Raw genomic sequence first — 72,089 nt, 5'->3', positions numbered from 1 at the left:
TATTTTCCATATTATTTTCAGTATATGAGCTATATATTTTGGTACCTTTGAGTTTATTGGTTGAAGAGTTAGGCTCTTTGAGAATTATCCTGCCCGGCTTTAGGTTTTCATTTTTATATTCCTCTGTTGCAATTTGTGCATCTGTTGGTTTTGGTGTTTTTTTTGTGGATTTGGGATGGGGAAAAATCTTTTCTTGTCAAGTAACCCACTTTAAAATGTCTGATCTCCCAGTGAGTGGGAAGATAATGGTTGATTAGCAATATCAATTCATACAAGACAGAGGAATGCACTTAAAGTTAAGGACAGGCTAACGATAATTCACTAGTGACCATAAAACTGAAACTGGAAAAGCTCCTGTAAAGTGTGCTATGAAATTAGAAAACTATTTAGGGTAATTGTAGAAAGAGTAAATAAATAAGAGAAATAAAGGAGACCATAAAGGGGAGAAACTGAGGCAACGTTGATTAAATCCACGGAGGAAGGCGCTGGAAAGACAGCTCAGCAATTAACAGCGCTAGCTGTGCTTGCTGAGGACCAGTGTTTGGTTCCAAGCACCCATGCAGAGGCTCACATCTGTAACTCCAATTCCAGGCGATCTGACGCCCTCTTCTGGCTTCTTCAAGTACTGCATGTCTGTGGTGCACAGATGTACTTGCAGACAAAACACCCAAACATATAAAATAAAATAAATACATTCTTTTTTTAATTTAGAGAAGAGGCTGAAGAGGAGTGGAAAAAGAATAGCATGGAGGAAGAAGACAAATACATAAGTGGTTACAACAATAAGAGAAAAAACGCGTGCCGAATAATAAATAAGTTCTAAAACGAAGTTGAATAGATATAGAGGGGGGGTGGAGGTGGGGGAGGGGGATTGCCAGAAGAGTCTGGAACACTAAGGTAAAGTCAGAGTCCTACAGAATGTGGTGGGACACAAGAGACAAAAGAAAAGAAAAAGAAACCAAGAGGAAGGAAAAAACTCTAGTCCTCCAATGGGAAAAACAGACTTAGATACAAAAGTAGATGGAGGTATAGAAAAATGACAGCAGGAACATTTTAAAATACAGGAAAGCAAAAGGGCCTGCTAAATATTTTTTTTTTAAACGTGGGGGAAGGATTATGGAGTTAACAAAAAAAAAAAGGTGATCGTCTTCTCGAACACTGGAGACAACTGCAGGTTACATACGGGGTGGGGAGGGGAGGGGGCGGCACGCACAGCTTCTTGTGAACCCATCCTTCCCGTGGTTTACGCTGTTCCGGAGTTTGTGCTGTGCAGGCAGCTGATGTCCATCCGAGTTGTCTTCACAGCAGGCAATTTCCTCCAGAAGCCTCTGCCAGCCACAACTGGCGTCACAGTCTGTGGGCTGGGCAGGCTCTCATCCTCTTGAACCCTGGATCGCGCCCCTTAGGGGGATTGTTATCTTTTGCTGGGGGTTGCAGCTGTGTGTCTACGGACCCTCCTGGGACTCAGACATCTCCAGCTCTCCCAGCTACGAGCAGCTCTGGAGTTTGGCGCACCCATTGACTTCCGGCTTAGAGTTATCCAACTCCAGGGAGGTTCTCAGTTGATGGTGTGTTTCTGGCCACTGAGGGTGAGACTATCTCTCTCTATACCTTTCCTAGGCTAAGCCAGCTTCCTGCTACCTGAGACCTCAGGCTTGTGAGCGAGAGTCAGGCCCTACTGTTCTCTGTCACTACCTCTCTGGGCCTCACCCGGCCGCTGTGTGGGCTGCACTGAGAATCCATGCTTGTTTTCTGAGCTCTGCCCCAGTGGGATCGCTCAGCTTTTTAACAATAGATTATTTCCCAAGATGGTGCCCAGCCGCCGTCCTCAGAGTCACCAGTATGGCCGAGGAGGGGTGCGCAGGGAATTGGAGGATAAGGCCATGGGGGCGGGGTGGGGGTGGGGGAGTCTCTGTATCACCAGTCAGCTGGAGAAGCCACTGTCTCTGTAAAACAAGCAGCTAGTTCGAGGGTGGCGAGGGCTGAGGTCTTGTGCTGCGGGTGGGATGCCCCTCTTTCCTCCCCCTTGCCTTTGGGGAGTTGCTCCTGCGCCCATTCTTGTCCCCTGTCCCCCCAACACATACAGAAGGGGGGCTGCGTCCCTAATGCTGTGTTCATCTCATTCTTTGCAATGTCTTCTTTCTAGGCTCTTCCCCGGTATCTCGTTACTTCTCTGGATTTCCAAAATTCCCCTGCTCCTTTACCAGCACATAAGGAGGCAGTCTCTTACCTAGAAGAAGACCCTATTTGTTATTTTTAAAATTCAGATTTAATTGGATCTCTTGGGTTTTGTTTCTTTTTATTTTTTAAAAAAAATTTTTTTGTAGTCTTTGTTAAATAAAGCAATTCTAACCTGCATAGGTTCCGGGAATTTGGAAAGGAGGTTCCTATGCCCACAATGACTATTCTCCAGGGCTCAGCCTCTCTCCCTAGGGTCTTTGTATTTTCCATCCTGCTTCAAGCTCTTGCTGTAATGACAGGAAAGCTCTCTCAAGCTAACTTGCTCTCTTGCTTCAGACCGCATCCTTCAGGAAAAAAAAGAGAGAGAGAATAAAAACCAAACCCACAAGGAAGCAGCCAAAATTGCTAAGTCACTCTGACCTCAGTCTCGAAGGCACACTAAGCTCCGTTCATTAGATCCTCATTATAAGACTAAATCCTCCACCCTAGCCAGAGCTGTCCTGTTAGCCTGGAACATGCGGTATACGGGGAACTCATGCACAGGAACATAGTCACCTTTTCATATGGCGACAAGTCCTCTCACTATGCTCCTGTTAGCAGAGCTCTTAGGGTAAAAGCCTGGGTGTGGCCAAACCAGGCTAGCTCGGCCCCTCCTCCCATCTGCCAATGAAAGACCCGGTGAGTTTGGCAGAGATCCAGTGGTTTCCCCTCCCACCCAGTTCCCTTCCCAGTCAGTCTTCTGGGTCTCGACGTGAGATTTAGATGTGTTACTAAGCAGTGCTGGTTCACGTGTGGCCCGGCTCATCACTGAATTTTCCCTACACAGCAAGACAGTTCACAAACACTGTTACCCTGTGGATGTGCTCATCCCGAGCATGTAGCTGCTGTCACAGTCTGCAGACGGGTGTGTCCTCAGAAATCTTCGTTCTTAAATTTTAGGGTGACTCAAGAGGCGAAGTCAGTTGAAGTCCTTTATACCTTTAGCCCAAGTACAGATAACAAAATGAAGGCAGCCACACCTGGTCCCAGTCTGTCTGTCGTTAGCTACCTTGTGAGCCCAAGTGAAGGGTCAGCACTTTTTAGGTGCTTTTAAGTGCCTCTGGCACGATGTGGACCTAATCAAAGCCCCTTGCTTATGGCCAAGCAGTAAAACACGAGCCATCCCTTCACGCCTGAGTCACGCTTCTTGGTGTGGTTCTCAGGGAACGAGCCTGCTTGTCTTCATTTACACTGTGGTGGCCAGCTCATCTGAAGGACGTTTCCTACCCCCGAGCCACTACGAAATCTTTCTTCCTTCAGACTCCATCCAAGATGGGCAGTGATTTCTACCTCATTTTCAATCTTGGTCTGTTCCGGGTGTCTTGGTGTTGCAGTACCAGAACTGATCCAAGATTCTGTCACCTCTTTGAGTCTAAGGCCACCGTCTCCACCATCTTCCCTCCCCAAATGGCCCCATGATTTCCACGTGGCGGCTGCGCTGTGAACGTTGGTTGAAGGAGTTGGATTCTCACTCAGTTAACCCAGAGCAGAGCCCAAGAGGCAGTTCCTCCTGGGGTGGGTCACCGGGGATGAGGAAAGATGCTGAGAGAGAATTTCATCTGTCTTTGCCTCCAGGCAAGCTCAGCAACTCCCAGAAAGAAGGATGAAGCTGGTTCTGCTTGCTAAGGAGGGAGGCAAGCAAAGTGAACCCCCAGTTATCCCCCTCCCCCCGCCCCCCCAAGAACGTCTTATGACCTGGCTTGAATGAAGTCACGGTGTCTGTGGCTTTCTTTTCTCTTTGTTTCTTTGTTTCTTTGTTTCTTTGTTTCTTTCTTTGTTTCTTTGTTTCTTTCTTTGTTTCTTTCTTTCTTTCTTTGTTTCTTTCTTTCTTTCTTTCTTTTGTTCTTTCTTGCATTCTTTTTTTTTTTTTTTTGACTGTTATGAGATTAGCTGAGATGGCTGGCAACGCCCCCAGAGGCTTTTTAAAGCAACTGTTTTAAAAATTGAAAACACCACTGGATACGGGAAGCTAATCAAATGTGCTTGGTAGGTGCACTCCTATTTAGCTACATTTCATACCTCCAAGCCCCCAGGACTGGTTAAAAAAAAATAAATTAAAATAAAGATTTTCCCCCGTGCGTCAACATTAAAGGCAAGGCCAGCTGCAGGTTTTCCTACTGGGCATTTATTAGGATCCAGCCTGGCAGTGTGAGGCAGGAGAGGGCACCCCACCTCATCTTTCTTTTCCGGTTCCTTTCATGTCAAGCCATACAAGCCAGTTTCTTATAAAATGGCTTTTCTTTAGCACTTGCCGCCAGATGACAGAACTTTCACTGAACCATCTAAGCGTCGGCGGCAGGATTCGTTGAGGGACCGAGCTCAGCAATAGGCGTAGATAGCAGAGATGGGCAGGTGCACCCGGCACAGGCGGCAGGAAGGGCGCCTGGCCCTGTTTGCTCAAGAAAACCATTTCCACCCTTACCCCTGGCCCCATCACGACCCATCCCAAGACACGCCAAGGCATTTCCCTGCCAAAGAAGCTTATCCCCTGCCTGAGGGACTCTGAGCACACCTGTTCTCAGGTAGCAAGTGTCTGTCCCAGCGATGGCTGAGTGGTTAAGAACACTCATTGCCTTTGCAGAGGACCTGGGTTCTAGCACCCACAGAGTGGCTCACCACCATCTGTTCCGGGGCACGTGATGCCCTCTCACAGACTCAACAGGCACCAGGGGTGCATGTGGTACATATGCCTGGTACATACATGCCGGCCAAACACTATTTATACATATAAATAATTCTAACTTTTTTAAATGCCTGCCTACTTAGAGCTACTTAGAACTCTGATCATGGCCTTGTCTGATCCCTCGACATCTGTCATGATTTTGCATGATTTTTAACAAACTCTCAATCATTTGATTTTTACCAATGGAGACTCCAGTATGGTCCTCCTGACTCCCTCTTACTACGGTTTTTTACTTTTGGTCACTTCCTGTCAACTGGTTGCTTGCTCCGCCTCTGGTCTTTGGTGGACTTTATTTAATCCTGTTTACAATACTCAAGCAGAAAGCTCTTGGATTAAAGGTGTGTGCTAACCTGAGCCACACCACAACTAAAACCAGCTTTTCCCCAGTAAACAGCACAGTCTTGGGGTTCACAGTGTGGTCGAATATCCTGCAACACTGGATTGCCGACATCCATGGCGACCATTTGATATGTCTGAGAAGGTCGGTTCTGGGTCGGCAAGCTTTGACTCTCACGGAGTGAACTCGCCACAGCCCTGTGACCCCAGCTTAGCCCCATGACTGTCGGTCTAGTTCCGTGGTTCCCAACCTTCCTAACACTTCAAGCCTTTAACCCAGTTTCTCACGTTTGTGGTGACCCCCAAGCATAAATTCACTTTCGTTGCTACTCCATAACTCTAATTTTGCTGCTGCTATGAATAGTAACGTAAATACCTGTGTTTTCCGATGCTCTTAGAAGGTTATTTTAGCCCCTGCAGGGGGTCGTGACCCCCAGGTTGAGAACCTGGTGCCCCAGGCTGTCAACCTGATGTTTTAGGAAATTCACTGGATTCTCAGTGTGCGCGGATGTACCTGTGGTCACCATTTCCAGAAAGGATTGGCAGAGGACGGTGATTCGGGGACCGCGCTAATAGAAGAAGCTAGATGAGAGAACAGGTTTGTCCCTGTCATCCCAATACAGTCTGAGTGAGGGAATCTCTCTGCGGCCACTGTCCACTGATTTTTTAATGTAGACTCAATGCCAGTGGTCACAGGGAGCACCCAGTCTTGGGGACGGGTCGTGACTTCCGAGGCATCCAGCGTCCTAGACTGAACAGCCACCTGCCTTTTGTCCCCAAGTCACTCAGCCACTGAAAAGACAGCAGCCCCTCCCCGTAAGCCAACCCGATTCTCCCCGTTTAATAATGCATTGGGCCTGTTGTTCTAATATCTCTGTCCAATACGGCCCTACGAGGCCCAGTTTCCTCATCTACAAATCAAGGAACCTCCTGTTACAGTCTTTCGGTATTATAAACAATATCTGAGAGGACCCATATATAAAGAGAAAGGGTTTCTTCTTTGCTCCATTTTCAAGATTGCTTTGAAGACAAAGCAGAAGAGCATGCTAGAACACAGCCATATACTTTGTAGCTGGAAATCGATGAGGAATAGAAACGGACAGGACCCTAACCCTAACCCTTAACCCTAAACCCTAACCCTAAACCCTAACCCCTAACCCTAACCCCTAACCCCTAACCCTAACCCCTAACCCCTAACCCCTAACCCTTAACCCCTAGTCCCTAACCCCTAACCCTAACTCTATCCCCTAACTCTAACCCTACCCTAACCCTAACCCCTAATCATAACCCTAACCATAATCCTAACCCCTAACCCCTAACCCTAACCCTTAACCCCTAACTCTAACCCCTAACCCCTAACCCCTAACCCTAACCCTAACCCCTAACCCTAACCCCTAGCTCTAACCCCTAACCCTAACCCTAACGCTGTTTCCTGAAGCTCTCCAGCAGGGCCCATTTTCAGCTGCTGCTACCCCCCAGGAACAGCAGGCTGGGGTCTAAGCCCTTAACAATCAGGCGTTTGGAGGACACCCCAGATCAAACTAAAATGGTCCCCAAAGGAGACCATCAAAAATAACGATGCTCTCAGGCTGCTAAGCGGTGCGAGTGAGCTGTGCGTAGAGAGCACTGACCTTTTCAGGTAGTGAACACCACTGAACCCTCGCCGCCTACGGTCCACAGTGCACAGTGCCTGGGATGATGCAGACAGATGGGGGGGGGGTGACAGCTTGGGAACGGTAGCTGGACAGTGAAGAAGAATGTGGCCTCTGAGAACCTGAGCCACCCAGGCTGTCTCCTTTCAGACAGACAGAAGTTCCGGACACACTCCCCTCTGTCTACGCTACATGAAAGCTGTGGGGGACGCGTGCCACCCTGGTCCTCACTCCTGACAATCTGCCCCCCCCCCGGCAGTTCTCGGAGGGAGATCAGGACAGAGTTCCTCCATTTCCCTGTCCCGGGGTTATGCCCTCTCACCTGCTGGACACTTCCAGCAGTGGGTGCCCGCTCAGTAGGGAGTGGCCACAACTTGTCTGGGGGTGTAGAGACAGTGACCCCACCCCTCCACGGTCCCTAAGGGCTGTCTGGTGAACACTCCAGTGACTTCCTCTCATCACGGCTGAAAATCTGGGGAATGGGGCAGGTCTTGGTTTCCCCGTTTTCTATCCCATGATGGTTGCCCAACCCCTGCCTCCAACCCCTGCCTCCAACCCCCTGCCTCCACCCCTGCCTCCAACCCCTGCCTCCCATCCCTTTCTTGCCAACTCCTTTTCCTAGAACATTATAAAATATTTCCTCCCACAGGAGTCTCATTTATTATTCTGCCAAGGGCATTTTTTCCTTCTTCACGCCCCCCTAAAAACTACAGAATTTACTTCCCCTTAGAGATTCCCCTTTAGGCCTCTTTTTAGGGGTCAGCTTCCCACACCCTACAAAGTCCAAAAGAATAAAACCAAATTTCATTGATAAAATCTATAAAGAATTAGCTATGCATAAAAGCATTTTAAAGTCTCAGGAAATGCCAGCCTGGTTTTCATAACGATTGTCACATACAAGAATCTCTAATACACACAGATAAGGATGACACAGGTTGACCACCCTTGATCTCAAAACCCAAAGTCAGAACTGCTCCGAGACCAGAGACCTTTTGAGCATTGACATGGGCACCTGTGGGCAAGTCCACACAGTGAAATTTTGTGTCATATCAAGGGTCTTGCTATGTCACCCCTGATGGTCTCAAACTCCTAACTCCAAGGAATCCACCTGCCTCAGCCTCACAAGGATCAGGAACACATGCATCCACAACTGTCCCTGGTTCAAGCTTGCTATAGTTTATAAGGTGTACTGAACTATAGATTAACTGTATGTTTAAACGTGGATTCCATCCTAAGATATCTCATTACGTACGCACAAGTGGACACAAACGCAGAGCTCTCTGGTCCCAAGCATTTCAGGGAAGAGATGCTCAACTCGGACAACCTTTGACCTTTTGATTTTTCTCTGTCATGACTTGTTTTAAACAATACACTTTCCCCCTACTGTTTGCCATACTGGGGATTGAACTCAGGCCTTGTATCCAGGCACCAGTTTGTCTCGTTTTAAGTTTGCATCCTCTGCCTCACACATAACCCTCACCGATGTCTCTGTATACGTGCAGATGGTTCAGGAGGAAGTTGGAAGAACACACCCAGGCTGCGGCATAGCTCTGTGGTGGAGCTGTGGAAGCACGTGACATTCCACCCATCTCCAGCAGCACAGAACAAAACGACCACCACCAATAAAACCACCCAAGTCAGGAAATTTAATGACTCTGCCCTAGCAACCCACGATCCGTATTCCAAATTACTCCAATCGTCCCAGGTTTTCTGTAGCCATATTATTAGCTCTGCTATATTGTAGGCAGGGACGGCAGTTGAGCCTTGTGCCTTGTGAGAGTGTGGGAACGTGACAGCATACTGTCACCAAGTGCTGCTCACAGTCCACACTTCACAGAGGTTCAAATTGGGAGACCCCAACCTTCCAGGCTGGGCGGTGGTGGCGCAGGCCTTTAATCCCAGCACTCTGGGAGGCAGAGGCAGGCGGATTTCTGAGTTCGAGGCCAGCCTGGTCTACAGAGTGAGTTCCAGGACAGCCAGGGCTGCACAGAGAAACCCTGTCTCGAAAAAAAAACCAAATCCAAAAAACCAAGAAAAAAAAAAAAAAAAAGATCCCAGGACGCTGGGGTTCCATAAGTCATGAAGAAAGCTGAAAAGATTTCCACGGACCATTGTGGGAAGCCAGGGCTCATTCCCACCCACGGGAGTCGTGGGGGGTTCTGAACCACCTCCCAAAGCATTGTGATTGCTCCCCAAATAGAGAAGAGGCAATCCAGGCGCTCATTTAGTAAGGCTGCCCCACCCCCACCGGATGAGCACTGCCTCCCAGGCTCTAACCTGCTTCTCAGAAACCCCAGGAAGCTTTGAAACAGCCCACCAGAGAGCACACCCAGGGCAAGAAAGTAACAACCTCTTGGGAAGTATCCCTAGCTGCTGCTGAACTCAAGTGAACCGGAGGGTCACAGGGGGCACACAGGCATTGTCGCTTGCCCTGAAAGCATGCGGGTAATTCACAGACACTGTCACTTTGTGACTCACTGTGGTATTGTTACATTCACAGCTTGCCACACACATCTTTATTTCCCTGCCCCTACCGTGCATCTCACCAAGTCCGCCATAAGACATCCTCTCTCTGTTAACACCCTTAAGGGTTAGAGGCCACTTGGAATACATCTCTCAAACCAGGATTTTTTTTTTTCAGTCCACACTAATAAAGGAAAATGTATGCTTATGTCCCGCGAGCATACGATGACAGCCTTAATAAGAGAGGATGGGTCAGTGAGCAAAGTCAATTGGTAGAATGTCAGAAGTAATCATTACATTTTGAGAAGAACAGCAAATGACACAGGACCATGGGACCGCTCCACGCGGGAGGGGCAGTCTTCGTGGGAGGGGCAGTCTACGTGGGAGGGGCAGTCTTTGTGGGAGGGGCAGTCTTTGTGGGAGGGGCAGTCTTCGTGGGAGGGGCAATCTTCGTGGGAGGGGCAGTCTTCGTGGGAGGGGCAATCTTCGCGGGAGGGGTAGTCTTTGCTTGGTAAGAAACAGTCCATTCCAGAAAACTGCTTTATGGTATTTTTTTTTACCGTAAATAGAAAAATTTTGGCCATATGTTTCATCTGCGTGTTCGCTTAAATATTTTAACTCATTTGCTGTTGATTTTGCTTTTCCTTTGTCAATACTTTGGGTGTGCGGCATACAAAACAGCCTCAAGGGTTCAGTGATAATACCAACTATGACAGCTGTTCTCAAGTTTCCTAATGCTGCCACCCCTTACCACAGTTCCTCAAATCGTGGTGACCCCTCCCCAACCATACAATCATCATATTGCTACTTTATAACTGTAATTTTGTTACTATTCTGAATTATAAAGTAAATAGCTGATCTGGAACCCATCGGGGTCGCGACCCACAGATTGAGAACCACTGAGCTGTGGCCTTTTAGCCTTTAAATCACAGTAGCTACTTTGTAATGGCCCAGACTGTACCATCTTCTTGCCAGTCAAAATCTTCTACAATTCTCTCCTTTTGTGGGTAGGCTGGACCCAGGGTTTGGAGTTTTGTTTTATTTTGTTTGGGAAGTTTGGTTTTGTCTTATTTTGTTTTTGCTTCACAATATCATCCACCAAAAGGGATACAGTTCGATTAGGGGTAAAAGTTCAATGCCCTCCGACTCACTTGTGTCTTCTCTCCCCCTCCCTTCCCCCTCCCCCTCCCCTCCCCCTCCCCTTCCTCTTCCCCTCCCCTTTTCCCTCCCCCTCCCCCTCTCCCTCTCCCATCTCCTTTTTGCTCTGTCTTTGTAGGCTTACAGGATCAAAGTTTTCCTTCAGGGTAGAGGGCACAGCCCATCAGTAGACTGCTTGCCTAACATGCTTAAAGCCCTGGGTGTCTTCCCCAGCCCTACAAAAACAAAAAACAAAAAAACAGAAAACAGAAAACCAGAAACAAAACAAAAAAAAAACCTACCTTTACCTCCCCTCTATTTTAGAGATTTGACCAGATATGGAAAAGCATTGGAAGGTGTTATACAATTGGGCTAATTTCTCCCCCACCCCCCCAGAAATTTAATCCCTTATTCTGTCAAAGGACCACTAGCAGGCTAAGGAAGATAGGCGGTCAGGCTGTGCTGATTAGCATGTCCGCCATGGTGTGGTGAAGAGAGAGAGACATGCACACCAGTCCTGAGGCTCGAATGCCAGAGCCCAGCCAGATGCTAAAGTGGTAGGCAGTCACCTCGGTCCCTGGGAGGACTAAGCTGCACCGCTTCTCCTCACTCTGCAGGGTACACATTGCCCTGGGAACTTCTGGTGTGCCTCTTTCCTTCCAGGGGTGCTCACTGTGTCAACGGCAGTTGTAAATCTGGCTCAGCAACTCAGAAGGATGATGAGTGGGAAGTTACCAGGTAAGCCAAACAGTAGCCATCCCCACACACTGGCTCCTTGTTCCGGAGCAACGTGTTTCTGTAGTTTCTTTCTAGTATTATTTCTAGATTTAATGATGCATACCAGTGCTGTTGCCTGTATATGTATGTGAACTGCATGTGTGCAGTACCCAAGGAGACCAGAAGAGGGCACCAGATCCCCAGATTTAGAGTATACAAGTGGTTGTTAGCTGTCATCTGGGTGCTAGGAATTGAACCCTGGTCCTCTGCAGGAGCAGCCAATGCCCTTCTTTGCTGAGCCATCTCTGTAACCCTTTCTATTGTTTCTAAAGAAAAGAAAACACTAGTAAGTGACTTTAAGGCACTGAAACCTGTCTAGCTGTCATCAGCCACAATGTAGACTCAAAGGGAGCCATTTACTACAGTATAGACATGGCCATAGTCACCCAGAAAATCAGTATGTCCCCTGAACATTTGCCGTTCTGAGCTAGCATTGCAACCTCTTTTTTTGTTGTTGTTTTTGTTTTTTGTTTGTTTGTTTTGTTTTTCGAGACAGGGTTTCTCTGTGTAGTCCTGGCTGTCCTGGAACTCACTCTCTAGACCAGGCTAGCCTCAAACTCAGAAATTCTCCTGCCTCTGCCTCCCAAGTGCTGGGATTAAAGGTGTGTGCCACCACTGCCCGGTGTGCAACCTCATTTTTTAATTCCACAAGTTCCTTCTTAGTTAAAGAGAAGTGAAGAAAGCCTAGTCCCTCTGATCCACTCCCAGGGGCACGAACTCTCTCTCCGGAAAGTTCCTTCCCAGCAAACTACAGATATACTAGCACAGACCAGCATAGCCTACAGCAGGGATTTTAGCTGTGGCTAAATCAATACAGTTACTAATATCTGTCCAGGAAGCATAAGGTAGAGTCTATAAAAAAATAAAAATTGCAATAAATCCATTGGGACTAACACACCCGCCATGTGGGTGCTGGGATCAAACTTGGGTCCTCCGAAATGTCAGCCAGTGCTCTTAACCACGGAACCTTTCACCAGGCCATGTGTGTGTGTGTGTGTGTGTGTGTGTGTGTGTGTGGTGTGCATGTATAAAGTGTGTGTATGTATATGTATACATATATAATTTTTAGCATAGTCACCCCTTCCCCAAACTACTCCAAGATCCACCCCCTGCCCCATCCTATACCCACTCAGTTCTGTGTTCTCGTTCATGAATTCATCAAGTCTGGTTCGTGCTGTGGTATATACACTCTTGGATGCGTGGTTCTCTGGTGTATGATCAACCTACCAGGGGCCAAGCCCTTAAGGAAAACTGCTCCTTTTTTCTTGGCAGTTATCAATTACCAGTACCCCACCCTCCCCCAGCAAGGGTTGGGACTCCCCTGCTCACCTCCCCACCCTCACCCCCACCCTACCCCCATCCCCACCCCACCCCTGCTCCCCACCCCCACCCTACGCCCACCCCATCCCCCACTCCCCATCCCCACCCTACCCCCACCCCATCCTCCACTCCCCACCCCCACCCTACCCCCACCCCATCCTCCACTCCCCACCCCCACCCCCACTCCCCATCCCCTACCTCATCCCCCACTCCCCTACTCCCCCACCCCACCCCCACTCCCTACCCCCACCCTACCCCCACCCCCTATCCCCACCCCATCCCCCATGTCCATGCTGGGATTCCTCTGGCTTGAGCTTGCACGGGTCTAGTTCGTGACCATGTGAGTCCCTCCTTGCCACTGCCCTCCTGTCCCTTTGTCATCATCCACTGTCTCTGGCTCTTCCATTGTTCCCATCCCTTCCTCCACAGTGGTCCCGAGGCCTTGGGAGGTGGGTGGTGATGTGGACGTCCCATTCAGAGATGAGCACGCCATAGACTCCTATCCTCTGCACCTTGATTAGTCATGGGTCTCTGTGTTAATCGCCATCTACAGCAGAAGGACGCTTTTCTGGGGAGGATGGAAGGAGTCGCTAATCTACAGCTATAAGGATAAGTCATTCAAGGCAACACATGGAGAGCTGGCTCTGCACCTCCCCTGGGCAGCACAGTCCAGCTGGCTCTGGTGACACGAGGGAGGGAGAGCTGGTGTGCTGACCAACTCAGCTACCACCCAGCCCCAGATCCAGGGCTCTGAGTTGCCCTCCCCCACAACATCGATCCCATCTAGGAAGTGCTGCAGATCCAAGGCTGTAGGAACACCATGGCAACAACAGGTTATCTGAGAGGAGTCCCTGTGAGGATCCAGCATTAATAGATTGGCAGAAGCCAGAGACCTCGAACCGGACCAAATGACTCATTACAATGCATATTTGCAAGTAAAGATGTGTGGACCAAGGTGTGTACTGGGGAACTCACTGGGACACACTACGGCTTCCATGACAAGATTTGTTTGTTTTTTTTTTAATTTTCTTTTCAGGGGGAGGTTGCAAGGGTGGAGGCTGGATAGAAAAAGACAGAAGATGGGTGGGATTGGGGTGCATGATGTGAAATCCACAAAGATTCAATAATAAGTTAAAAATAAGTTACTGCTGATAAAATCTACATATTCAACAGTCATACTAACTGCTAAATGATTGTCTGGCTAGGAGGGCATATGGCCCTCTCTCTCTCTCTCTCTCTCTCTCTCTCTCTCTCTGTGTGTGTGTGTGTGTGTGTGTGTGTGTGTGTGTGTGTGAGAGAGAGAGAGAGAGAGAGAGAGAAAGAGAGAGAGAGAGAAGACAGGGTTTCCCTATATAACAGCCCTAGCTGCCCTGAGACTCATTCTGGCTGGTTTCAAACTCAGGGATGTGTCTGCCTCTGCCCCTGCCTCTGCCCCAGCCCCTGCCCCTGTCTCCGCCTCCTGAGTCCTGGGAATAAAAGTGTGTGCCACTTCTTTGTGGTACTTTTTCTTCTTTGTTATCAAACACGGTGGCCCCCATCTTACCTGCTACATCGTATACTCTCATAATCAAGCAAAATCAAAAGCACAGACCGGTCCAATGGAACAGGGCCCCTTGCACCGTTCCCCTCTCCGCGACTGTGACAGCTGGCAGAAGAGGACTTCCTGTGACAGCAGGGTAGTCAAGGACCAGGGCTCAGAAACAGTCATTGCTGTAGGAAGAATGCAGATTATCAGCAGTTGGGACCTTGAAGAGGAGGGGGAGAAGAAGGCAATTTCTGTGGACCTGGAGCCCCAAGAAGGAGGCGCATGCTAGACATGACACCTCAGCGATGCGGGCTGGGATGGCATTGGAGATGGGGCACACACACAGCCTGGGAAAGTGGAGACTAGCACAGACTCGTGACAAGGGTGTTTACTGACTCCAGCCAGGGAATCGTCCATGCCACTGGCAGTGGAGGTGCACAGGAAGGGTGCACAGAGGCTCTGTGGCTCTGTCTCTCAGACAGCACCTTCTGATGCATTTCACAACACTAGCAACCAGTGGGAACAGCAGGATGTGGTCCCGGAGCTGCGCTAAGCTCGTCTGTGTGTGCCAGACATGAGTGGCTTTCTGTCTAGCTCAGACCTTTCGAACCTTGGGTTGGTTGGAAGCCTCGGCCTCCTCATCTGAAGGACGGTAATGGGTGTAGCCAGCTGGTTTGCTACAGAGACTGAGAAGAAGTCACAGTGAGTGGTAAGTTCCTAGCACAAAGGGCTTTGTGCTGGCTGGTGTTGTGTGTCAACTTGACACAAGCTGGAGTGATCACAGAGAAAGGAGCTTCAGGTGAGGAAGTGCCTTCATGAGATCCAGCTGTGGGGCATTTTCTCAATTAGTGATCAAGGGGTGAGGGTCCCTTGTGGGTGTGGCCATCCCTGGGCTGGTAGTCTTGGGTTCTATAAGAGAGCAGGCTGAGCAAGCCAGGGGAAGCAAGCCAGTAAGAAACATCCCTCCATGGCCTCTGCATCAGCTCCTGCTTCCTGACCTGCTTGAGTTCCAGTCCTGACTTCCTTTAGTGATGAACAGAAGTGTGAAAGTGTAAGCTCAATAAACCCTTTCCTCCCCAACTTGCTTCTTGGTCATGATGTTTGTGCAGGAATAGAACCTAAGACAGGCATACATGGTCCACAGACATCGTGGATGCTGTCACCACAACCAACATACCCAAACGTGACTTCTAACTCTGGTCCAGCTTCAGGGTAGGGGAGGCCTAGTTTGGTTTCTCCTGCCAGGTGGCCTTTAAGATGCTGTGGGTAAGCCGGGCAGTAGTGGCTCATGCCTTTAATCCCAGCACTTGGGAGGCAGAGGCAGGCAGATTTCTAAGTTCAAGGCCAGCCTGGTCTACAGAGTGAGTTCCAGGACAGCCAGGGCTACACAGAGAAACCCTGTCTCGAACCCTACCCCCCTGGGGAAAAAAAAAAAAGATGCTGTGGGTGGGAACTTTTACAAGCAACCTCGAGAGTTTTTCCAAAGCAGAATCAGCTAGGTCATCTACGCAATATATCCAACAGTTCTTGCCCTTGTTAGGAGGCCTGTGGGGTCAAAGGCCCAACATGTCCCTGTGGACCCAGTGCTTTCCCAAATCATGTCCCCAACTGAGTAATAACGGAAACCTTGGTCACAGGTGCTCTGTGTGTGTGTGTGTGTGTGTGTGTGTGTGTGTGGTGTGCTGTGTGGGACCCCTGGCATAGTCACAGTGATACTTAGGTTGGAGGCAGCCAGCAGATGTGGAGGACGGGGAGGAGGGAAAGGAAGGGGAGGAGGGGGAGGAAAAAGCATAGTTTAGAAATTAATTCAGCATTTAAGTCTCACACACTGAAGTGTATAGGGGGAAGGGATGCAGGGAGAGACAGAGGCCTTTGGTGAATTAATGAGCCTGGAAGCCCCTCCAAGGGTGGGGCAGGGCGGGGCAGGGCAGGGTGGGGTGGCTCCAGATACAGGTGAAACACATCTTCTCCCCTGTCAGCTCCCCTGCCAGGGCTGCTGGCAGCCCCTGGGAACAAGTCTTTGCTACTGGCACATAGCCGTGTCTCATCAGAGAGGCTGAGGCATAGTTACGCCGGCTCCCCATCCCTGACCAGCACTCAGACTTAAAATCCAATTACAGTTCAGCGCTGTCTCCCGGAGGGGTAGCGGTCATGACGGGCTCTTTCCATGTCCCAGGCAAACACTAGTTAGTCCAAGTCATTGCACGGTAGTCCGTCCCCCGGAATAGCTTCACAATGAGTATCATCTGCTGTGAACGGGTGGAGAAGTAGGGGCTGCACGAGCTGCAGAAACTGCCCAGAATTGCTGCTGAGTGCAGACAGAGCCAGGCGGTCTGAGCTCCAGTTCGGCTGGTGTCAAAAGCTCACGCTCCAGTCTACGCTGTTACCTGACTTCCTCCTCGGTGGAAGAGAGGAAGCTCTCGATTTTAAATAGCGTGGGTGCTGGCCACGTGTAAGGATATTACAAGCTGGCAGCTAGGCAGTGTGTGTGTGTGTGTGTGTGTGTGGTGCCAAGGTTTTCAACCTTGAATGTATACTCCCCCCCCCACCCCCTCACCCCCGGCTTCCTGATGGGCACATCCTGGCCGAGGAAGCACCTGGGGTTTAATGCCAGGGGCTGCCAGCAGCTTGTAAGCAGGGCCACGGTCAACACCTGCACCGACAATTATACCCAAGGCCGAAAAGAAGTCAGTGGTGTGTCACCTCCCTTCTGCATGAGCTGCAGCTACAAAGCTTGCCAAGACAGCAGCACCTCGTAAGTCCAGAAAAGCCAGACCCTGATATTTCTGAGCCCAAGGACAGCAGGCTTCCTCGTTTAAAAAATATTATCAGACAAATAACCACTTAAAGTTTGAAAGCGGCGTAACTCAGCCACCCAGACACATGCCAAAAACAACCTCTTTTTCTTTTCTGCCCTCCCCAGAACAGACATTAATTAGGGATCATTGAACGCCTTCGTGCATGCCGCTGCTGACTTCCTGGAGACAGCCCACGGGTGACCTTCAGGAATGACCAAGTTCAAACACCGAGCAGCTCTCGATTTAATCACAGGCTGCAGCAGGCTGCAAACACCCATGAGCAAATAGGGCGCTTTCGAGAGGGAGCCAGTTCTTCAAACAAAGAGCTGAGCAGACTCCTGGCTAGCTCTCAGAAACCCCGAAGGAAGGCTCACCTCACAACCCCAGGCTCCGAGCCAGCAATTCTGTAGGCCCTGACCCAGCCACGGAGGGTGGGAGTTTTGGTCAGAATTTACTGGGAAACTGTGAATAAATTCTTTAGAGTTTCCTGATGAATGTGGCGCGTTGTGACAGTTAATCTGGACGTATTATGCAGTCAAAATGGAGGGCAGAAAGGGTGTCATTGTCAAATTGCTGTTTTGAGTTGACAAAGGCTTGCAGTGGTTGGAACAGAATGGACCCTCGCTGAACCAGCTTACTCTTAACAAGTCTTTAAAGAGCCATCCCTGTGGTAAATACTTATGAGCACTTACTATGAGGTAGGCTCTGGAGACACAGTGGTCCCCACCTGTTGATCAATTTTGCAGTCTAGAAAGGAACACAGATGTGAAGGCATGATGTGTGCAATACTGAAGAGTCAAAGGAAACGGAATAGCGCCACTGGAGATTTCCGGTGCCATTGGAGACTTCCGGTTCGGGGAGCTCAAAGAGCAGGCCCCGAGGAAATAAAGTTTAGTTTATATGATTGAATTGGGGAAAGCCCAGTGGGGGACAGAATAGTGCTCAGGGCAGAAGGACTTGTTGGTTTTGTTTTTTTGTTTTATTTTGGTTTTCTTCTTTGAGACAGGGTTTCTCTGTGCTGCCCTGGCTGTCCTGGAACTCACTCTGTAGACCACGCTGGCCTCGAACTCAGAAATCCTCCTGCCTCTGCCTCCCAAATACCAGGGATTAAAGGCGTGCGCCACCACCGCCCTGCTGAAGGACTTGTAAGCAGTAAAGAACCTGAGTTTGAGGATCTTGGAGGGAATTAACCGTAGTTCAGTTCAAAGAACATGCTGGAAGAGCAGGTAACAGCAGCTGAAGGGCATTGTAAGCACTGAACCCAGGTTCCTGCTAGGTCCCGAGGCTGTGCGGAGTTCACCGGAAAGTGAGGGGAGGACACACTCCCGCTTTTTCTTTCCAGTCACTCTCGAAGTCCAAGGTGTGAGTGGCAGGCAGAGGGCGGGTGGCAGCCGGAAGTCCAGTGAGCACGCAAGACCTGACAGGGCACAGGGGGGACAACACAACAGTGGGGGTGTTGAAGAGGGGAAGGGTGACACCATCCCTCCCTGTCCCTGGCCTCAGTGAGCAGGAGAAAACTTACAGAGCTGCAAACTGAAGCAAGAACCCCTAGGAAAAATGGGCGGAGCAGGGACAGAGTGACGTCAGTGCGAATCCCACACTGCTGCCACACACCAGGAAGCACAGGTATGGCGAGGACTCTGCCTGAGCAACAAATTATCTACGGGGAACTTTCTAGCTGAGATCACCGGAGAGCAGAGGGCTAAGGGGGGGGGGGGAGGATGGGAGAGGCAGGGGGAGGATGGGGAGGTGGGGGCGGGGAGGGTTATAGCAATGAGCCAATGAAGAGTGGACAGAAACTCTGACTGACTGCAGGGGGAAGCAGGAGGCAGGGGGATGACTATGTCCTGTGTAGCAGTGAAAACTTTCATATACCCCTTGCAGAAGAGCAGGGCAAGGGTCTTCTCCATGCTTGTAAACCAGTGTACGTGGCCGAGTTCACTTTCTATTGCTATTCTAAATACCATGACCAAAACCAAGAGAGGACCTGTTTCATCTCTTTTTCCCCCAAATTTATTTTTCTTATTCACTTTACATCCCTATCACAGCCCCCTCCCTCCGTCCTCTCCTCCCAGTCCTGCCCTTACCCTTTGCCCTTCTTCTCAGAGAAGGGAAAGCCCCCCCCCCCCCACACACACACACCTTGGGCAACTTCCAGGCCACAGTTCATCACTGAAGAAAGACAGATAGGAACCTGGAGCAGACACTGAAGCAGAGACCACCGCGGAGGAACCTGTTACCGGCCTGCTCAGCTTGCTTCTTTAAATAACCCAGAACCACCTGCTTAGGGATGACGCCGCCCACAGTGGGCTTGGCTCTCCCTCATCAGTTATCAGCCAAGAAATTGCCCCAGATCCAGATATTGGCCAGGCTGCCCACTCTCTGAAGGTCCTGGAAAGAATTCCAGGTGTCTCTCAAAAGTTACAGCTTTCCTCGGTTGGCATCAGCATAGCCAAGCTCCTACGTCCTCCCTTGGGTTCAGATCATCTTGTTGTTTTTCTTATGAAGACACCAGTCAATGGATCTAATCCTACACCGACTTTTTGTGCAAAGAGCTTGTATCCAAATACGGTCCTATTCATGGGTATCAGAAGTGGGACTTGACTATCTCCGTCTTTCTCTGTTTTCTTTTTAAAAAGTGATTTATTTGTTTTTATTTATGTGAATTGATGGTTTTCCCGTGTGTGTGTGTGTGTGTGTGTGTGTGTGTGTGTGTGTGTGTGATCTATAGAAGCTGAAGTTACAGACACTTGTGAGCTGCAATGTGGTTTCTAGGAATTAAACATGGGTCCTTGGGAAGATTAGCCAGTTCTCTTAACTATTGAACTACCTCTCTGGCCCCTCTTTCCTTCTTATCAGAGATTTATTTTTATTTTATGTGTATGGATGTTTGCCTGCCGAAATGGCTGTGCACCACATGTATGCAATACCCATATCGGCCAGCAGAGGGCGTCAGATTCCTAGGAACTGGAGATTCCCAGGCACTTACAGGTGGGTGGGAGCCACCAGGTTCTCTGGAAGAGCAGCCAGTGCTCCTAACCACTGAGCTATCTCTCTAGCCCCCTGAGAATCTCTTTTTAAGGGCGGAAATTCTAACTGATACAATGTCCAACTCTTTCCTGCACCACAGTTGGTATCTGAGAACAGAGATGTATTTAATTGCATTAGCAGCCTGCTGGGTCAGAAAAGGAAAGAGAACAGTTTGTGGGAACTGTTATCCATGTCTGAGGAAGCAGCTGTGATTCCCACCTGCTGTGCACCCTGAAGGGAATTCTGGGAAAGGATAGGCTAGCCTGTGTTTCTTTTCCACATCCCTGTCAGGATGTATGTGGCCTTACCTTTTTTTTTTTTTTGTTCTCAGTTGTAGGACCAGTTGAAGCCCCTCGATTCCTAAGAAAGAAAAGATGCACAGCTCACCAGGAGATGATCTGAAAGAGGCACGCTTTGGATTCTCTATGTCCTGAAGCCTTCGTGTGAGTGACCCTTGCCCTTGTACATTAAGAATTCTCCAGAAGGACACTGAACAATATTGATCAGATTTGAAGATATGGCTGGAGAGATGGCTCATCAGTTAAGGCCTTGCACCATTCTTGCAGAGCACTGAGTTCAGTTCCCGGCTCCCACAGTGCTGCACACAGCTGCCTGAGACTCCAGCTTCAGTCCTATACTGGAGTGCATGAACTCCTCACACAGACACTTATGCATAATTGAAAAGAAATCTTTAAAAAAAAAATGAATACATCTACCCTTTGACCCAGAGGTTCAAAAGTATAGGAATTTATCTTGCAGAAAATAGTCTCATACAGAGATAAAAGTCTCGTGTAAGCTTTCTTTTTTTAAGGTCACATCATTTTGAACCCTAGAGGATAACTTAAGTGAGTATGATCCACACGGGCGAAGAAATAGTCTCACTTCCTTTAGAATTGATTTTCTGGCGTTTAACTGAAATCTGACTGTCAGGACTTTAACAACACAGGAATACTCATGGCAGGGTAGTAAGTCCAAAGGGAGATGTTGCAGATATGACAAGTCTACTAACCGTATCCATGTTCCACATCTTGTGCTTGGCCATCTAACCCACGGTCTGTCTTCCTCATGTGGTTGCTTTCTAGGAGGAAAGACATGGTGTATTGGGGGTGGGGGTCCATTTTTTTTCTGTTCTCCCCTCTCCCTCCTTTTCCTGGATGCTCTCAACCATGAACTAAATAACTAGGGAGAAACTTTTGCCCCTCTCTATAAATGATCACATCAAGGCACCCAGCCTGATGATTTTAAATAAGTCTAAGAGTTGTAAGCCTGGCAGGAAACTAAGAGAAGAACACACAGATCTCTCCAGTTCTTCCTGGTTGTCATCTTGACTATATCTGGAATGAATTACAATCCGGAACTGGAAGGCTCACCTGTGATCCTGATCTGGAGGCTGGGAGATACAAGTTTCTGACCTGGATCTGGGCATGGAGATCTTGAGGCATAGTGGCTATGGATCCCAGAAGATGAAAACAGGGAGATCTCTGAGTTCAAGGTCATCTGGGACAAAGCAAGTCCCAGATCCAGGCATGGTGACATAAACCTTTAATCTGGGCCATACCGTCTGCTGGAGACCTAATATGAAGACATTGGAAGAAGAAAGATTTACTCTCTCTTCATTGCCTGCTTGCCTGATGGGACTGAGCAACTGCTAGATCCTTGGACTTCCATCCACAGCTGCTGCCGACCATTGTTGGGGAGTTGGACTACAGACTGTAAGTCATCAATTACCCATATTTTGTATGATTCTAGAGAACCCTGACTAATACACCCATTAAATTGAGTTGGTTTGAAGTTGAGTTGATATGAAGGAAGGAACAGAAACGGTGGCTCTAAAGAAGAGGCTGGCATCCCAGACGTGTTTAAATAATGTCTGTCAGCAGCATGTACGTTTAACAGACCAGAATAGTATTGGGGTATGCTACCATATGTGTGCTATTCTAAGTGTAGTGTGTGTGCCGTGGTCTTAGCTGTCCTCATATGCTATGCACTATATGAACTAACTCATGCGAACTGATTTTTGGAAGACAGAGACCCCCACCCCACACCAAGGGAGTCCCACCGCACATCCGCTCGTCATCAGCGTCACATCTGCAGGGCTATGAGTTCAAGTCACGCCTCCCCCAAATGCAGCCCATGTGCAGTCAGGATGACAGCTGAAGCCTGGCGCCACCCCACCTGCCCTGCCCTTCTACTCTGAGCGAGTCAGAAAACCCGGAAAAACAGCCCCCTGATCTCCCAGGATCCTCCCACCACAAAGCGGGGTCATAAAGCCCCTCCCCACCCCCGCCCAACCCCGGTCTAGGACGAGCCCTCCGGAACACACAGGGAAAGGATCGAATGTGCCACTAAGCCGTGGGTCAGAGAGAAGCTACTTGACTGCAGCTCCTCCACGCTATGACTTTTAGGTTGTAGTTAACTCTGGCACTCTTATCTAGAACTGTCTGTTTCCCTGAACCTACCATTAAAACTCCACACAGGTCGGCCTGGTTCTTTGAGTCTTCAGTCCCTCTCAGAGGACACCTCTCAGAGGTGTTGTGGTGACCCCTTCTCTCCCCAACCATAAGATCATTTCATTGCTATTTCATAACTGAAAATTTTCTACTGCTACAATTTATAATGTAAATATTTGATCTGCAGGATAGCTGATAGGCAAAACTCCAAGCGGGTCTCCACCCACAAGTTGAGAAACACTGGCCTAGCGTTAATGTCCTGCTTAGTAGGTAAGGGATGTTCACTCTGAGGATGGTAGAATTAAGAAGTGGGATGATGACAGAAACGAGGCTGATCCCTTTAGTCATGTCTAGAAGTCAACGTGGGAGGGTCAGGCTTACTCGTCTGATGTGTAATTGAGTAATAGATTTAGACTTAAGATTTTAAGATGAAAAATACAAGACAATAAAGCTGGTAAGCACTGCTGTAATGTCTACGAACTCCAGGATTATCCTGGAGGGAATAACTGGGCATGGCTCTGCACACCCACAATCCTAGCACTCTAGAGGCAGAGGCAGACGGATCACAAATTCAAGTCCAGCCGGAGCTACAGTCAGTGTGGGTCTCCAATATCCCCAAGGCTGGGGGTGGAGCTCAGCGTAAGGGTAACGGGTGGCGAGGCTCTGGGCTCTACCTGCAGCACCACGAACTGGAGAAGGCTCACTAGCCTTCTTGGGGTATTGTTCTAGGTAGTTTTCTACTGCTGCGAGCAAATCCCGACCTAAAGCAACTAGGGAGAGGAAAGGGTTCATCTCATCTTTCTGACTACAGTCTACCATCATGGAAGCCAGGGCTTTAATGAGCTCAAGGCTGGAACTGCGGCAGAACATGGAGCGAGGCTGCTGGCTGGCTTACTTGGGTCTGCCTTGTGTTTAAGCACTCATACAGCTCAAGCCCCGCCCTGCCTAGGGATGGAACCGCCCACAGTGGGCTGTACTCTCTTCTACCAATCAGCAATCAAGAAAATGCCCCACAGTCAGGGCCACAGGCCAGTCTCCTCCTCAGGCGTGCCAAGTTGACAGCAAAGAGTACCCCTCACGAATACTAAGAAAGAAAATAAATTAGAGTTACCTGTACATCTTTAAGAGTACGAGATGGGAAAATATCATTTTCTTTTTTCCATCTTAGGTTTGTTAGTTGGAAACTAGGGAAGCAACAACAAAACGCTTTCTTCCACACCCGTAGAGTCTTCAGCAAGCTGTGAGTTAAATTGATATATTGATAAGACAGATTAGAGGGGAAAGGCCATATTTGATGACACACGTAGACATCAGAGTTCTTCCTCCTACCAACACAAAATTTGGGAAGGGTCAGATACCTAAAGCTTATATAGTGTGCTGAGTTCCAGGGAGAGATGGAGGCCCTGTTCCAGGAACTGGCGGGAAGGATGTGTCTCCTTACACAGACTGGTTCCTCTCAAATGATAGAGGTGTCTAGAGCCGTCTGCCTCTAAACTGCAGGAGTATGACTGCTTTATGGATGCACATACTACATACCGTTTACAAAGGACTTCTTCTCAGAGCTCATGTTGGGCAGTCCTCAGAACACCCAGCTCAAAGTGTGGCAGGGAAGCCTGGCATGGTGGCCCACACCTTTAATCCCAGCTCTTGGGAGGCAGAGGCAGGCAGATCTCTGTGAATCTGAAGACAAGCCTGGTCTGCAGAGTGAGTTTCAAGACAGCCAGGGCTACACAGAGATAACCTTGTCTCAAAAAAGAAGGAGGGGGAGGAGGAGATATTTGGGGGGCATTTCCCTGGCTCCTACAGTGATATTTTAGGGTAACTGGTTTTGTTCCCCAACAGGAATTGTCACAAAAGACAGGTTAACATAAACAGGTATTTCTCTTTTGTTCCTCTTGCCTAGGTTCTGGCCAAGGTCCTAGCACTAAGAGACAAACAATTTGATATAAAGCTACAGCTCTGTTTTAGGAAAACAGTTTAGGAACCATTGGAATAGCTCAGTGGGTGAAGAAGGGTACTTGTTTCGAAGCCTGAGAACCAGAGTTCATTTCTCAGAATGCACATGGTGAAAGGGAGAGAAAAAACTCTCATAAGCTGTTCCCTGATCTCCATGTGTGTATCACAGAATGCATGCACACACACAAAATATACGATAGGGGTTTTTTTTTTTCAGAAAAGGTTATGTTTTTATTCAACTAGGAAAACAGGAAGCCAGAGGGGGAGCCCCAGACTGGGATAAATAATGGCTACCCTCCCACACAGAGCAAGGGAAGGCCCCTGCACACTCTTTCCCATCAGTGCCGGCCTCCTCCTTGCTGCTGCACTACCCAAGGGGCAGGCTACCATCTTCCCTGGGGTGGAGTGGTTGGTAACCAGCCTGCTGGACCCTAGACTCCCTTCCCCTAGAGCTGTGGTCCTCAACCTTCATAATGCTGTGCCCATTTAATCCAGTTCCTCATGGTGTGGTAATCCCCCAACCAAAAAATAATTTTGGTTCCTACTTCATAACTGTACTTTTGCTTCTGTTATGGATTATAATGTAAATATCTGTTTTCGGATGGTCTTAGGTGACCCCAGTAAAAGGGTCATTCAACGCCCAATGGGGTCGCAACCCACAGGTTGAGAACCACTGCCCTAGCTTGTCATTGGTGCTGGTAGCAGCCACAATGGTGGAAGTCTACGTGTGCACACCAAACAAAGGCCAATGTGACTGTCCAGAGGCAGTTTGTGAACAGATAGGACACTGAGTGGGGGAGAAGGGGGAATGGGGCTAGCCTTGCTGGAGGGAACAGCCTGGAGCAGGCTAGCAAGATGGGCGACCACTCCCACCTGCCCTAGGCGAAAGCCAGAGAACAGAAGCTCCCCTTGGGGGATATTCATTGTTAAAGAAAAGAGTTTGTTCTGAGTCTAATATGAATGATGTAGAGTCAAGTTACCCTGGATGCTACAGTATCCATTCTGTACAGAACAGCTACAGAAGAGGTTACAGGAACTTCTAGAACTACAGAACAAAGAGACTCATAAATCAGTGCCTCTGAGGAACAGGCCAGGCCAACTACACCAGAGCAGGAAAATGTTTCCTGTGGGTTTTAGCTTCTCATCCAGCCTCGCTTCAGAGCTGGAGAAGGCCGGGGTCTGCTGAGCTTGGCTGACTCATCAGATTTGCAGACTCCACGAGGGTGGGGAGGCAGGAGGCAGGTACCAACTGAACGCAAACCGCTATTGATGGCACTAAGATAACCCGAGGTAATTTGGGCTCTTGACCTGCAATGTTCTGGCCAAAGTCAAGCTGTCTTCGGGATACAAGGAACATCAGCTTCCCAAAGAGAAGAGGCAATCACACAAATACCCTTAATAAAGGCTTTTGTGTGTGTGTGAAAGAGAGAGACACAGGCTCTTTCCTAAGGATATAAAAACCTGAAGAAATAATGAAATGGGATGTTCTAATACTTGGCAGGATAAAGCCTGGAGAGTCGGGGAGAAAGATGCTGAGACAAGTGGGTGCTGAGTAAGAGTGAACCTCAGATGAACCTGGTCCAGTTCCTCTCTGTGCTGTATCTACGGGAAAGAGGACGCTCCTTTTCCAGGGATAGGATGTTTCTCTTAGAAGTATCTGTGACATATTCAGAAGCTCACGGGCATCCATCTGACCTACCGCCTCTCAAAACCTTCTAAGATGCCATGTTTTGGCACTGTCTTCCCTGAGGAGCACTCGTCATGAAAATGGGCGGGAACAGGGCTGGAGTAGTGGCTCAGAGGTTAGGAGCACTGGCTGCTCTTGGGAAGGGTTCAGTTCCAAACATCTACATGGAGGCTCAAAACCATCCCTAACTCTAGCTCCAGGGGATCCAACACCTTTTTCTGCAGGAGTATGCGGATACACAGGTAGGCAAACACTGATACACAGAAAAGGAAAAATAAACAGTTACTAAACTGCAAAAGCCCTTTTATTGCAATTACTAAAATGTATTAGTTATGGCTAGTGATGAAGTTCCTTGAGAAAGCTTACCTTGAATATACAGGCACCACCAGGTCCATCCCTGTACCACACACACACACACACACACACACACACTTACGTAAACACACATGTGTATACACATTCATTTCCGAAACAGAACAAGATTGATAACCAACCTCAAATTGAAAAACGACATTTAAAAAATTTATAACTTATAAATTGAATGTTAAACAAAACTAATCACATTTGCCTTTTACTTCCAAAATTTGCTTTCTGGGGTCTGGAACATCCTCATCAACATCTTTAAGGTCTGAGAGGTCTGCCTGGGAGATCACCCTTGTAACCCCACTTGTAAACACTCAGGGTCAGCTGAGGCAGGAAGATAGCATGGTTAAAGGCAGCCTGCGCTATAGAGAATGAGACCCTGTGACAAACAAACAAAACCAAAAATAAGACTCTTGTCCTACAAATCCTATATTGTTCTTGAAAAAGTCTTAAGTTAAAAACTTGATTGTTAAAGTTTTAATTGTTCAATTTAAAAGAAAATTGGGCAGAATTGGATTAAAAAAAAAATCCATGTGAAGTTTAAAACTGCAAAGTGGCTTTGGGAAGTTTCCAGACTCTGGCAGGTGGCTGCCCTTGGGCTGTAAGAGACTCAAACAGTCAGATTTTATTCCGTACTGCCTTGAGAGCATTCATGGAAAAGTACCAGAGGCGTGGTTGGATCTCCAGCCTGGCAGAGCTGCTAACAGCAATGGTGTAGTTTGGATGTCCCCGGCTTTCTTCCTCCGTAATCACAACAATACTGTGTGTGTGTGCATTCCCCAGATCATCTGATGCCCCCCCCCCCAGGAGATGATCAATCACTCCTTACCACATAGCTTCTGTGTACATTCCCTATCATCTATTTCCAGGGGAAGGGAAACCACATGATAGGAATATGTAATATGGCTACATATCGTGTGTGTGTGTGTGTGTGTGTGTGTGTGTGTGTGTGGTGTTGTATTTGTTATTTAGTATCCTCAAGAAGTTGGCCCCATGGATACTAAAACCTATAGACACTTAAAACCCTTATATAGATGGACTTGAAATGTTCATCTGTTTGCTTTAAATCAACCCTAGGCTGTTTATTATACTATAATAGAAATTCCATGTAAATATTTGTTATGCTGTCTCACTTAAGGATTAATGACTTGGAAAACTGTTTGTGGATATTAAGTATAGATCTGATCTTTAATTTTTAAAAATGATTTAATGTATATGAGTGCTAAGCCTGAGCATGCACCTGGAAGCCAGAAGAGGGCGCCAGATCCCAGGGGACTGGAGATGGTTGTGAGTGTCAGTCTGGGTGCTGGGAACTCACAAAACAAGATCTGAAGAAAAGAGAAAAATCATCTCTCTCTCTCTCTCTCTCTCTCTCTCTCTCTCTCTCTCACACACACACACACACACACACACACACATACACACTCCAATAAACAGGGCCTCACTATGTAGCTCTGGCTGTCCTAGAACTCACTCTGTAGATCAGGCTGGCCTCGAACTCACAAAGAACTGTCTGCCTCTGCCTCCAGAGTTGCTGGGGTTAAAGGCACATGCCACTGTACCTGGTTATACTATATTCTTGAGAAGAAAAGTTAAATCTGAAAGGTCAGTCTCTCCAAACATTACTACATATATTTAAAAGACTTTATTATTGTTGAAATAATAAAGGTGCAGGGATTTTATTAAATAAACCTAATTTTATTTGGAAGAATAAATATCAGAGAATAGATCCCACAAAGTAAAAAAGACTGATGGGTGGGGGCTCATGTATTCATTTTACCAGGTATTGGAATGTACTTAGGAAATCACCATAACTAAATTAATATGGCACAGCCACACAGCAAAATATTGTTTAGTAGAATGGAAGAATCCAAATGGAGATTCCCCAAATAGATTTTAGCATAACGGTGAAATTAAATGCAGCAGGAGAATGGTAAATGAAATGATCAAAACATTATTCACCAGAGAGGATGTTTGGACTTGCAATTTCAGACCTTAAACAAAAAGAAGTCCCATTTGCACTAATGTCTGAGATGCAACAAAATAAAAAATAAGGGAATAAATACTCTCAAGGGAAATCTGGGATTCTAGATATAAAGCCCAAGTGTTGAGAAACCCTTTCAGGCAAGTCTGAAGACCCAGATGCCTCCTCATTTGGTTGATGGTTTGGGTTGCTTTTACCATAGGAGCTTGCTGGGCAGTTCAGCCTGACCACCAACTTGAGATCCCCCTGCCTCAGCTGCTGAGGACTGGGGATAACAGGCCGTAATGGTTTAAATATGCTTGGCCCATGGGAAATGGCACTACTAAGGGGTGTGGCCTTGTTAGAGTGGGTGTGGCCTTGTCGGAGGAAGTGTATCACTGTGTAGGCGGGCTTTGAGGTCTTATGCTCAAGCTCCGCCCAGTGTGGAGAGAGCCCCCTTCTGCTGCCTTCAGATCAAGATGCAGAACTCTCAGCTCCTTCTCCAGCACCATATCTACCTGCATGCTGCCATGCTTCCTGCCGTGATTATAACGGACTGAACCTCTGAACCTGTAAGCCGGCCCCAATTAAATGTTGTACTTTATAAGAGGTCATAGTGTCTCTCTTCAGCAGTGGAAACCCTAATTAAGACACAAGCCTATACCACCACATTAGCTAGGGGCCCAGAAAAATTTTGAGGGATTTTTTTTTTCTTAAGATGTATTTATTTATTTTGTATACAGCATTCTGCCTGCATGTATGTCTGTGGGCCAGAAGAGGGCACCAGATCTTGTTATAGATGGTTGTGAGCCACCCTGTGGTTGCTGAAAATTGAACTCAGGACCTCTGGAAGAGCAGCCAGTGCTCTTAACTTAACCTGTGAGCCATCTCTCCAGACCTTATTTGAGGGCTAAAGGAAAGAAACATTTGGCTATGTGCAAAAACAAAAATAAATGAAGCCAATTTTTCATACAATATATTTTGACCATGTTCACCCTCTACTTCCCTTCCTAATTCCTCTCTGATCCGTCCCCAGCTCCCTGCTCCTCCCCCCCCCCCAATTTGTGTAGCTCATCTGTTGTCCTTGTACTCCAGGGCACAGGGCACGGTCAACTTACCAGGAGCCACATCCTTACAGAAAACTGATTTTCCCCTCCCCACCACTCATAGTTCCTCAGCTGGGGCTGGAGGGCGGCGAATCTCCCGTACCCCATCCTGTACTGGAATGTAGACTGGATTGACTGCAGATCTTCACAGACAGCCATGGCTGCTCTGAGTTCCTGGAGCGTCAGTCCTTCCGGGATTGGAGACACCATTTCCTTACGGTAAAAAGACTTAAAATAGCAAAACACATCATAAAAGAGGTTGATGGGGGACAACTAATCTAGAAAGATGTATTTCATGTAAATAGCCACAGTCTTGGGGGACAGTAATGTAAAGAACCCTTACAAGTCAGCGAGCCAGACAAGCCAAGGTTAAAATGCATAAAAGTTACCAACAGCTAGACATCTCTCCCACCCAAGTACTAACCAGGCCTGAGCCTGCTTAGCTTCTGAGATGGGGTACGTCCAGAGTGCTGTGGCCAGAGACAAGTTGTACTTTTCTATGCTTACCACAGGCCCTGCTCTACTCTATGGCGTTCAGGTCCACAGAACACATGCAAATTTCAACTGCCTATGAAGTCTGATTTCTCCTTGTATTTTACCTGTGGAGAGACTAGAAGTGCAGAGTCCACCTGACCATGGAATATCAGCGCCAGGATCCTAATCCAGGCATCTTCTGTGGGAATCGAGAGTTCTGAGATCAAGTCCAGGGTTGGTGGCAGGCTTGCTATGCTCCACTGATGACGCTTCAGTTCCTCCTCCAGGTGACTTGGGTCCAGGCTATGTGCCAAACTGCTAACTACACAGGCTAAACCAGGAAACACTGTTCAAGTTACTGAGGACGGAGTAACAGAATCCTACACCCGCCGGCAACACTCCATTCTAAATGTATCCAACTGACTAAACCCATGGAAGAATAGTAATAGTGACCACCCACCCGAGCCCCCTGGCAATCACATCTTCACAGAGGACTAACAGCAAAATGCTGCAGATGCTTTTTAGAAAAGCCGTTTGGAAAACAATTTAGTAACACTCACTTAGGTTCTTTTTAAAAAATCTACTTCTTTAAATGAACCAACAGTCACACTCCCGGGGAGTCCAGCACATTTAGAAAGAATGGGCTTGCAGAATACCAGCTACCAAGGACTTTAATATACTAAATTGTTGTCTCGGGGAAGGAAAACCCAGGCACAGCAGTGCCCAGCAGCAGACAGGAGCTGGAGTCTCTGTGCTGTTTTCTCCCAGGAGTTTTCTGGAGCCTTCTGCAGAGATGGGACACTCATTCCTTCCTGTTCCCCTGTGCCCAAACAACATGTCAGGAACGTGGGGTGAGCCATGACAGGGATTTATAAGGCCCAGACATTAGCAGTTAGTGCTTTCCTGGAAGAGCTGGGGGCTGCATGTTTACCGGAGTAAACCAGTCTCTACCCCATAAACTATTACATAGCCATTCAAACACACCAGGTCCCTCAGGATATAGGTGATTGCGTGAGCCTTTATTGAGTAGGAAAGGTATGTATATTGTTCAATTTTTTAAAAAGAAATGATGAAAATGTGCTTTGCAATATTTCAGATTTATATTTTTAGGTATATGAGTGTTTTGCCTGCAAGTATATATGTGTATTGCATGTGTGCAGTCCCTGCGGAGGCCGGAAGAGGGTATAAGATCCCCCTGGAGTTGAAGTTACAGATGGATGCGTGTTGCCCTGTGTGTGCCAGGATCCCAAGCTGAGTCCCCTGCAATAGCAACATGTGCCCTTAACTGCAGAGCCATCTCTCAGCGCACACTGGATTCACTGATTATATGAACATGGAAGCACATAGGTTTACAGGACCCAGGTGGTGAGATTAGGGATGGTGGCAGTATTGCACGAGATTCACAGGTCGCCTTTATATGGGCGTGCAGGAGTTTATAAGGAAATCAAAGGAACTTGGAGTAAGATGTACACATGTGAGCTTACAGGAATGCTTGCTCTGTGTGACATGAGACAAAAACTCAAGTTTCAGAACCACACACATGGCAAGAAGGAAGGCACCTCAAGCATCACAGGTGTGCATGTTGACCTGCAGTCTCCAACGAGCAGTGTGACAGGTGGTCTGCGTGTGGGTGGGGCTTTGGAGACATCAGGCAGGCCTGGGAGACCGTCATAGCCAGTCTTTTCCTTGTGCATATTTTTCTGCTGTTACAACCAATTGTGCCATGTTTTCATAATTTGAAAAGCATCCAACAATCAAAAGACTAGGGGGGCAAAGGCTCTTTCGGTATATGTTTCACCTTTGCCCCACCTGCCTGCAGAAGAAGAAACACTGTTCCTGCCGCTGGCTGTGAAGGAAGAGGAGCTCAGACTCCCGGAGGAAACTGCCTCATCCGTGGACCCCTCAGCGGCCCTGTGGCCTGTGGGCTGGGTTCCCAGCAGGAAGCCTCAAGGGCAAGGTGGGAGGAGACAGCAGACCTGCAGAAGCCAGCAGCTGCAAGGTTGGACGCTGTTTGTCCTTCCTTGGGGTCCAGGCTGGTGCTACCAGCAGGTGGTGGGCTGTTCCGGAAGTCACCTGGCAGAAGGACTTGGCTCACTGTTGAAAGGGATTGTGGGCAGCTCCCTTTTCTCCTTCTCCCTCTGGCTGTCTCTCCCTCTCTGTTCTCTCCCTCCCTCCCCCTTTCCTTCCCTCTCCTTCCCTCTCTACATAACCTTTTTTTTTTTTTTTTGCCCGTGTTTTCCATATCACAATGGAGCACATCCCAGGGCGTGCTCACCAGAGCATATACACAGATGCTTGCATTTTGAACTTTTGTGCAGTTCTTTCCTCTGCTGTTGCATTACAGAAACATAGACGAATGCATTGTGGCCAACGGAGTCTTCCTGGCCGAGGCAACTCCGAATCTGAGAATGAACTCTGCTGCCCGTGACATAAATACAGATGAACACACAATAACCACTATCAGCGTATACAGCCAGGAAGCCTGTTGCCTCACTGAGTTTGTAGCAGCCAGTGTCTGCCAGCAACCTCACTGTGTTATCTGCAGCCCTCAGTGGTAGCTTCATGTGGTCAAAAGAACATTCATAAGCACCATCTGCTGTGGGCAGGGAGGGGTACTTACAGCCACTTCCTCTAACCCACCAACGTGCCCTTCCTTGACAAGAACGGCATCAGGCTGGAGGCCTTGAAACTCCATACCACAGGGACCCCTGGGCCACAGACCTGTGTGCCATCCCTTGGCCGTATCAGCATCTCTGATGAACACACCCCTTCAAGTTTCTGGAAATCAAGGACTATGCGTTGTGATGTTGTCGAATGGCTATAGCTCTGAGTGGCATCAGGCTCATCGACACCAACCTCTCAATCTTAACCTTCTTGGTGGTAATCGTGTGCTTGTCTCTCCTAGAAAAGCCTGTGTGTTCACTGCTCTTAATAGGTATGAGTATCTGCATCTAGGGCTGTGCATTGTGAGCATGCAGTCCCAGCAGAGGCCAGCAGGGGGCATCTGAGAACCACAGCAGGCATCTTAACCGCTGAGCCGTCTCCCCAGCATTGCAAGGCACTGCATATTGAAGCTGCATCGCTTTAGGGACTCAGAAACATTCTTTCCAGACCCACACTGAATTGCTGGGTTTGACCAAGACCCGTGGGTTTCCCATAGCTCTAGCTGTCTAGCCCCCACAAGTCCAGAGCCCATGTACCCGGAAGCCCAGCTCAGCCCTGCTGCTCACTGTGGCCGCTCCAGCAAACCAGGGCCTCTCTGAGGACTGGTGTCCCCTTCCTCAGAGAAGACAGATACAGATCGTTTCACCTTGTGGATCTTTTATGAGAATCAAACTAGAAATTTTTATGAGGAGTTGCTTGGCAGACCATAAAACATTCAGGACATAGGAGGTGCTCCAATTGATTTGCTGGGTCTTGGGAAACAAGAGGTTCTCCTTAAGGTCTTTTATATTCAAGCATGTATGAAATAACACATACACACACACACACACACACACAGACACTAATTCTGCAACTGGGAATCTTTCATGGTTGATCTAACTTCACTGGCATATCTTCTTTAACATTGAAAGCAATTCCCTCAATAGATTCTGTTTCTGTTGGTAGAGATGGGGTGGGGTGGGGTGGGGTGGGGGGTGGGAGCAGCGTTTGCCACAAACAAATGAGACTCCTAAAGAGCACTGTTCTTTCTGGCCACAGTGATTTCTGTTAGGTGCTGGGCAAGTGCCTCAGTCTCCAGTGTTTTCTAAACCGGAGCTCTGAGACCAGACCTAAGCACAGTGTGTTGCTTCAGACTCTCAGAATGCAAATCCGTCTTGCAACGTAAAGTTCAGAATATTCTTCTAAATTTAAATGAGAGCCGCATTAAATTTTAGGAAGACAACCTGGCCGAGATTATTAGAACTAAAAATAATCACCTTTGGTGGTGGTGGGGGGGCGGTCTAACGAACAACAAAGCATCTGAGAAGGGCTTAAAGCCCTTGGATGTTAGCGGTGTGCCAGGCTCAAGACAGGCAGGGCATCATTTAATTATTATTAACTGTTTCGCCAACGAAGAAAGCCGGGCTGCCAGGTCTAGCTCAGCTGTGTGCACTGACCGGTATAGCTCCAGCCTCCAAGCCAAACAACCGCAATCTCCAGGCATTTGCGAGAATGCAAAAATCCCATCAGCTGAGTTCGGCGACGCCCCCTCACAGAGGGAGGGAGGGCTAGGGAGGGTAACGGGACCTTCAGTGTCAGCCTGGCCACTTGATCCCACCAGTTGTAAGCAGTTCTGCCCTGATCACACCTGACCTTGACGAGGTGCAAGACAATATAGCCCGGAGGGGGGAGGGGCAGTTACAAGGAAGACCAGCATCCCTGCTGGGTAAAGCTCTCCCAGTGCAGACTTCGGCTGGCTGGCGGGACAACACCCACACTCCCGGAAAGTAACCTCTCACCACCAGTGAGAAACCAGTGAACTCGGGGGTTCCCGGCGTGAACGATGACGCCCGCCACACAGCCCCTTGTTGCTGAGATGTCTTCCCCAGGGAAGGAATTTTAGCAATGGTCACTGTCAAATGAGTGTCAGATAGAGTCAAACTACACTAACCTACCCTAACCAATGGATCTCGAATTCCGGAAGGCCAGCTTACCGTAGAGCGGGCCGTGTACCACACCGGCTCGTGAACCCAGGCTCCCCACTGACCCAAAGTGTCCCGCAGAAGGAACGAGACTCGGGCAACAAAGCTGTGGGTTTCTTTAAGGACTTCAGGCTGTGCATGCAGGTGAGATGTTCAGAGTCCGTGTTAGAAACATGCGTGGAAGAAGGAAAAAGTCCCAGAAATTAAAAGTCACATTTTAAACCATCCACACATCACTAGCCTCAGGACAGTGGTGTCAGAGTGAGATGACTTATTTCTTCATTGCTGCTAACATGTTTATGACCAAAAACTGAAGACACAGGATACAAATGAATCCTACCTCAAAGCTTACACATGCGCACCTCTCCCTCCTTCCCTCTCCTCCCCCTCCCTCTCCCTCTCCCCCCCTCTCTCTGTCTTTGTCTCTATCTCTCAGAACACAGGAAGATATAAACAATTCTAGGATTAGACTGGAATGAAGTTTTCATTCTCTTAAATTGTCTTCTCTCTTTCAGAATAATTTTTTACAATTAATAAAATGGGGAGGGGGGAAACTTTATTATCCTATTATGTACTTTATTTGAGGGTCACCCAAATAAATATGGATATGGCCAAGACATGATGGAGGAAAAAAAATCCCAAATTCAGTCTTTTGAAACTTTTACCTTCCTGTGAGATGTGGCAAGGGCGGGGTCTCTAAAGCAGTTTCCTGATCTCAGTCAAACTTTCCTGGTAAAAGGTGGAAACACAGATTTCCCTCTCAAGGCCAAACAATTTCCCATGAAGCTACCAGCCAACACCTATTTCTCTTTATAAAAAAGGAAAATGTATACGATACTTTAATGAATCTATCGAAATTTACTTAGAGAAAATGGGTAGAGTCTAGCATCCAATCACAGGAGCAAGCAAGTCGCCGGGGTCCAGGCATTCTAGAACTTGTGGTGCATGTTAGCCAGGGACCCAGTCTAAGGCAGCCATTGTTACTGTAGAGCCTCTCGGGACCTGCGCCAGGGTCATCTGGGGACTTGTTACAAATTCTTGGACTCCATCCCCAACAGGTGAGAGAATGGAGCTCAGCCAGCGAGGTCTAACGAGCCCTCCAGGTGCTTCTGAAGCTGAATCAAGCCAGAGTCTAAGGCAGCACACGTCCAGGTTTGAAGTGCAGGGAAGAATCCCCCAGGGACCTTGTTAGACCACAGGTTCTGATGCAGTCAGCCGGGGCAGGAGGCTGGGAGATCTTTTCCCAATCAACCTCCCAGACGTGACAATGTTGCTCTTCAGAGATGAGTCAGTGGAGCGGCGAGATGTTCCCAAAGCTGTGTGCCCACGGCAGGCTGTGGATAGGGCAGCTTCACCCCCTGGGGCCTTCCCACCCAGAGCCACGTTCAGACCCCACAAGGCCTGCATCCCCGGAAGCTTCCTCTGCGTACAGTCCGGACTCCCTGCGTTGACTCCTCGCCTATGCAGATCTAATACATGCGCTGGCGATATGAAAGTCTCCACTCCAGACAGCAGTCAGAGACAGAGGGACAGAGGAGCAGAATACCCGAGCGGCCCTGCTCTGGCTGGAGGTCGGGAGGGAGGAGCTTGTGACCCTGCCCAGAATGAGCTATAGATACTACCTTACCGTCCATGTTTGGAAACTTCTGTAGCCCAGGAGTCAGAGGAGGTCCCCGGGAATCTCAGTGTGGGGAAAGAAGCCAACGTGAAGAGCTGGAGGTGACCAGTCAGGCAGAGGCATTTTTAAGTGTGAAATGGTGGGAAAGGAAGCTTCCCCTCAACAAAAAACAATATAGTAGGTAAGGATTGCTGGGTAAAATTCGACCCAGCAGAAAAACTTCTCTGGGGTGTGTGGGTAGCCAGCAGGCCCTGGAGTGCCCTCAGCTACTCGGGTGTCTTCCCTGCCATTTCTGTGAGAAGTGGATGTGTTCTAAAAAGGCTTGAAACTAAGGATGCTGCTATAGAAAGCAAGCACCGTCTCCATGAGCTCCCTCTGGCCTCTGACCTCTGACCTCTTCATCTTCAAAGTATAGCATCTTCAACTCCCTCCTCCCTCCCACATCCGTTCAGCCTCACATCTGTCCTCCACTTCTTTCTCTCTGGAGATTTCATTAAGGCCACCCCATGGGGGGACCCATGTACTCCCCTCACCTCCAGATCTCCGATTTCAGCACATTTGCAAAAATTCCTCTGGTCCCAGAGATAAGAATGTGGGCATCATTGGGGAACAGGCTGGCATCTTTCTGTCTACCACCGCTGCTTTGGGGTGGTCTCTCCCACGGAAGACAATGTCTAACACCATGGCTTTACCCAGAGCCTAGATGGCTGCGGTGTTGTGCGCGTCAGCAGGATGGGAGTTATTTACAGTGTACGTGCACTAACGAGGCAGTTTGTATGAAGTGTGTTTTTAAGACAGGAGCCACTCAGAGCTAAGCTGGGGAGGCATCTGGTCCGAGGAACAACCTTGGCTTACAGGGAGAGCTTAGCGAAATCAAAGAGGTGTTTTTATTAGCAGGCCCAGCTGCCCCCTTGCCAACCCCAATTACATCTGAAGCGCGGCGGGATAATGAACCTTATATTGAGGAGCGCCTTCGCGAGCTTGCTCTGAATGGGTTTAGATCTGGAGAGGGGTCTGAGGTGAGTGAGAAGGCATAGACTCCTCTGGAGCTCAGAGTCTGTCAACAAGGCCTTCTTGCTGTGAGCTGAGACCTTGAGCAGGCGGCCCAGCCCCACCGGAGCAGCTTAGCTTAGCTGCTAAACTCCCTAGGAGGAAGTGATGGGCGGGTGTGCTTCGCGCAACTGGGTTAGAACATTTCCCTTCTTCTTGTAAATCCCATGCTGAAATTCTTTATATAAAAGACATAAGCATCAGTTTATATCTGTCTCTATATATAACCATTTACACACACACACACCTTGATATAGAGATATAAGCATCATTTATCCTTCCTTCTCCACTGCCCCAGCAACAAACAAAGGTAGGAGTCCACCAAAGCTCACCCTTCCCAACGAGTTCGTGGAGCTGCCTTACAGAGGAGTGGCTGAGGGTTACTGAGGCTGGCCTCAAACAGCCACAAAGTGCAAGGTCTGTTCCCAGCATTGGAGTTGACTCCCCTATGGTTGAGTAGACGGAGCTCTGTGCTGGCTGGTTTTGTGTGTCAACTCGACCCAAGCTGGAGCTATCACACAGAAAATAGCTTCCCTTGAGGAAATGCCTCCATGAGATCCAGCTGTGGGGCATTTTCTCAATTAGTGATCAAGTGGGGAGGGCCCCTTGGTGGGGGGGCCATCCCTGGGCTGGTAGTCTTGGGTTTTATAAGAAAGCAAGCTGAGCAAGCCAGGGGAAGCAAGCCAGTAAGAAATATTCCTCCATGGCCTCTGCATCAGCTCCTGCTTCCTGACCTGCTTGAGTTCCAGTCCTGACTTCCTTTGGTAATGAACTACAATGTGGAAGTGTAAGCGGAATAAACCCTTCTCTCCCCAACTTGCTTCTTGGTCATGATGCTTCATGCAGGAATAGAAACCCTGACTAAGACAAGCTCCCTCCCCAAATCCTTCCTCCATGGTATAGCCTCTAGCCCAGTGGTTCCCAACCTTTCCTGATGCTGCAGCCCTTTGCTACAGTTCCTCATGTTGTCCTGACCCCAAAACCATAAAATTATCCTGTCGCTGCTTCCTAACTGTAATCTTGCTACTGTTAGGAATCATAATGTAAATATTTGATATGTGACCCAGAGGTGTCTCCACCCACAGGTTGAGGACCTCTGCCTGGCCCTTTTCAGAGACTCTGAGGTCATGCACAATCAGGGTAGAATTACATACTTCTGGTTGGATGGGGTGGCTGGATAAAAATCTCATGGCAATCCCTTCCAAGAGGGAGTCTGGCTCTCAACAAGATCAGTGGGGATGACCTTGGCTAGCACGTGGCCCAGCCAAGCTCTTAAAGGTGGCAGCGGCTCGCCCCAGGAAAGTCCTGTACAGCACCCATGCTTCCTCATGGTGCTAAGGTGACCGACCACACACGGCCCTGTCCCCACACTCCAGGAAATTGCTGATAATGACGCAAGCCATCAGATGCCACCACTGTCACCCGGTCTGATGTGCCATGATATCATTATGTATAGGTATTAAGGTGTCAGAGGGAAGACCATTCCAGCCTCTGAAGCGCTATGAGGGTGAGATTTAACCACGGGAGACTGCCAAGGGGGCTCTCTGGGCCCGGAGAGAAGTGAGTCACATGTTGGCAATATATTGGTGGCTGCTGGTATTTGCATCTGTGACATCATTAATGAAACACTGCTCTCACACCACACGGAGAGGGCGCTGTCGTTGTGGCGGCACACTTAACACTCAAAATTCAGCCCTCTCCATGAGTATCACGTGCGTACATCAAGGCTTCTAACGGTTGACAGCCTCCTCTTGAATGACAACCATCCTATGGGAGGGAAACTGAGGCTGAGGGAGCTGAAGATGGAGGTGATGTGTGGGTGATACTCATGGGACAGATACTCGTGGGACAGATACTCGTGGGGCAGATACTTGTGGGGCAGATACTCGTGGGGCAGATACTTGTGGGGCAGATACTCATGGGGCAAAGCTATTGTCAGCAGTTCTGGATTCTTCCCTGTGAGGCGTTGTCTTGAGAAAGTTGAGCATTTCTAAAGAGTAGCAGCTGTGGACAGAAAAAAAGGGGGGGTGCCTGGACAAGAAAGCAGCCAGCAAAGACAATCTGCCCCCCAAGATGGACCTGGAGGGACCCTGGCCAGCCGCTCTAGGCTAGGGTCATGATAAGCATACAGACAACCTCTCTCCTCTGGCTCCCAGACCTTCAATAAAGGAGTTTGCTCTCTAGAATATGACGCCTTGTAAACTATTAGATACCCACTACCACCACCACCCCCTACCACCACCACCACCCCCTACCACCACCCCCTATCACCATCACCACCATCCCCTACCACCATCACCACCACCCCCTATCACCATCACCACCATCCCCTACCACCATCACCACCACCCCCTATCACCATCACCACCATCCCCTACCACCACCACCCCCTACCACCACCACTCCCTACCACCACCACCCCCTACCACCACCACTCCCTACCACCACCACCACCCCCTACCACCACTACCACCCCCTACTACCACCCCCTATCACCATCACCACCACCCCCTATCACCACCACTCCCTACCACCACCACCACCCCCTACCACCACTACCACCCCCTACCACCACCACCACCACCACCACCACTACCACCATCACCACAGGTAAAGAGTGAAGGTCGCCGAGATCTGTGCTTGGCACCCTCAGGATGCCTGACAACCACATCTGAGAGCAACCAGCCTTCACTTCCTGTCCTTGGCTGTTTCTAGTCTGAACATACATCAAGGGCAGAGAGAACTAAGATTCCTCTAGGTTCTTTTGTTTGTTGTGTGTTTGACACTGGGTCTGGTGTAGCCCCAGCTGGCCTCAAACACCCTCTGCAGCTAACAGTGGCCTCCATCTTCCTGCCTCAACCTCCAAAGGCCTGGGATCACAGTGTGTGTCACCAAGCCTGGCTCTTCCAGCTTTAATTTCTGTAGCGGTGGCTCAGGGTTGACAGACTCAGGCTGGCATGACCCTGAGTTCAAGCCATGTTAACCAGGGTTATGAACAATGACACCTTCCACCATGAGCTTATCGTGGGGACAAAATGAGTTGTAAAACAAAACAAAACAAAAAAACCACATCTGGATCCTCAGCTGCCCGGAGCTGCAGAACTGCTTGATGTGTTACTGTTGTTTATGTTGCATTTCTCCTTCCTGCTGGTTTCCCCTTGCCATTGAAGCTCTGGGAAAGCAGTCTGAAGTATTTGATATATGACCTGTTATCCTCATAGGCAGGCTTTTCAAAGTCAGAATTAATTCTGGGCCACAAGTCACAGCTAACGGCCAACGGTACGGCTTTAACAGTGCCCACGTGTGCTGTGTGAATGATGGCCGGCCACAGGGATCACCATATTCTGGTCTAACAATTCCATTTACCCATAAAGCAAATTCTTTATAGGCCGATCATTTTTATGGATGGCGTATAAGTCTGGATTCGTCATTGTAAGCTAGAGAAATCGATCCTGGCCCAGAGCCTCATGGAATGTCCAACAAAGGGGGTGCTGGGGCAGTTAATTCACTCCATGCTATAAAGACTTCCTCGTTTTCAGTGTTCAGCCTCAGAGCCTTCAAGACCCAGAAACTGGAGAAAAAGGTGGAAAAGGAGAAGGGGGTCGCGCACAAGGAGTTTCACTGGCCAGGATGTAAGAGGCTCCACACCATTAGCTAGCTGCAAGGGAAGCTGGGAAATACTATAGTAGGAAAAACAGATTTTATTCCCACCCATATTCATGTAGAAAAAAATTCTCACAGACCTAAAAAAGGGACCTCAACATTTAAACAGTTAAAGAAAAAAAATGAAGGGAGAAAGAAGGGAAGGAAGTGACAGAGAGTGACAGAAGGAGGGAGGGAAGGAAAGAGGGAGGATCCAATACAGGTGTTACCAGAGAGACTCTGTGGGCCTCTCCCGAGGTCACAAGCAGCACATTGGCAAGGACCACATGAATAAAGTCAGCAAATCTTCCTTCTCAAGTAACAGGGGAGGAGGTAATGGTTTCCTGCTTCATGATGAGTCTGTGATCGTTCGTGTGGGGTCACCCCACCTTGGGCAGGAAAGTGTGTGGGGCTTCATGTGACACTGCCACGGGGCTTACCATGCCAGGCTCTTGGCACTACCTACAGCTCTCTTTACGGCTGCAAACTCACATGTCTTCCTACAAGATGATGTAGGACCGAGTGTTTCTGTTTTCCCCCAGAGACATTACTGAAAATCTTTTGATGACCACACACTGAATGTAAGGTCTGGATTGATGCAACTTTGTTGTCCTTTGGGGAAATGTCTCCCTCCCTGGCAGACCTCAGGATGACATTGGCCATGGCACCTGCAGGTCAACACAGCCTACAACTACTTTGAGTTCTGCCCTCAACTCTCTAGGCCTCCGGCTGCACTCAGCCCCACAGTTGGCCTTAGGAGACTTACTTGAGCAGGGTTTTCTCATTCTCAATGGGAGGTTGTTGTTATCTAAACAACCTACACTCTAAACAGTGAGATATGAGTTCTACATAATGTTGATTCCTATATTTATGCTAGGAGCTCCTGGCTTGTTCATCCATCTGTCCATCCGTCTGTCTGTCCATTCATCTGTCCATCCATCGATCAGTCTGTCCATCATCCACATATCCATCCATACATCTATCCATACAACTGTCTGTACATACATCTGTCCATCCGTCTATCTGTCCATCCATCGATCAGTCTGTCCATCCGTATATCCATCCATACATCTATCCATACATCTGTCTGTACATACATACATACATATATCTGACTGTCCATCCATCCATATGTCTGTCCATGCGTCTGTCCATCCATCCACACATCCATCCATACATCCATCCATACATCTGTCTGTCCATACATCCATCCATCTGTCCATCCATCCATCTGTCCATCCATCCATCCATCATTTGTCTGTCCATCTATCAGTCCGTCCATCATCTGTCCGTCCATCCATCGGTCCATCCATTCATCCACACAAAGGCCATACTTTCAAGCACCTTCTCATTGGTAGAGGCATACTTTGGGTTTGTGATAGAGAGAGGTGGGTGACAACAACAACCCTCTGAAGTTGCCCTAGCTGGATATCATGACAGTATCCCCAGAGTCTAAAGGGCAACAAGCAGCAGGTCCACCTACTAAGCACTTAAGACTTACTGAGGAGAGGTCAAGACCCAGGGTGGTGGGGTGGCAGAAGTTAATACGAACAGGGGTTGGGTTTGGATAGCTAGACCTTTAGAGAGGGATGGTGGTGCTATTTCCACAGTGATGAGAATATTATTGGTGCCACTGAATTGTGTACTTAAAAAAATGGTGACAATGGTGAATTTGAGTGTTTCACTCTAGATAAGTGGCCAAAAGAAACAAATAGCTTAAAAAAATATTAACAACAATAATAATATGAGGGGCTGGAGACGTGGCTCAGTGGTTAGAGCACCGGCTGATCTCCCCGAGGACTCAGGTTCACTCCCCAGCACCCCCATGACCGCTCACAACTGACACGTGTAGGAGAAACACCAGTGCACATAAAATAAGATAAAATAAAAATTATTGAAAAAAAATAGTAGGAATCTCAAAAGCATGCTTCGAGAGGGAAGATGGCAGACACAAAAGGTCATACGCTACATGACTCCACTTATGAGACCTGCTGGAAGGGACGAGGGAGGTGGCTCAGTGGTTAAGAGCACAGGACGCTCATCTGGAGAACCTGGCTTTGATTCCCAGCCCTCACATGGTGGCTCACGACCACCTGATCACCCGTAACTCCAGTTCCAGGAGATCAGGAGTCCTCTTCATCTCCACAGGCACCAGATATGGTTCACACGACATTCGTGCAGGCCAAATACCCATTCACGTAAAAAAAAAAAAAAAATTAAGACAACAGCAAAGGAACTGCTGTGAGTATCAATGTCAAAATATAGAAAAAAAGGGGAAGTTGGCCTTGCCAGGGATGAGGGTTTGGGGCAGGCTGCTCATTGCAGGGGGGCTGAGGTGCATTTAAAGAGGTGCAAATTTTCCTCTCGTGATGGTGCTGGTTAAAAGGCTGTTTACATTGGTCAAAATTCCTCACGGCTGGGGCTGGGAGTAACATGCAACTGAAGTCCCAGCAATGAGGAGGCTGAGGCAGGAGGATCTATTGAGTCGAGGAGTCTGAGGCTCAGGCAATGTAGTAGGACTCTATCTTAAAACAAAGAATCACATATGTATGTGTATGTGTATGTGTGATATGTATATGTGTATATATATATATATGTATATATATATACACACACATTATAAACTGACTGTATAAATTATATTTCAATATGCCATTACCGTTACCCAAGAATTATTAATTATTAAAAACGACAATTTCCCCGAGCCCAGGTACTACTACCCTTCCCTAGCTCCCTTTAGCCTGTATCTGCCAGACATCCCAAGGACTCAACACGCCTGAGCCTCTTAGAGAAAAGAGCAAAACTTCTCCAGCCACACAAAGCTGTTAGACCGGGGCAGATAGAAAGCTGAGGAGGCGGTCGAGGGAAGGCACACTGCAGGGCTGTCTCTCATCCTGCCCGTCCCTGGCCGCCAACTTCCGGGGCCTTACCGGTTCTGCTTCATTCCAGAGGTTACCAGATCCTCCTCCTCCTCCTCCTCCTCCTCCTCCTCCTCCTCCTCCTCCTCCTCCTCCTCCTCCTCCTCCTCCCTCTAGGTGACTCACCTGCTTGTAGAAAAGTCCAGCCCTTTCCTTTCTGCCTCTTATTTGATGCTATGTCCAAAGAAGCAATTTGGGGCTCAACTGAACGTCACACGTCTCTTGATTAAATCGCCCGTCTTTCTCTTGCCTCGGGAATGTAGCTCGGGCATTCTGTGTTGGATGCTTGGAGGGAGCCAGGACTAGAGGTTTAAAAGGCTGGACCAAGGCAGCTCTGTTCGTCAGCAGCTCCCTCCCTCGAGAGCTTCCCTCCTCCGCAGCCCTCCTGCAACTCTGTCCACAAGGACAGAAAGAACTTGGCTCATTCTTCAATCGTGAGAGCCAGTGAGTCTTTTTGGCAGTGGCTCAGAGAGAGCCAGAGGCCATGCACACTGTAGTAGTCTGGGTCCCCTCTTGGCACTGTGCATTCAACACAATGACTTGTTGCAGCTCCTCGGGAGGCCATGCCTTCTCCCGTTCAGCAAACCAGCACCCGAGTAGCTCCTGTGTGTCTGCTTGGGTCATTGCCTCTGCCGAGTATCATGTGACCTAATTTGGCCAGTGATGTGGAAGGACAAAATTTCCTTTTTTTTTTTTTTTTTTATTTTTTATTTTATTTTATTTTATTTCTGGTTTTTTTGAGACAAGGTTTCTCTGTATAACCCTGGCTGTCCTGGAACTCACTCTGTAGACCAGGCTGGCTTCAAACTCAGAAATCCACCTGCCTCTGCCTCCCAAGAGCTGGGATTAAAGGCATGTGCCACCACCGCCCGTCAGGACAAATTTCCCTACCAGAGAAGAGAAACAGACTCAGTTATGAGAAAGAGATTCTTGCCGTTGTCACAGTGAAGGACCTGAAGATTCTTAGGGATGCCAACACCCTTGGTGGGTTTTTTTGTTTTTTGTTTTTTGGGTTTTTTTTTTTTTTTTTTTTTTTTGGTTCTTTCGAGTCAGGGTTTCTCTGTGTTGCCCTGGCTGTCCTGGAACTCACTCCATAGACCAGGCTGGCCTTGAACTCAGAAATCTGCCTGCTTCTGCCTCCCAAGTGCTAGGATTACAGGCGTGCGCCACCATGCCCGACTGGTGATTTTCTTCCTGTTGCGGTGATACGATGCTTTGACTAGGGCTGGAGAGACGGCTCAGTGGTTAAGAGCACTGACTACTCTTCCAAAGGTCCTGAGTTCAATTCCCAGCAACCACATAGTGGCTCACAACCATCTGTAACGGAGTTCAATGCCCTGTACTGGTGTGTCTGAAGACAGCTACAGTGTACTTACATATAATAAATAAATAAATCTGACTAAAAATGACTAAAGCACCTTAAGGAAGAAGGGTTTCATTCTGGCTTACTGTTCCAGACTGGAGTCACAGTCCCACAGTGACAGGAGATGGCTACCTTCACCTGTAGTCACCAAGCAGACAGGGACAGATATGAGCAAGGCCCTAGCTCATTGTCTTATTTTTAGACAGTCCAGGAACCCCTGCCCAGGACCAGGGAATGGCCCCAGCCACAGTTAGGATGAATCATCCCCCCTAGGCCTGGTGGCTTTTGCTTTTAATCCCAGCACTTGGGAGGCAGAAGCAGGTGGGTCTCTGTGAGTTTGAAGCCAGTCTGGTCTACAGAGTGAGTTCCAGGACAGCCAGGGCTACACAGAGAAACCCTGTCCCAGAGAGACAGAGATAGAGGAGAGAGAAAGAGAGAGAGAGAGAAAGAGAGAGAGAGAGAGAGAGAGAGAGAGAGAGAGAGAGAGAGAGAGAGGAGTCTTCCCATATAAGTTAATGTAATCATGATAACTCTCTCCTCTCTCTCCTCTCTCTCCTCTCTCTCCTCTCTCTCTCTCTCTCTCTCTCTCTCTCTCTCTCTCTCTCTCTCTCACACACACACACACACACACAGAGATGGCCCGGAACCATGTCCTGGGTGTACATGAGGAACTCTGTTGCAGGTGCATAATCACAGGGTTGTAATGAAGACTGGATGAACGTATTCATGCCAACCACCAAGCAGTCAGATCCTGTGTGAGGAAAAGGAGGAGGTATCAGCCCCAGCCCCGGTTGTTGAGAAGCAGCAAGACTCTGCAGTCCGACTCTCTGTGTGGCTTTGGCGTATCTACCTATGACAGCGTGATTTGACGTCCGACCATCATGATGACCCTGTGAAGATCTGTGCAAGGGTTGTGTTGCTTAGCCTGATGAGAGACTTCCTGGTCCAGCTCAGGCTACTCTAACAGATCCCCACAGACAAGGCGAGTCTACAGACCACAGAAGAATGTTTTCCACAGTCTCAGAGGCCAGAAGTCTGAGACCAAGCCACCAGTGTGGCTGACTTCTAGTGAAGGGAATATGCCCATTGTACACTGTGGATGTCTTAGAGTCCTTATACATAAGAAATGGGTGGGTGGGGGGCGCGCTCTCTGGAGACCGTCTCGTAAGTGGAGTATCTCCCACCATGACAGCTGCACCATTATTACACAGTCATTTCTCAAACCTGGTCATAACCCTGGATGTTAGAATTTCAACACGGGAACTGGGACAGGACAACTATTCAGACCACACCCCTCCTGAGTGTGGCCATTTCTTATGTTACTTGCCCTTTGATGATGTGATGGTTTGTACATGCTTGGACTAAGGAGTGACACCACTAGGAGGTGTGGCCCTGTTGGAGTAGGTGTGTCACTGTGGGTGTGGGCTTTAAGACCCTCGTCCTAGCTGCCTGGAAGTCAGTCTTCCTCTAGCAGCCTTCAGATGAAGATGTAGAACTCTCAGCTCCTCCAGCACCATGCCTGCCTGGATGCTGCCATACTCCTACTTTGATGATAATGGACTGAACCTCTGAAGCTGTGAGCCAGCCCCAGTTAAATGTTGTCCTTCTAAGAGTTGCCTTGGTCATGGTGTCTGTTCACAGCAGTAAACCCTAAGACAGAAGTTAACGCTGACTTCTTACGGCTTAGACGATAACACGTATGAAACACCTACTTTAGCACCAGCAACAGTTGGTGCTTAAATAGTGAAATTCTTACCACTTCTAGTTTTGGGATAAAGTCGTGAACAAGGCAATTCCACTGCCTTTCAAACTTATCTGAGGGGACTGGTAGGGCAAACCAGGGGTGAACTTGGCTCAGAGCCTGGTAGAGCCAGACCACAGTAACTTTCCCATGGGGTGACTGAGAAAAAAAAGACAGCCAGGACGGAGCTGGGATTAGAAATTACTTCATTGTAAATGAAACTGCCAAGCTTTGTTGATCAATGTTTGTTCTTTACTCCCAAGAGCGAAAAGGCAGATTTGGAAGGCTCTAGAACTGGCAGCCTCCAGGGTTGTCCCGAGTACTGAGCTACCATTGCTGTGCAGATCACTGGGCGGAACCGGAGAGTTCCACCCTCCACCAAGGAAGGTTACCTCAGCAAGACCCCATCGCCCTCCCAGGACTCTTCACTGAAAACCCTCAGGTTTGATACTTCCCTTGCTCTACCCTCTGCCCCGCCCTTGCCACGCCCTGCCACGCCCATCTCCCATCCCACCCCGCCCCCGCCCTGCCCCTGTCCTGCTCTGCCCTGCTCTGGATCCAGCCTCCAAGATCTCCAGTGTTTCTGTAGCACCCGCATTAGTCTCTGAGCCTCTATGGGACCCATTTTAAGACTGTGCCATTCATACTCCTGGCGTCGGTTGTAACTGCAGTCTACCATGCCATACTTGAGTCTCCAGCCTGTATGGAGCCCTAATGTGTGCCAGTCCCGATGGGATTCCCCAAGGAACAGGAAGTAAAAAGTCGAGGAAAACGTCACCTCGGCCTTCCTTGACAATCTGTTAGCACAAGACAGACAGGACAGGTAATCAACCTGGACACATGGCAGATCGGTCTGGATGCCGTGAGCACAGTAATTACCTCTGAGGGATTGTCTGGAAGCTCTTGTTTCAGCAAGTTCAGCAGAGTCCTAGGTGCCGACTGGAAATACATATATTACAGATTCTATTTTTCTCAGTCAGACTTAATTGGACAGATGTTTTACTAAATCAAATTCGATTAGGCTGTTAGTTGAAGCTTTCACTTCATCTAATGAGCACAGGCTGCCCCCAGCACATCCAACCCACCTCAGGGAATCACAAAACATGCAAACGAAACTAGGCAAGCATGAATTCTCTCAAGTTTATATATATAATATATAATATATAATATTATATATATAATAGATAAATTTATATAATTTATCTATTATATAGTGTATATTGTATATTGTATATTATATATTGTATATTGTATGTTGTATGTTGTATGTTGTATATTATATAAATTTATATAATATATAAAATACACACCACACACACACACACACACACACACACATGGGCTAGAGAGGTCATTTATCCCTATGAGGCTATTTTTTTCTATAAAACATCCCTATTGGTTGTAGGGACAGCCAGAGCAAAGTACCACAAACTGAATGGCTTCATGGGGCTAAGCAAGGAATCCAGAACCTTGCACCTGGTAAGCAAAGGCTATTAGCATTGAACTGCATGCCAAGCTCCAGAATGAGGAAATTTTGTCTAACAGTTTTGGAAACCAGAGGTCCAAGGCCAAACTATAGGTGGCGGGACCTCTATAGGTTTCTTCTGAGATCTGTAGAAAGGAAAAACAGTCTCTCAGACTCTGAGGAATTGCTGGTACTCTTTACAAATGTTTCATCCTTTGTCACACTTACCTAGAGCCTACCCTAGTGACCTTGTTTTGGTCATCAGCCCCATCACCAGATAGGTCCCTGTCTCTGGCTTTTGTTTGTTAGGTTGTCAACATGTTTGGAGAAGGCAGATTTAATTCATGATAACATCAGGTTTTATAGTTTGGGATATAAAGTGTCCTTCTGTCTTAGTTACTTTTGTATTGCTGTAAAGGAACACAATGGCCAACGCAACTAATAAAAGCATTGAATGTGGGGCTTGTTTACAGTTTTAGAGGGTGGCCATCATGGAAGAAGACATGGCGGCAGGCAGGCAGGCATGGTGCTGAAGCAGTCGCTGAGAGTTTACATCTGATACAGACATTGGAGGGAGAGAGAGAGCTAACTGGGAAACACCAAAGCCCGCCCCCAATGACTTATCTCCTCCAATGAGGCCACACATGCTAATCCTTTCCAAACATTTCCATCAGTGGGGGATCGAACATTTAAATGTATGAGTTTATGGGGTCCATTCTCATTCAAACCACTGTACTTTACAAAGGGCTATGGATTGAAATTTGGTCCCCAGCTGGTGACAATATTTGGGAGGTTCAGGAAACTTGAGGAGATGAAGTCTATAGTGACAATTTTAGACGTTTGGTTTCTTAAAAACAAACAAACAAACAAAAAAACTACAGAAATGTTTTAAGAATTTTTTTTTGTTTGTTTTAATTCCAGAGGTAAGATATGGGGCTGCTTCAGATTGTCCCCAGCAGCTGACTATGATTTGCCTTGTGCTCTAGCAGAGGTGTGGTTCTGACAGTTACAGATAATTTCTGTGATTGTGTGATGTTTGGAATTCTGGGGACTTTTTAGAGGGTATATACATGCTAGGGCCCACTGGGCGGTGGTGGTGCACACCTGTAATCCCAGAATTCTGGGAGGTAGAGGCAAGCGGATTTCTGAGTTCGAGGCCAGCCTGGTCTACAGAGTGAGTTCCAGGACAGCCAGGGCAACACAGAAAAACCCTGTCTCAAAAAATAATAATAATAATAATAAATTCTAGGGCCCTGAGAAGCTTGGTGGGTTGTTGGTTGCTGTTGGTCACTGTCAGTTGCTGTTGGTAGTGCTTTGTTAAGTAGTCGTGCACAAAGATGAAACAAAAACAAGAAGAAATTAGATATCCTGCTGGTGAAGATCAAACTTACTCTAAGGAACTCGAGACCCCTAATCAGCAGGAAGTAGTCTAATGATAACATCACCCTTTCCAACCCCTGGCTTCATCCAGGGATCTCTTTCCTTTCCCCTCTATCCCTTTTTCTCTCTTATCTAGTGTTAGGAGATTGAAAGGGTGGGAGAAAAGGGGTGGAGAAGGGTAGAAGATGAACTGACCAAGTAGCAAAGACCAGCTATAGGGTCTACCTAGAGTAGTGGTTCTCAACCTTCCCAATGCCAAGACCTTTTATGACAGGACTCCCACCATAAAATTATTTTCATTGCTACTTCACAACTGTAATTTTGCTACTGTTATCAGTTATGTCTTAGGGTTTTACTGCTGTGAATAGACACCATGACCGAGGCAACTCTTAGAAGGACAACATATAATTGGGGCTGACTTATAGGTTCAGAGGTTTAGTCCGTTATCATCAAGGTGGGAGCATGGCAGCATCCAGGCAGGCATGGTGCAGGAGGAGCTGAGAGTTCTACATCTTTATCTGAAAGGCTTCTAGGAAAATATGGACTTCTGGGCAGCTAGGACTAGGGTATCAAAGCCCTTGCCGACAGTGACACACCTACGCCAACAAGGCTACACCTTCTAATAGTGCCACTCCCTAGGCCAAACATATACAAACCATCACAAATTGTAATGTAAATATCTGTGTTTTCCTATAGTTTTAGGTGACTTCTTTGAAAAAATTGTTCAGCCCCCTTAAAGGTTGTGACCCATGGGTTGAGAACTACCGAGCTAGAGGAAGTTTGTGTGGAAACTAATCTCCTTATCAATGACTTTCCGGGCCTGGAGGGATGGCTCAGTGGTTACAAGCACTGACTGCTCTTCAAGAGGTCCTGAGTTCAATTCCCACCAACCATAAGGTGGCTCACAACCATCTGTAATGGGATCCAATGCCCTCTTTTGGTATGTCTGAAGGCAGAGACAGTATACTCATATACAAAAAATAAATATTTAAAAATAAATAAATAAAAATAAAAATAAATAAATAGCTTTCAGAGACTCTGGGAAGAGCTTGGTGGCGGAGCTACAAGCCAAGCATATTCAAGGCTCTGTATTCGGCTCCTAGTAGTACTACTCCCCTCGAAGTTCTCTGTAGCACATTAGGAAAATTACCATAGAAAATTAATATATAGTAATTGCTCTTTTGAGAGGAATATACTTTGACCCACAGACCCCACCATTGGGGAATGCCATATCTAGAACCTGCTGTGGAGACGGAACCAGAAACAAACAAAAAAGCCTCAACACCCTGAAAACATTTTGTCATGTTAACAATACTAAAACATATGTGTATTTTCTAGCCACAAGTTATAGCCCTCAGTCCCAAGTGTTGTTTTCTACTGCTGCTGGGAGACTTTTGATGGAAGGTTTGAAAAGCTCTATCTTCCAGAAATAACTCAGCAGATGCCTCTAGACATGGAGAGATGAGTCGCTACATTGTTGCTGTTCCCAAACCAGAGACAAAGAGCTACCTCGGCATAATCAGTGAACATTTGCTTCTGGGGGTGGTGGGTGTCCTATCGGCTAGGGATACAGTGGGGAAATCAGTCACACCTGTGTGGACTAGAGAACTCCATGAACAGATAAAGTCCTGAGGGAATGAATGTGTGCTGTTGACTTGGGCACAGCCTCATCAATGACCTGGTGGCTCAGACCCATGGGATTAGTGAAGTCTTCCTGTGGTCCAAGTGTGACAGTTGACACTGTGCAGAAAACGTCCACCCTAGGTTTCCCTTCCTCCCATGTTTACTGCCTGAAGTTTGCTCCCTACCGAGACTACTCCTATCAAGATTAGCTAACCTGCCTCCTTCACCTTCACACAATAACCCCGCTACCACATTTATCTGTATGTTATAACCCTGCCGCAGTATTTATCTGTGTGTAATAACCCCACCTTTCTGTTTATCTGTGTGAAGTGACCCCACCTTTCCATTTATCTGTATGTAGTGACCCTACCTCTCTGTTCAACTGTATGTAGTGACCCCACCTCTCTGTATATAATAAAAACACTGACCTCCTGGGTGCTATGGCTTCTCCTCTGAGAGCCCAGACCACTCGATCTCAGCCTTATTGTGTCTGTGTGTCCGTCCTTGATTCATTCCCTCGCCACGCCAGTTAGGGCAATGCCTGAAGCCGTGCAGGGACACAGGATGGTTTCCTTTCTAGTTGCTAGAGACTATGGTCCCCATTGATGCGAGTTTTAATAAATAATATCTGTAACACACCAGCATGTCCTGTGAGTATTCAATGGTAACTACCTGTAAATACCACTTAAAATTCCTAAGGACTGAAAACGCCCTATTCTCCTCTAACTGTGTGAGTCCGTCGTGGACGTTGCCCCTTATCTGCTTGGTTCAGGCCCATGTCTCCAGAGCTTCAAGCGATGCCTGGAACATTGAGAGGACTCAACGGAAATGTGTGGAGGAAAATTAATAGAATGTTGCCCCAAGGTCCCCGGCAAGGTGAAACGCTGAGACACCTGCTGTCAGCTTTAGGCTGTGGAGTTGTGACTGTGCCTCCCTCCTTTCTTCCCAAAATGTCACTGTGTAAACAGATGCTTTGGTGCTTTTGTTGAAGGTCAAGAATGGAATAAGAGCCCTAGATACCTCAGGTGCACAGAAGACAGAGAGTGAAGAGCTTAAAGAGGTTTTTTAAAAAAAGATTTACTTACTTTATGTATATGTGTACACTGTAGCTATACAGAAGTTTGTGAGCCATTATGGGGTTGCTTGGAATTGAACTCAGGACCTCTACTTGCTCTGGTCCCACCCATTCTGACCCAAAGATTTATTTGTTTTGTTATTATATGTAAGTACACTGTCACTGTCTTCAGACTTTCCAGAAGAAGGCATCAGATCTCATTACAGATGGTTGTGAGCCACCATGTGGTTGGTGGGATTTGAACTCAGGACCTACGGGAAAAGCAGTCAGTGCTCTTAACCGCTGAGCCATCTCTCCAGCCAGATTTTTTTTTTTTTAACTAGAACTCTAGACTGTCCTGAGGGCAGAGAGATTGTCGGTCTTGATCACTTGATCTGGGCCACAACCCTTCTCTGTGATCACTGGAGCCGCTGGGCAAAAGTGTGTGACTGAGTAGGGATGGGCGACGGGGACCCCTTTGCACCCCATCTCCCTACTCCACGCCTGTGTTCTGTGTTTGTTCTGACTCCTTTCTCACCTGTTCCTCTAAGAGAAGGCTGTGACTTCCCACACTCCCTTGACCTCAGACAGTTGTTTTGTTGTTGTTGCTGTTTAAGCTTTGCTTTTATCTTAATGTGTTTGCACGTTTTGCCTGCATGTATGTATGTGTACCGTGTGCATGTTCTGCCACAGGAGGCCTGCAAAGGGCATCGGATCCCCTGAACTGGAATTACATCTGACTGGCAGCTGCCACTCGGGTGCTTGCTGGGAGTCAAGCTCGGGTCCTCTGCAGGAAATCTCGGTGCTCATAACCACTGAACCTTCTCCCCAGCTCCATCAGTCAGGGTTTTAAAACATGCCTTGATGAAGACGGACCAGTCTGGTACAATCAGCAGAGATGGGAAGCTGGACTGTCTCACTGAAATACTAGGTCCCAGCGTGAATTCTAAGAACCCATGACTCCTGTCAGTCAGCAGCTTTATGGTCCTCCATTAAATTTCCTCCGGCTACACACACACACACACACACACACACACACACACACACACACACACACGCACACACACACACATACACACTCACACACAGAGACACATCAGACATACAGACACACAGAGATGCTCACACACACACACCACACACAAACATAGAGACACACACTAACACCATGCACAGACACAGAAACACACACTCTCATGCACACACACACAGACACACTCACACACAGAGAGATATACAGATATACTCACACACAAAGAGACATCACACCAGACACATAGATACACAGACGTACACACACCAGAAACACAGATACACACACATAGACATCACACCAGACACATTGACACACACGATCACATACACACACCAGAAACACAGATACACACACACAGACATCACACCAGACACATTGACACACACGATCACATACACACACCAGAAACACAGATATACACACACAGACATTACACCAGACACATTGACACACACGATCACATACACACAGTGAGATATCACACCACACACACACACACACACACACACACACACACTGTCCCCTATGTCTCATAGAGTCCATTTAAAATTTGTCTCAAGTGTTCCCCACTCTCTCCCCTTGCAGCCGCCATCTGAGCCCACCTCACTGCTGTCACACCCCTAGCCAATGATGGCTTCTGTCCTCAGCCTCTTGACTCTCCTTTCCGTACGAAAGTCACCGCATTGCTCTGTGGCGTGTGACCTTCACTGGTGCCCTTTCTCTGACATGAATTATAAACTCCAAGGCTCCTCAAACCTAGCCCCGTCAAACCTCTAACCTCCTCCCTGAACCGGCTCTGTCAATCACACCATGGCTTCAGGCTCTGTCGTCAGCCAAGCTGTTCTGTGGCCCCAGGGCCTTGGCACGGAGCGTCACCTGCCTAGAACATCTGCATCACCACTCCGTCCCATTAACAGCAGCTCATCCATCAGTTCACAGCTTCGAGTCCTCCTCCTGGGTGAGCCTTAACCTTTTTACAGACATGAGAAAGCCGTCTGTGTTCTCTATGCACCCGGCCCTGCTCTTCACACACTGATCTGAGTCTACAACTGGGTGGCTATGGCTTGTTCTTTTAGCTGCTAACTTCACTGAAGCCAAGAATGTCTGCAGCCCTGGCCACCGCGTCCAGGTCCAGTGCCCGATGAGGCTCGTGCTACACTTCAACACCTATTTGTCAAATTAAATGACTCACCGAGCAAACCCACTCTTGAATAAATTTAGTTACAACAGGTTGAGGCATATCAAGAAACATTTCTTGCAATTTAACGGATAATCTGGGCTTGTTCGGTGAATCAACCTGTCGTAACTACATTTATTCAAGAGTGGCATGACCATGGATAGAGGCTCGAACTAAGTAGCAGCGCTCCCGCCTGGCTCACGCAGGGCATAGACCTCATCCTCAGTGTGGTGAAATAAAACAGGTTCCGTGATGAAGAGTTGAAGCAAAGCGTCTTTCTCGCGCTAACAGAGAGAGAGCGTCCCCCAAGGACACACTTCTTCAGTTGACAGTTCATTTCTAGAGGCAGAGATATAGCGGGCAATCAGATGCGGCCCAGGGTGGCAGGCAGGGTTTGTCTCGGAAACATAATTAAGCATTTTATAAATTAGGTGTCTCGGGGCTGTGAGGAATAAGGGCTCATCTGAATTGATGGAGGTTTGCCGATTGGGTGAATGCTGATGTGATGGATAAAGCCCAGGTTTTCTCAAGCAACACGGAGGGTTTATTGGCTTCATAACTGAAGAGGTCGGCGATCCTTTGGATTAGGTGTCCTTTTGTAGATCAGTGATGTCACAGGGTCCCTGTTGCTCCCTGTCTCGGAGACTGTCATTCTGCCTGGTGGTGTTATATACCAGCATGGCTACCACCACACCACCCTGAACATGCCTGATCGCATCTTCTACTGCATGACTGAGGGGTCTTGTTTCACACATGCAAACCCATTGAGCCCTTCAGTCATCATATCTTCTCACCAGCCGAGCCAGGGGAGAGAGGGCCTATCTTCTAGAGGTTTCCATTTCATTTCTTAAACCCAACCACAAAGAGACCGGTTTCCAGGGTCCCACCCCAGGACCCCTGCTCTCTACAACTCAAACCAGACAACATGGCACCATCCTGAGTGAAAGGTGAGAACTCTTCCCGTCTCTCCAGAATGTCTCTGTTTAAGGCTTACTGTACATTTTTCATTGGGGAAAAAATTCCACATTTACCAAGACTTGCTTTACTTTTTTTTTTTTTTTTTTTTTTGAAAAGGATGCAAGTGTTCCTTACTTTTCTGTTGCTGTGATTAAACACCCAGCCAAGGTGCCTTAGAGAAGGAAGGATTTATTTGCGCTTACAGTTCCACAGGGAGAAGGGTGCATCGTCAACACAGCCAGGAAGACTGGCAGCAGTCGTGGACATTGGAGCTGAGAGTTCACAACTTAAGCCACAAGCAGGAAACAGAAAGCTTGGCAGGAATGTATCAAGGCTTTTTAAACCTCAAAGCTGGGCTCCAGGGATGTTCTTCCTCCAGCAAGGCCAACCCTCCCAAATCTACCAGAACAACTCTCCCGACGAGGGACCACGCGTTCAAACAACTGAACCCACAGAGGACATTCTCCATCAAAGCAGCACAGCAAGTCACCTCGTTGATATGGTGTGAATTGTTTGTCCTATGGGAACTTGGGGTCTCCATCACGGCATATGAAATGATTAAGTTGTTTTTCAAATAGCCTTAAGAGGACAAGGAGGGTGGCTCTGCAGGTAAGGGGCTTGCCCTAGAAGTACGGGGACCAGAGTTCAAATACCTAGAGTCCACAGAAAAGCTGGGGGGGGGGGTGGCCACCTCACCCTGGGGAAAGCAAGGTGACCAGCCTCAATAGTGAACTCCAGGTTCAGTGAGAGACCTCGACTCAATATATAAGGAAGAGAGGGTGATAGAGGGAGACATCATATGTCAATGCTGGCCTCCACAGGCGCGAGCACACACACACACACACAGAGTATACACATATACACATAAAAAAACACATGTAAGAACAAAATAGTTTATTTAGTGTTGTTTCTGTTGATGGAGGGGTGGGACATTTTGTGGTGCCAACAGTCAACTGCCTTGACATTCTCTTATGGAAAATTCCAGAATCGTCTCTGGCAGTAGAACTGCTGGGTTACTTGCACTTTAAAAATATTGATATACATGGCGGTATCCATTATATTTAACACTGTGACAAGAGGGGATTCCAGGGGGGAAGGTTCCGGAAGCTAATTCTGTCCACCCTGGAGAGGCCAGGGCAGAGAAGCTCACAGCTGAAGTAACTCCCACATACCCCAACCAATCAGGAGGGAGAGAGACTGGTCTAGAACCAAAAGCCAGTGTTGCCTTTAAGGAGCACCCTAGTGGCCCACAGCAGCTCTCTTGGCCACTGTGAAAAAGAGTTCATAAGCTCTTAACATAGCTTCTGAGAGCAAGTGTCCCAACCCAGGGGACTTGGCCTCTGGGGACATTTGCCTCTCTCAAACTAGACAGACACCAAGCTTGGACAGTTGTGAGTCACTGCGATTTGCAGCCTCCAAACGCTGTCCCGAATTCCAATCGGTGTCGGTGGCAGTGGCGGGGTAGACAGCAACAGGGTAGAGATCTGGTTTCTGAAGCTCGGCCGGTAGAGAAGGCCCCGCCACAGCTTGTTCACCAGTACCAAACTCCACTGAACTCACACACATCTGCCGCTGCCCCATGCTCACCAGCAGTGTTTGAAACTTCACAGTTCTGCCAGTTGGACTGACGGGCATGATATTTTGCTTTGGTCGGAGGAAGGTTCAGACGCTTTCTGTAGTCTCCTGGTCCCTGGAGTTTCTTTTTCCTGTTCTGCTATTTCCGATGTCTGCCTGGAATCTACTGGGATATTTGCATTTCTAGCTATAGGGGCCTCTAGTGGCTATTCCTGGCGGACAAATTGACTATATCTGGAATGAACTACAATCCAGCATTGGAAGGCTCACCTGTGATCCTAATCTGGAGGCTGGGAGATGCAAGTTTCTGACCTGGATCTTGGTGTGGAGATTTGGGGGCAGAATGGCTATGAATCCCAGAAGATGAAGACAGGGAGATCTCTGAGTTCAAGGTCGTCTGGGACAAAGCAAGTCCAGATCCAGGTTTGGTGGCACACACCTTTAATCTGAAGAAGGGCTACACCTTCTGCTGGAGACCTAAATAAGGACATTGGAAGAAGGAAGATTCACTCTCTCTTCTTTGCCTGCTTGCCTCATGGGACTGAGCAACTGCTATATCCTTGGACTTCCATCCACAGCTGCTGTTGACCATTGTTGGGGAGTTGGACTATAGACTGTAAATCATCAACAAATTCCCTAACTATATAGAGAATACCCTTATGTTCTGTGACTCTAGAGAACCCTGACTGATACAGGACCATTACAGACTGAGGCATTGGTTAAGTGCTCATTGGGGCTCCAGAAGGTCCCCCTTTTTTTTACCACTCTCTTTACCAGTCTACGAGCACATTTGTTTGTCTATACTGGCTTTTGTTTTGTTTTGCTATTTTAAGGAAGTTAAAAAAAAATAAATCCTTGGACTTTATGTTTTCTTGGAGAGATCTAGTTATGTTTAAACCCTCCAGGCCCTTCTGCCCTTACAGAAATAACTAGAAGACAGAGCACAGGGCTGGAGAGATGGCTCAGCAGGAGAGCCCTGGCTGTTCTTCCCGAGGACCTGGGTGCAGCGGAGAGCCCACAGCTGCCAGGGGCTCCGGTCCCACCCACTCTGCTTGCTTATTTCTAGGCACAAAATTAAATCTTAGCTGAACTTTGGGTTCAACACAGCAAATATCTTCGACATTTTTTCAGAATTGATTTTTTTTAATTGCATAAACATCAATGCTGAGAATACTGCTCCTCATAAAGACATGATACAAAATGGAAGAGGTAGGGCTAGGCCATTTCAGAAACTGCTGGAAATTCTGTCCTAGTCCGAAGGCAAGATTCATTTACTGATTTTTAAGCAAACTCAAGTCAGCAACTCAAACAGCAGTTTAAAAAACAAAACAAAACAAAAAAACAAAAAAACAAAAAAAGCCAAACATTCTTCCACAACCCAATCCAAAAATGTGCTTTTTTTTTATACTTTCGTGCAGAGGGCTGACAGGAGAAAAATTATTAAGTCTTTATTTTCTGTAATTAATCCATGATGACTCTATAGGAGCAGAGTGTTTCAAACCAGCAAAACCAGGCCAATCCAAAACAGTACCGTCTCTAATCCAAGTCAGCATGTTTCAGAGAGTGTTGGTTGATTCTGAGTGCCCGGGGCGTGACAGCTTGCATAGAGCAGTGTAAAAGTTGTCTTTGCACAGCCAGGGCTGTAGTGAAGTCACAGGTTAGTGCCGGCTGAGGCACCTCGGGCTCATTAGCATTTTAACTCTGAGTTAATGTTGGTTGTAGAAGCTCGGGATGGCAACGCTTTCCCTGGGGGTCTAAGTGTGAGTGACCAGAGTGGCAACCACAGCTTCCTTCCCTCCAGATGTTCACAGCCCCAGACTGCTCATCTGCAGAGACCAGTTAGTCCCCTCCCACTGTGCTATGCCTAGGCAGGCTGAAGTTCTGGCTGCTGGCCACAGTGGGTAGGTTCTCTCTGTCAGAGGCAGTAGACACCCACCCGATCCCAGCTGTCCTCTGTCTGTCTTTGTCTTTCTCTGTCTCTCTGTGTGTGTGTGTGTGTGTGTGTGTGTGTGTGTCTGTCTGTCTGTCCTTTCTTTATTCCCTCACTGCCCCTACTCAGAGCTGCAGGATCCAAGCCACGGGAGACTTGATAGTTATGGCACATCTAGAAACCCGTCTATTGTTGTCAAATTGCTTGTGATCTCATGGATTCTTTAGGAAGCTTTGATCTGGAATGCTGTGTGGGAAAGGCAAGAAGATAAATAGACCAGGAGATGGCACTGGGGGCGGGGGTGAGGGGAAGGACACTGGGCTGGCATCAGTCTCAAAGGGAGACTCCACAGGGTACAGAAGGGCCACATCACAGAGAGTTTCAAAAACCAGCTAAACTGAGAGTTATTTTCTTAAAAAAAAAAAAAAAAAAAAAAAAAAAAAAAAAAAAAAAGGAACAGGACTATTCTATGGATGATGGGGAGGAGGACAGAGAAGCCATTCAGGAATCTGTGTTGATCATCATGAATGGAACCAACTAGGCCTGAAACCAAGAGGTTTCAGTGGGAAACAGCAGGGAAACAGGGAGGTAGGGTTTTCTGTGTGTGTCAGAGTTGGCTCCAAGGCATTTCGAAACCCTTGCTGCCCAAGGGCACCCGCGTAGAACGAGGGGACCAAAGGCAAGGAGGTTCTTTTGTGGTCTGTGTCCTTTCCTACATCCCAGCGTATCTTACGGGGTACAGGAGATCAGCAAGCACACCCCTCAAGAGTCCTGTCTCTTCAGAAGGCTCCAGAGTTGAGGTGTTGTCCACTAGAGGCCTAAGCTAGGTGGTGCTGGCTCAGTGCCAGGGCCTGCAGCCAACAAGTACACCTCAGCTTGCCACGTCCCTGCCACTTAATGGACGAGCAGTCTTTGTGGGCCAGGAGGGAGCAATGCCCCCTCTCCACACTTCACACGGAGTTCCCGATCCTCTCTGAGCCTCTTAGGAGACATTGCCCCATTGTGGCTCTCTGCTTTCCAGGGTTCTGAAGTTATCGTGGCAGAATTCCTTATTCTCCTATGGCTCTATAGTATGAAGAAGAAACAAGTAGCTCTTCCGAGGCCAGTCTGATGTTAAGATCTGTTTCATAGCACTGGCCTGGGTCCACAATCCTGCCTTCTGACCTACGACTGTTTCCACCATATCCACTCTTGCTCAACTCTAGTGCCTTCATTTTTAAAAATGGAGTCATGCTCACTCGATTAAAAACCATCTAATTTTGTAATTCAGAGTCTGTTGGAACACAGAACATGAGCAAAGGTGTGTGGGTAGGTTTCTGAGACCTTGTGAGAAAACTCAAGTAAACAAGACAAAAGTCTTAAAAATCTCTGTTCCTCTGTAACATGGTGTCTTAGTTAGGGTTTCCATTGCTGTGAGCAGACACCATGACCCAGGCAACTCTTATAAGGACACCATTTAATTGAGGCTGGCTTACAGGTTCAGAGGTTCAGTCCACTATCATCATGGCGGGAAATATGGCAGCATCCAGGCAGACATGGTGCTGAAGAAGGAGCTGAGAGTTCTACATTTTGTTCTGAAGGCAAATAGAAAACTGACTCTTCCACATTGGGCGGAGCCTCAAAGCCTACCCCCACAGTGACACACGTCCTCCAATGAGGCCACACCTCCAAACAGTACCACTCCTTGTGGGCCATATTCAAACCACCACACATTGCTTGTTCTTGGAGGAAGGCAAGAACTGCCTCTAGCACATTGTCCTCTGACCACTACATGCTTGCTGTACACTTGCCTGCCCACGTCCACCCCACCCCCACCCTCCATCTACCCCAAGATAAGTCAATACACATACATAAGTATTCAGAAGACCGTGTACAGGCTATACAGCACTATGATACACTGTTTATACAAGGAACTCAAGCATACGATTTGGTCTCTGCCCAGGCTCTGCCTCCAAGGCCCCTCACAGTGGCCCCTATTACTGATGGTGCCTGTAGTGGCTATTCCTGGTTGTCAACTTGACTATATCTGGAATGAACTACAATCTAGAATTGGAAGGCTCACCTATGATCCTAATCTGGAGGTTCAGAGATATAAGTTTCTGACCTGGATCTTGGCATGGAGATCTTGAAGCATAGTGGCTATGAATTTCAGAAGATTAAGACAAGGAGATCTCCGAGTTTAAGATCATCTGGGATTAAAGGCATGGAGGCACGTGCCTTTGATCTGGGCCACACCCTCTGCTGGAGATATATAAGGACATTGGAAGAAGGAAGATTTACTCACTCTTCCTTGCCTGCTTGCCTCGTGGGACTGAGCAACTGCTAGATCCTTGGACTTCCATCCACAGCTGCTGCTGCCCATTTTGGGGGAGTTGGACTATAGACTGTAAGTCATCGACAAATTCCCTAACTATATAGAGACTGCCTATACATTCTGTGACTCTAGAGAACCCAAACTAATACAGTGCCTGTGCAGAATTCTTGTTTGACTCTGGTCTGAGTTCTACCAGTGTCCATCTGACTTTCTTTCTCCATCAGATTTTAATCTTTCTATGGCCTAAGGATGCCTTCAAATTCCACCCCCACCCCACCCCAGCCCTTGACCCAACACCCCACCTTAGCAATAAGCATATGATAGAAGCATGACGAACACAGATGTACAATCATGAGTAAAAGCTCGCTTGGGACTTCAAAAGTAGGGGACTGAACTATGGTATATGGTTTTCATCCTGGCGACTGATGCCATTGGCGTGTAATTAGCCTTCACTTTCTACTCACAGTTTAATTATGAAACTGATATGCAAATTTATGCTAATAGCTTGCCTAAGCAAATGGGTCCACTGCATTTGTGGGAACACTTGAATGAATTTTAAAACACAGAATTGTAGTTCCGTAGAGTTCTGGGAGGGGCGGGCAGAGCCCCAGGGGCTACGGCATGTTCTAAAGCAGTGGCTCTCAACCTGTGGTTGCAACCCTGCAAAGGGGTGGAGATCCCATAGCAGGTGTTTACACTACAATTCATAAAATTACAGTTATTAAGTAGCAAAAAAAAATTATGGTTGGGTGTTGGGGTACATTGCATGAGGGTGTGTCTCCGTATATTCAATGGTTAATTCTGTACCGGGCCGAGAACTAAATGCAGCAAGATTCGGATATTGTCATTTCTATAGCCCGTTACCAGGTTTTCTATTTTGTAAATAGTCATTCTTCTTAGCCTGCCTAAAGCAATCAAGAATTGTTTCTGATTGCCTGAAGATCTGAAGGCCAATAGATGAGCAGGACACGGAGGGCAGAACTTGAAAGAGAGGGGGGGGGAGGGACAGAGAGACAGAGACTGATTCGGAGCCGACCAGAGCAGAGCTATTCACGTAGTGGGTCGTAGTGCCAGGATTAGTTTATTTTAGTCGGGCTAGAGTAGTCAGGAGACTACTCTAGCTGAAAGGCCTGAGCTTTAGAATATTACAAATATTAAAATATTAAATATTAAAATATTACAAAGCTTCTGGATCATTATTTATATCCCTGACGGTCTGAGATAAACCCGCTATAGTTGGGGGTCACCACAACATGAGGAATTGTACTAAGGGGTTTCAGCATTAGGAAGGTTGAAAAACATTTTAAGTCTAAAGGTAAGCAGGGTTTTCCCTTCGTCTCTACTGAACCTTCAGGATTCACAGCAGAGCCTGGGCTTGCTCCCGTGTTAAACTTCTCAGGGCTATAGCCTAAGCCAGAAAAGACTGTCATTTTGGGGGGCTCCAGAGAGGCAGGAAGCCATGTCTGGCCTGCCACTGCTCCTACACCCCCTCCTGTCAAAGCCACCATCGATGTGGTCCCCTCTTAGATGACAGCTGCCATTGACAAACACTGCCCAGTGACCACAGGGACATCTTACAACAGTTGCGGCTCGTGTATATTTTTTTTTTAACACAGTCATGAGGCCCAGAATGGTACTTCTGTAAGTCTCCTGTCTTTTCCCATAGAGCGCCACCATAGCCCAGCCTCTCTGTCCTCAAAACAGCTGACTGAGCCAAGTAGCATCTGGCTAGAGGGCAAGACTGGGGAAGGTGACGTCAGAGGAGAGGCAAAGCCTTCTGGGGAAGGTGACCTCAGACAAGATGCAAAGCCTTCTGGGACAGGCAGGAACTGCCTGAAGCACTTCCGGGCAGGCTCATGTCCCTCCAAAGTTACTGTTGCGTTCCACGCTCCTGTTAGTCCGTGGGACTTGGTCTCAGAGACCATGTGTCTGCTTGGGGAACCTGAGCATCGAACCACAGGCTACTTGCGCATGCTCCGCGCGGGAAAACAGAATGCTGGAATGGCTGAGGGTTCCCATGGACACTTAGCTTCGGTAATGAAACTTCTCGGTCAGTGCAAGGCCACAAGCCCCAGCACCACTATCAGAAACGCTTTGAGTCAACCTGGGAAGATGCCTTTTCTCAGGCATCAGGAGCTAGCCCAACCCTCTTGGCCAACTCTCCTTGGCTATCATCTTTGCAACCCTTCCTCCCCTGCCCCTATTCAAAAACAATTTTCATTGGGCCAATCTCTGGATATGTAAGGGCAAATCTCTAGATGTGTAAGGGCAAACCTCTGGATGACTCTTTGTTATGTCATCATACACTGGGTGCTGGGACTCAAGCGCAGAACTGTCAACATATGCTCAGCACCTTCACTGCCATCACCACAGTTCCATTTAAAAGCAGGAGTTAACCTTCAACCTAGGCCCAGGCCCCTCCTGTCAGCCTGCCCGCTCCACAGCTCCCCACTTGGCTGGTTTTCTGGGCCCAACCTTAGGTGCTGGTGCAGAGCAAAGCAGCCTCCAGAGAGAAGGCTGACAAGGGTCTGTGATGTGAGACTCCCTCCTCCGCCTCAGAGCACTGACCATAGCCAGACTGCCTCTTCCTCAGAATCGGCCTCTCCAACCAGGCCTCCCACAGCAATCTGATCAACAATCCAAACTCTGTTTCAGAAGTGTCCAACTAAAACCCACAAACCTGAATCAGTTAACCTAAGGCAAGGTAGGTGGGGCAACTCCCCCCGGGGCCCCCCACCCCCCTACACACACACACACACACCCGTGCTCACCCCAGCTCTCCCTCCTGTCTCCTTAGAGCTTCAGCAAACCCCTCCTCCCCCACCTCGCCCAGCCCAGCCTGCAACAGTACCAAAAGCGGATTGTGAGCCGGGAACTCCTGACACGAGTCTGGAAGCTGTAATTACCCAGTGTATAATTTGGTTGCTAAATGGATTGTTTACTAAGGTGTGCATGATGAAATCACAGGCCTGACAGAGCCAAGATGAGGCGGGCTGGGAAGGAGGGAGGTAGACAATCATTAATGTCCCCACCTCCCTCGGGGCTGTCACCACCTGCCAACTGCTGCTGCTACCACCATCTCTCTGACCTCACTGAATCACCAGGGACTTATTTCCATGACGTGGGGAAATACCTGACCTCGCTCTCTCCCTCAGGTTCCATCTGGTAATGATTCCCCCGGAAAGCAGGCTCACCTCAGCATGGTGAGCTGGCAAACAGAGTTCAGTGGTTACCGGCCCCCAGGGTTAGGCCAGAAGGAAAATGAGCCCAGCGGAAGTCCTGGAAGACAGAAGAGGAGACCAAAGTCCCAGAGCTAATTCCATCTTCCATGACTAGGGAGCTGCCCTGGAAATCAAGCTGCCTTATGCTCTTTCCTCTATGGGAACAAAACAAAACAAAACAAAACAAAACAAAAAACAAAAAAAACCAGGGCCCCACCATAGTACTGAGCATAACAGGGCAGGAAAAGAGACGGTGACCCTCAGTAGAGTCCCCAGACTTCCTGAGGTAAGAGAAATAACTACTCAAAAGCAAGATGACATTTGGTTCTGGGAAGGTGGCTCAGCAGTTAAGAGCACTGACTGCTCTTCCAGAGGAGTCCCCACATGGTGGCTCACAGCCATCAGTAATGCCAGTCCCAGGAGGTCCAAGACCCTCCCCTGGCCTCCAGAGGCACCACATGAGCACACACAGTGCATAGACATACATGCAGGCAATCACCCATACGCAGAAGATAATACATCGATTTTTAAGGAAACATTTGATAGGACCTAGGGAAAGGTGTAGTCACAAACTGAATCGTAAGCTGACTATAAAAAGGGTTGAGAAGTCAGATGGTATCAAAATAAGCAAAATGTTATTTTAGAACAATAACAAGTGATCATAATCTATACCCATTTATATCAGGGGGCTATAAGGATAAAGAATTCAAGAAATTACAAACAAATGAACTAGCCAAGTGCCTTTGTTAGGGTTTCCATTGCTGTGAAGAGAGAGACACCACGACCAAGGCAACTTTTTAAGGGTCAACATTTAATTGGGGCCGGCTTACAAGTTCAGAGATTCAGTCCATTATCATCAAGGCAGGAGCATGGCAGCATCCCGGCAGGCATGGTGCAGGAGGAGCTGAGAGTTCTACATCTTCTGAGCACAAACAGAAGACTCCCTTCCAGGCAACTAGGAGGAGGGTCTCCAAACTCACCTCCACAGTGACATACTTCCTCCAACAAGGCCACACCTCCTAATAGTGCCACTCCCTCAGCCACCATAATCCAACCACCACACCAAGTGACTGAGTGTGGTGGTGCTCACCTTTAGTCCCAGCACTCTGGAGGCAGAGGCAGGGGATCTCCATGAGTTCAAGACCAGCCTGAACTATAATTAAGTTCCAGGCCATCTGGGGCTATTCAGTGAGACCTTGTCTCAATGGGCAACCAAAAAGAAGAAGAGGAGGAGGAGGAGGGGGAGGAGGAGGAAGAGGAGGAGGAGGAAGAGGAGGAGGAGGAGGAGGAGGAGGAGGAGGAGGAGGAGAAGGAGAAGGAGAAGGAGAAGGAGAAGGAGAAGAAGAAGAAGAAGAAGAAGAAGAAGAAGAAGAAGAAGAAGAAGAAGAAGAAGAAGAAGAAGAAGAGGAAAGAACATAACAAGAAATGGTTCTGCTTGCCCTAAGAAACGGGGAAATTAGACCTTCCTCCATTGCTTAGCCGCAGAGGCTGTACCCAGGATTGCATTGAGCTGTTTCATTATGGGAACATCTCCAAGTGTGTCACAAAGTAAGTCACCGACAGTATTGCCAGATGTCAGGAATGTCTCACTGTAAGGAGACACACTGTCATGTCCGCCAGTGAACAGAATCAACATAATGCACACAACTCTAATGAAGAAGGGAGGAGTCACTCTTCTTCCTAAGGGAGCACTCTACACCCACAGGGAGAGATGGCTGGGTCCTTGCTGTGCTTTTGGTGTTCTTGCGAACTCTAGACAAGCAGTGCTGATTTCTGTCTGACCCAGTCTTTCTTTCTGGGCCTTGCTAACTAAGCATCAGGATGGCACAAATCAACCAAAGACTGGTGTCTGGCCCGTCATGAGAAACTCCCCTCTTCGCAGGAAATAGTCATGGTACCCACTCTGACAGGAGAGTAGAATTCCTGGGCATTGGTTGGTGACAGGAATTGAGTGGCCACAGGGGAAACTGTACAATGGACCCATAGTCTATAAAGAATTCCACTCCCAAAACACTGGCTTCCTTGAGGGATGGAGGGGACGCCTTGCCTTCTCATCTTGCAACAATGAGTACCAGGATTTCTCTGTCTCCAGGAATCGAGATTGTTCTCAGAGGCTCTCACCGGTGACTCAGGCACCTGCACAGCACCTCTCCTGGTGAATGGGGACTGTCCTTCTAGGCCTGTGACACCTAGCTTCTGTCCATCCTCAACCTGTCTGCTGACTTAAGCTTCTAGAAACTTCCAGCCTGCTCCCTGCTAGGATGAACAGCTCAAGTCCAGTGCCTTAGAGTAATTGTACTCACCGGGCTTCTGAAGGGTAGGAAGGATCCAGTGTGCAGCTACCAAAGGAGCAAAGGAACCCAAAGGCTGCTCCCTGACTCCAGCAGAGTTCCTGTTCAATGTTTGGTCCCCTGTCCTTGCTGTACCTGCATATAAACAACAGCCGGACTTGGGCGGCTTCTGTTTTGCAGATGGGAGGAGCCAGCGAGATGGAAAAGAAGGAACAATGGGTGGGTGGGTATACGCCAGGAAACACACAGCACACAACACTCATAAGGGCCTGGGGTTCTCCCGAGGGCGGTTTGGCCTCTGAGTCTATAGTCAGGACCACAGTGTGTGCTAGCGCTGCTGTGCCAACCTGCTGTGGTGCTGTGGTGCTTTGGCATAAAGGCATACATTGACCTGCCCATTAATACAAAAACATTAGCACAGATGGAGGGAGGCATGGGACCAAGTGCCTAACCTGTGGCGCTCACTCTGCTGATCACAGAGGCCTGCACAGAAGTGAAGAGCCTCCGACGCCACTTGCTTCATATTCATTCAGGAGGTGGATATGAATTCTCTCATTCAAAAGAAGAGAAATGTAGGCACAGGGTTTTCCGGCTCTGTGAATCAACCAAAGCCTTGCAGGAAGAGCCAACACCCCTAAGGGATGATTGGAGAGAATTTAATAAAGATATCTCCAGACGTTTACGGAGATCGACAGAGGCAAACCAACCCCAGACATTTACGGAGATCGACAGAGGCAAACCAACCCCGCGTGACCATGCAGGAAGCTGCTTTCTGCTGAAACCTCAAGGGGCAGATGCAGAAGGTGATGCTAAAAAAAAAATTAATAATAATTAATAATAAACCCAGCAAGTGCTCTCAGTAGAGCTGGGGTGCTACTGGTAGGATCTGGGAGCCCAGAAGGGCCTGCTCTGGCTGGCAGGAGGAAAGGGGAACCACAGGAATAAACAAACACTTCCACTCTTCCTTCACGTGACAGCTGAGATGAAAGGGAGACAGCCAGTTCTCAGCCCATGCTGAGAAAGCAAGGGAATGAGGAACCGTTGAAGACAATCCAACTTGTGTGGTGACGCGTGGAGCTTGGGCAGGGAACCAGTGCAGGGCGCAACTGTTTTCAATGGACGAAAAAGACGGAGGAGGCAGCAGCTGGTGACCAAGCCCAAACTTGACTCCAGACCCAGCCGACCTGTTCTGGACAGCACTTCAAGAAGCAAATCAGCTACAGACCTACCCTCACTTCACCCAGCAAGCTGGGCAGAGGGGACAAATCTCTGGATCAAACAATAGCCTAGAAAACAAATAGATAATCTAAACAGGTCGTTTCTGCGGCAAGGTCCTGACACTGCAAAGCTCCAACCCCAAAGCTTCAGTCAACAGGAACGGAAGACATTCTTCCTTCAAACCAAATCCAGAGCCTGCTGCATTTTGCCTGATCCTTGCCACTACCCAGGGCGCCACCTAGTGTCCACTTGCCTGTACTACACCCTCCAGCTTAAACCTTGACTTGGAAAGGTTTGGTATGGAAAAAATTGTAAGACTTGATAGGGGAGAGAAAAATTGATCTCCAAGACAGACATTTCTATAAATCAAATGCTTTAAGAAGTGAATTTCACACATTATTTTTCCTTGAACAAAACTCCAAGCACACGACTTAAAAACAATTACTCAAGGCAGTGTACCTAGCATTTGGATATTTCTCTTCAACAACTGCTTTTAGGAAAAATGTTTACAGAAATTGGTTTGTTTACATATGAAATAAAGATAGCCTTCACGTTTTGCAGCATGTGGCTGTATATGCCTAAAACTTATTTAGGCCTCTGCTGGGGCCTGAATGGTATCACATTCTCCCACCACAATTCACTGGAGACTCGCGAAGAGATTAAGGTCGAACGCGCTTTTTAGGGTGTTCCTACCCAATGTTCGTGATGTATTTATATGTATTTGATTACAAACATGTAAGCACATAGGGAGATGAACGCGACGAGAAGCCCTTAACCGGCTTGGGAGAAAGCAGGTTGCCTCTACCTCCACCTCGGTCTCTGGTCCTGTGAACTGAAAAGAACAGGCTAGACCCGGCAGTCTACTGCTTGATTGGGGCAGCCTCGGTGGCCTAATCGAGCTCTGAAATGCCTTCCTCCCGCTGAGCCGGGGGGGGGGATATGGCTCCCCCCGCAGGTTAGGCTCACCCTCGTTCAAGCGCAAAGGAATATGAACCTTGAAACTCCGGGACAGCAGTGGTAGCAGCCTTTCCTGTTCCGTCTCTCACCGGGTGAGGGGCTGATTTCTCTTATTCTCTCCTTAGGAGGCATTCCCCAGGCAAGGTGTGGAAGGACACAGGAAAGCCTGTCTCCGTGGAAGGAGGGAGTTGACCCGCCACTAAATCTGCTCTTGTCAGAGAAGGCTCCTAGCACAACCTGGCTCGAAGCACCTACTTCATGCACTAGGATCAGCCTTAGCAAGAGGGTGGGCCCAGGATTGCCAGACTTCCTCCAGGGAACCTGTTCTGTTCAGACCCCCACCCCACCCCCGAGCTTCTGTAGAGAAGGCGGAAGCTGGTTACAGAAAGCGCCCCCATCTCCCTCCTGCCCTCGATCTGTGGAGAACTCAGAGAAATGCTTCCAGATGCCAGCTTATGGTTACAAGCGCCTTGTGGAAGATGGCTTTATGGAGGGCACACACACACACACATACACATACACACACACACAAACACACAGTAAACTAGGGTTAGAAACACTGAGGAAGGAAGGAAGGAAGGAAGGAAGGAAGGAAGGAAGGAAGGAAGGAAGGAAGGAAGGAAGACTGAAGCAAGCCAGGGAGGGAGGGAGGGAGGGAGGGAGGGAGGGAGGGAGGGAGAGAGGGAGAGAGGGAGGGAGGGAGAGAGGGAGAGAGGGAGGGAGGGAGAGCGGGGCCTGGGGATTGGACACCAGAGAGCCTCTGCAGGAGCAGGCAGCCTTCCTGGAACCACAGTGCCTGCTCAGACGCTTGCAAGATCGATGCCTGGGCAGGGCCATTTCCTCCTCCGGCGAGCGGCGGATGACGGGGCCATTAGTGACTCTGTGACACACTCATCGCCTGTCCATCAAGGCCCTTCTGGGCCGTGGTCATCTGCTGTCCGGCTGCAAGCACGGCCTGCAGAGTCCAGGTAAGGCCAGGGCGCCCCCTGGCGGACGTCACTTTCCTGTCGCCTTCCCGGATGTTAGGGCTTCCCAAGTTCTTTTCTGGTTTTTTGTTTGTTTGTTTTTGTTTTGATCCAGGGGAGTTGAGGGTTTTGCCATTGGGTGCAGCAATGGGTCGGTGGCCAGGTTTATGCAGAGCCAAAAGTGAAGGAGAGAAGAGGCAATAAAGATTACTGGGAAGGGCAGGTCCAGAGTTCCGCGGGGGCAGATGGAACTACGTTGGCTCTGTCCCGGAACCTGCTTCGTGCAGCCGCGATGGATGAGGCTACAGTTACAAGCAGTTTCTTTGCATCTGTTGGATAAGTGATGCTACGCTCCACAGAGGCTTTGGAATGTCAGAAGTTGAAGAAAAAATAAGTTAAATTCACACAGCTAGCCTAGCTCGTACAACCAAAAGTAACTTGGAGAGAAAATGGTTATTTTGGCTTACAGGTTACTCAGTCCATCACTGAGGAGAATCAAGGAAGAAACCAAAGCAGAGAGGAAGGCTGTTCTCCAGGCTGGCTCATCTACTTTCTTATACAGCCTAGACATGCCTGCCCTGGGATAGCACTGCTCACAGTGGGCTGGACCATCCTGTAATAAAAATGATTATTTCCCACAGACATGTCCGTGGGTTAATCCAAGTGAGGAGTCCCCCGTCGGGATGTATCAAAGTGACACCTAACACTATGACATCAGATTAAAACATTCATCTGGGGCGACATCTATTCAGGCCTAGCAGAGTCCAGGCTGGTGTTCTATTTCCTGAATGAAATATGGAATGGTGGGAAATACCTGAGAATTTCAGCCACCTAATCAGGTGGCACGGACTTCATTCTCCTAAAACTTCTTACGGATAAGCAGGCTGCCCAGTGGAATCTTCCAGAAGGTAAAGCAGATGTTTCTAAACGGAGTCTGGAAGAATGAATGTCGGGGATGGATTTCAAGTACTGGGAAACGAATTCATAGCCTTGGGCATGGTGTGCCCTCTATTCAGGCTATGTGAGCGGCCATTGGCAGATGTGTCTTTATATAGATAAAATCAGACAAAATGAGGTGTGTCCCTCTGGCCCTGGGGTCCCCCACCTTGGGAAAACCAGAAAGTGCGGGGAAGCTTTAGGCACACAGCAGGTCGGGGGACCTCTAAGGGATAGACAAATGGAGGACAAAATCTTTAAAATTATGTGATTTGGATGAAAATCACACATACTACAAGGTAGCCCTCATGTCAACCCTGCTTGTGTGTGCTCACCCTGCTGACCTGAGAGGCCCCTGGGCTAACCAGAGGATGGGCGACAAAGGAAGAAATGGCGGTGGCTTTTGACCCACAAGCTTGTGATTAATGACATTTAAAAAAAATATATATATATCCAATTGAATCTCATAACAAGACAGCCAGCTGCGCTCTGGCGGCAGCAGATACGAAACACCTGTTGTGGTCAACCTCCGTAGCTTTGTTTGCTGAGGACACAGCAGAGCCGGGTTTTGTGGCAGTTGGTTTCCAAAGCGGGGCTCCTAGGCTGGCCTGCCTCATCAGCACAGGCAGCAGCATGTGAGACCCACAGATTCTCACTGTGCTCGATGGACCCCCTCAAACTCTGGAGCAGAGGCGGAGGGCAACCCCTCCAGCCCATGGATTCTGATGGTCAAGATCCACCGCTCTCCTTCCCGGTGTTTTGATGACTTTATGTCAAGATAGATTCCAAAGCAAGGGATTTAAATAGGATTTGGGGGCCGGAGAAATGGCTCTGTGGTTAAGAGCACTGACTGCTCTTCTGAAGGTCCAGAGTTCAAATACCAGCAACCACATAGTGACTCACAACATCTGTAATGAGATCTGATGCCCTCTCCTGGAGTGTCTGAAGACAGCTACAGTGTACTTACAGATAATAAATAAATAAACCTTTTTAAAAATTTCAGTTCACCAGTTTTAAAATGGAGAGATTAGTTCATTAGGGCAAAACTCCCAATTTTCTGACTGGCAGATCTAAGATGCTGTTGGCACAATTG

Source organism: Apodemus sylvaticus, chromosome 22 (genome assembly GCF_947179515.1).
Source record: "Apodemus sylvaticus chromosome 22, mApoSyl1.1, whole genome shotgun sequence".
Classification (NCBI taxonomy): domain Eukaryota; kingdom Metazoa; phylum Chordata; class Mammalia; order Rodentia; family Muridae; genus Apodemus; species Apodemus sylvaticus.
This window is presented reverse-complemented; position numbering follows the sequence as displayed.